The sequence below is a fragment of the Oppia nitens genome, unplaced genomic scaffold (genome assembly GCF_028296485.1).
Source record: "Oppia nitens isolate AA-2021 unplaced genomic scaffold, nextdenovo-longstitch-racon4-pilon3 scaffold42_pilon_pilon_pilon, whole genome shotgun sequence".
In the NCBI taxonomy this organism is placed as follows: Eukaryota; Metazoa; Arthropoda; class Arachnida; order Sarcoptiformes; family Oppiidae; genus Oppia; species Oppia nitens.
This window is the reverse complement of record NW_026533224.1, coordinates 110,432-182,520: the sequence shown is the minus strand read 5'-3', so window position 1 is coordinate 182,520 and position 72,089 is coordinate 110,432. Positions and strand designations below refer to the sequence as shown.

The 72,089-nt window shown below is 22.9% G+C and overlaps 1 protein-coding gene across 1 annotated transcript; it reads right to left on the bottom strand.

The window, feature by feature from the left end:
* Positions 1-35,908: 35,908 nt before the first annotated feature.
* Positions 35,909-39,174, bottom strand: LOC128959159 (L-sorbose 1-dehydrogenase-like). The gene is made up of 4 exons (XM_054305099.1): positions 38,422-39,174; positions 38,167-38,308; positions 36,991-37,367; positions 35,909-36,457 (listed from the first exon to the last, which is right to left on the bottom strand). The coding sequence occupies exons 1-4, from the start codon at positions 39,172-39,174 to the stop codon at positions 35,909-35,911; spliced, it is 1,821 nt and encodes a 606-aa protein (XP_054161074.1).
* Between the last annotated feature and the right edge of the window lie 32,915 nt (positions 39,175-72,089).

Here is a 72,089-nt window from a genome sequence, read left to right as displayed (position 1 = left end):
GCGCCAAATTTTCGATGCGATTTATCAATAGCTGATCAAACTGAGCCGACTACATTTGATATGCAATTTGATCATGGTCAATTAGGAAATTTTACATTTACCAGCCAACACTTAGTAATATATTTTTTAAATATATTTTTTTCTGTATTTAAAAATATTTATTATTTTTATTTACTAGTAATTTTAGCTATACTGTATATATATACTGTATATACATAATTAATAAAATTTAATATTCAATAAAAATATAATCTGAAAAAACAAAAATTTTAATTTAGATAATCAATTCTGATTTTAAATATCTATGTGGACTTCAGTTTGACATTATATATGAATTAACTAAACGTACCAAATATGGGTAATAATTAGTAGTTTTGTAATTTTATATAAATATTTTTTTTAAAAATCTCTTTAAATTATTTAGTTATTATTTAGTTAGTATTATTTATGTTACAATATATAATACAATTATTGTTGTCTAAAAAAATTTAATAATATTTAAATCTCTCTCTCTCTCTCTCTCTCTCTCTCTCTCTCTCTCTCTCTCTCTCTCTCTCTCTCTCTCTAAAGTGCACTACAATTTATAATGGATAGAAATTATTATCCTAAATTAAGCGTAATGGATATGGCATTAAACTATGCTAAAAACAATGTAAATTTACTATATATATATATATATATATATATATATATATATATATATATATATATATATATATATATATATATATAAACAAAAATTAATTAAAATAATTTTAGTAAAATAAATTATATTAAAAAATAATCATAAAACAAATATTACAATAATATATTTTATTTATTTACTGTATTTTATATTATTATTTTTATTATTTAGCAAATTGATATATTGCTTAATATATACAATTTAAATCATACACTATATGATGAATTTGATTTTATATGTCCAATCAATACAAATGCTATACAAATATTGGGTACTTTCTATTATACAATGGCTAGCAATAGTCTATATGGTTTGGCAAATATATTGGATAAATATGTAAATAAAAACAATTTATATATATATAAATAATAATTATAACTATATATAACTAATAGTATATATATTTTTTTTAACAATAGTTTTGGTTGGGATTATTTCTATCACTAATAATCTGTTCAATAATTTATAAAATCTACATCAAAATGTTTGTAAAATTAATATTTATAATCAATAAATATAGATATATAGTATATACTAAAATATACTGTATAATATATATATATATATATATATATATATATAGTAACTGTCAGGAAAAGCTTACTAGCTTAATTTTTAAAAATAAAATTTTATTTTATTATTTGCAAAAAAAAATTTATATTATTGCACTTAATTTGGTTAAAAAGTAAACATTAATTAGCAATTGTTTATATGAACATGATTATATTTTTTTATAAGTTTTTTATAATGTTTAATAAAGTAATTTATTAATTAATTTAAATATTAAGTTAGTAAGATTTTCCTGCTAGTATCTTTTTATATATATATATATACAGTATATTTTAGTATTAATTTTATAGCATTTCTATATTAGAAACTTATATATGTTTCTGAACACTGGGATGTGCTGTTAATAAACTAAATAAATGTTTTTTATAGAAAAAATAAATTTATTATTTTTTAGATTTTTTGTTGTTGTAAAATATACTGATATTTATATATATATAATTACTAAAATAGCAATAATATCGTCAATACATCAATTGTTCAACAATTATGGGATACATGTAATGGATTACTTATGAATTGTATGTAAATTTTTTTTTAATAAATATATAAATTTATATAATATAGAAAAAAAACAAATAAACAAAAATAAATTTTGTTTAAAAATATAATTTGTTTAATAAATATATAATAATATTATATTATTGTTTTAATTATAAATTATTTTTTTTAGTTAACTATAGAATGGTGACGAACAATATGTTTATTTATTTATTATTTTGTACACTAATTGTTGGAAAATTTTTTAAATTAAATTTTCTAAATCAAGAAATATTATCAATTTATTTATTAAATCCATTTGAAACCATTGATTCGTACGATGATATACTCAATAGACCTGATTTGACTATTAAATTTGCCATGTCACGTTATGCTTTTAACAATTATAAAGTATGGATTTTTTTTAGTAAATAATAATAAAACTAAAATATATATAACTAGTTAGATCTTAACGTAATAAAATTAACGTTTTTTAGATAATTAATTAATTATCGTATTTAAAAGAGTCTTGAACAGCAGCGATGCTATTAATTAAAATTATCTGAAAAACAATATATTGAATTAAAAAGTGACCAAGTGGCAATGTTGTAGATAAATTTAAACTAAATAAAATTGTAATTGATCATTTTAATGGCAATTAATTGTATTATATGCCAGATAATTTACTGTCGACTGATTTATCGAATTTATCGAAAAATTTATAAATGATAGTCGACTGCAATTATCTGGCAAATCATACAATTAATTTTTTTTTTTAAAATACCAATGCATATTTTATTTGGTTTAAAATTATTTACAACATTGTCACCTTGGTCACTTTTTAATTTAAAATGTATTGTTGTTCAGATAATTGTAATTAATAGCATCGCCGCTGTTTAAGATTTTGTCTATCTGTCTATCTGTCTATCTGTCTATCTATCTATCTGTCTATCTGTCTATCTGTCTATCTGTCTATCTGTCTATCTGTCTATCTGTCTATCTATCTATCTGTCTATCTGTCTATCTGTCTATCTGTCTATCTGTCTATCTGTCTATCTGTCTATAAAAATAATAATTATTATTTATTTTTATTTCAACTCCACAGTCAAAAGCTACCAAAATTGAACAAAAAATAATCAATCGATACGTTAACCAATTGAAAGCTGATAAAAGTCAAACACTAGTAACTAATAAAATGTATTTACAGTCAAAATATAATATCGATAGACTTATTGAGGAAATAATTAATAAACAATCGGTAATAGCATTGATGGAGACATATGTTGCCGAAAAATTTCAATTAATGCAAAAATATAGTAAAAATACTAAACACGGCTATTATTTGTCGCGCGAAACGTACCAAATGGACAGTTTAGGACGTGTTTACTTGAAAAATAATTTTAATACATTTAATAATAATAATAATAATAGCAATCGTAGTCAATATTTATTTAAACATTACAGAAAACTGTAAGTAGTTTTTTGTGTGTCTTAAATAATAATAATATATATAATAGTAATAATAATAGTAATAATAATAGTAATAATAGTAATAATAATAGTAATAATAATAGTAATAATAATAGTAATAATAATAGTAATAATAATAGTAATAATTTTTTTTAATTATTAATATTTTTTATTTAATTAATTAATATTTATATCGACTTATATATATATATATATATATATAGTATATAAATTGTAATTTATGTTTTTTAATAGCATGGTGTTTTTATTAGTTTAATATTATTGTTGTTATTATTAATATTCTAAGTAAAAGAAAAATATTATTTATATATCATTTAGCAAATAACTAAATTATGGTTTTTTAAAAATTTTTATTAAATTTTATTTATATTTTTTATAAATAGTATTGTCGATATCTGTGAAACTGGGCACCATTATGTTTGGTTTAATGCTTTTTGGTTTTATTTAGTAAATAATTTTTTAAAAATGGACATACAATTCAATACTACCGATCCCTTAGATAACAGTATGCCATTGGACAGTATGCGTGTGGCTATCGGTCCATATCTACTACTACTGGCCATTGCTATCATAGTATTCATAATTGAATTGACAGATAAATTGTTACTAAAGATGTCGAGTTTAATGAAAAACTACAACAAATCAAACATAAGGAACGGGAACTCCGTTTAGAGGACAGGGATTCACTGCCAAACTATTGTAAAATATTCTATACATTAGTTAATTAATTATAAAATAAATAACAGTTATTTTTATTTAAAACAAATTTATATTAAATTATTAAATAGTATAATTAATATGTTCAATTAAATTATTAATATATATATAACTAATTAATATATTTATATACAATATATAATACTATATATATATACTATATATAATGTCCTGTAAATATTATTATTACAAAAATCATTTAGTAATTGTAAACAATTAATTAAGATAATTTTTTAATTAATTAAATTAATTTTGTTGCAATAATAGATTAAAAATATTTTTTTCAATTTTTTTAAAATGAACAAATTTATTAAATAAAATCAATAATTTTTTTTAATATATGTTTATCATAGTTATTATACTCTAATATACATATCATATATTAATAATATACATGTAAATAATTGGATAAATATGTAAATAAAAACTTAAAAAATAAATACTGTATATATATATAAATATATTTATAAATTTATTGATTTTTTAAGTTGAATATTTATAATTATATTAAACTATTTTTTTTGAAAAACAATAGTTTTGGTTGGGATTATTTCTATTACTTATAATCTGTACAATGATTTATAAAGTCTACATCAAAATGTTTGTAAAATATGTTTATATTTATTTACAATTTATATATATATATCACTTGTTATATAAACTCACAATTTATATTTAATTACTAAATAGCAATAATATCGTCAATAATACATCAATTGGACAACAATTATGGGATACATGTAATGGATTTTTTATGAATTGTATGTAATTTTTTAATAAATATAAATTTTTAGAATTTAGAACCTAACCTAACATATAAATAAAAAAATTTGTGTTTAAAATTATAATTTGTTAATATATAAAATATTATTATTTTATTGTTTTTATTTCTAATTTTTTTTAGTTAAATATAGAATGGTTACAAACAATTTGTTTATTTATATAATATTTGGTACACTAATTGTTGGAAAATTTTTTACAATAAATTTTCTAAATCAAGAAATATTATCAATATATTTGTTAAATCCATTTGAAACCATTGATTCGTACGATGATCTACTCAATAGACCTGAATTGACTATTAAATTTGCCATGACACAATATGCTTTTAACAATTATAAAGTATGGATTTTTTAAAAAATAAAATTAAAACTAAAATATATAATACTTATCAAAAAAACAAAAAAAAACATTTTCTATTATATTAAAATTAATTTAAATTTAAATATTTTTTATTAATTTTTATTTTTATTATTATTTTTATTATAATTATAATTATTATTATAATTATTATTATTATTATTATTATTATTATTATTATTATTATAATTATTATTATAATTATTATTATAATTATTATTATAATTATTATTATAATTATTATTATAATTATTATTATAATTATTATTATAATTATTATTATAATTATTATTATAATTATTATTATAATTATTATTATAATTATTATTATAATTATTATTATAATTATTATTATAATTATTATTATAATTATTATTATAATTATTATTATAATTATTATTATAATTATTATTATAATTATTATTATTATTATTATTATTATAATTATTATTATTATTATAATAATTATTATAATTTCAATTCCCAGTCAAATGCTAACGAAATTGAACAAAAAATAATCAATCGATACGTTAACCAATTGGCTAATGAAAGTCAATCACTAGTGACTATGAATATGTTTTTCAAGATAAAAGATTTTATCGATAGACATATGTTTGAAGTAATTGAAAAACAATCGGTAGTAGCATTGATACAGACAGATATAGCCGAAATATTTCACAAATCATAGGAAAATATTGTAAAAATACTAAAAACGGATATTATTTCTCGCGCGAAACGTACCAAATGGCCGGTTACGCACGTGTTTACTTGAGAAATAATTTTAATAGATTTAATAATAATAATAATAATAATAATAATAATAATAGCAATCGTAGTCTATTATTATTTAAACACTACAGAAAACTATAAGTATTTTTGTTTTTGAATCCTAAGCAGGGTTTTTAAAAAAATGCATGTTAAAACAATAGATGCCAATTTTGCTAAATGCTTACCCTGCCTCTGCCATATCCAGGCCATACCTATTTTCAGCTGGTAAGACTAATTATCTTAATTATTAAAATATAATGTTTTAAATAGACAATGTATATCTTTAAATAAAAGATAATATCTTTTTTAGAAATATGTATATTATTTGTAAATTTTATTTAAAAAAAGCTAAAAGAAATAGTAAATTACATTATTTTTATAAATACAGTTGCTTTTTTAGCAATTTAAATTAGCAATCAAATAAATTTGATGCCCAAAATACCATAGCATATTTATGCCATCTATTTAGGCATTGCCAGGGCAGGCATTTATTTCCTTAAAACAATAATCTTATGTAATAACATTATATATATATATATATGATAGTAATAATAGTAATAATAGTAATTATTTATATTTTATTTGATTAATTAATATTGATATCAACTAATATATATATATACTGTATATAAATTATAATTTATGTTTTTTGTTTTGTATTAATAATAATTTTCAAAAAAAAAAAATTACCTAATAGTATATAATTAGTTATTTTTAATAGCATTAGTTGTTTTTACTAGTTTCATAGTTTTATTATTATAAGTAAAAAAAAATATTATTTATATTACCTATAAAGCTAGTCTAATTAAATTATAGTTTTTAAAATTTTTTATTAAATTTTATTATTATTATTATAATAGTATTGTCGATATGTATGAAACTGGACATCATTATGCTTGGTTTACAGCTACTTGGTTTTATATAATAAATAATATATTGGAAATGGACTTACGATTCGAAACTACCGATCCCTATGATAACAGTATGCCATTGGATAGTATGCGTGTGGCTATCGGTCCTTATCTAACATTACTGGCCATTGCTATCATAGTATTCATAATTGAATTCAGACATAAAATTCTAAATACTTTATTATTGTATTGATATACTAATATTTAATCATATTTATTAAATTAATTATTTAATTAATACTAATTATTTATATAATGTAGATTAATTACTTGAATAAAACATTAGTATTAGTATTATTATTATTATTAAATATATCAAATAAGTTAACATTAATATTAATAAGCTGACTATTTTTTCTAAATAAAATCTTATGGGGGATATTTTGGCCTTACCCCCTACCCCTCATACTTAAGCCCCCTAATATATATATATATATATATATATGTCAAATATAAATATACAAAATTGAAATATAAAATATATATGTCAAATTTATATATTGAAAAAACAATCAGTAATATCACCGAAAGTTTTATAATATATTTTTACAATAAGTTTACAAAAATATAACAGTAGAATATATAAATATAAATATAGTTTATTAATAATAAATTTTTAGGCTAATTACAACACAATAATATCTAAAAATTTAGTTATTTTCACATATATTTCAAAATTTCGAATACTTTACTGTATATATATATAAAAAATATTATATTGAAAAATTTATAAAAACTTAAAAAATTAATTAAGCCATGGGTTGATAAATTAGAAAATGTATACAAAACTTGCACCAAATTTTCTATGTGATTTATCAATAGCTGATCAAACTGATCCGACAACATTTGATATGCAATTTGATCATGGTCAACTATTGGAAAATTTTACATTTACCAACGAATTATTAGTAATATATATATATATATATATTATTTATATCTATATTTAAAACATATTTATTATTCTTATTATTATTTACTAAAACTTTTAACTATATATATATATATATAAATGTATAATTAATAAAATTTAACATTTTAAAAAAATATCAAATCAATTTTTATCTAAAATATAATTTCTATATATTTAGTTACTCGATAGTGATTTTAAATATCTATGTGGACATCATTTTTACATTGTTTATGAATTAACTAAACGAACCAAATATGGGTAAACTATTTTTAATAGTTTTATTTTATTTTGATAAAATTTCATTAATTATTTATTTATTGTTAGTATATAGTTAGCAATATTTAAATTTTTATTTTATATTTTAAAATCTCTCTTTAAATATAAAACATTTTTCTACTATTTCTCTCTCTCTCTCTCTCTCTCTCTCTCTCTCTCTCTCTCTCTCTCTCTCTTAAAAGTGCATTACCATTTTTAATGGATAAAAATTATTATCAAAATTTAAGCGGAATGGATATGGCATTAAACTATGCTAAAAATAAGGTAAATTTAATATATTGATAGTTATAAAAACAAAAAATAAATTAATAAGTAATTGCATGAATTAAATTGAATTATTATTATTTTTTTTGAAAAATATTACAATGTTGTATTTATTTTATTATTTTATTATTAGCAAATAGATATATTGCTTAATCAATACAGTCTAAATGATACACTATATGATGAATTTGATTTTATCTATCCATACAATACTGATACTATACAAATAATGGGTAGTATCTATAGTACAATGGCTAGCAATAGTCTATATGGTTTGGCAAATATATTGGATAAATATGTGAATATAAACTATATAAACTTATTGATTTTTAAGTTGACTATTTATAATATAGATATATTTATTTATTTATTTAAAAAAAACAATAGTTTTGGTTGGGATTATTTCTATTACTTATAATCTGTACAATTAGTTATAAAAATCATATCAAAATGTTTGTAAACTATTTTTATATTTATATTCAATATATACAGTATATTTCACAATTGTTATATAATGTCAAAATAATAATTAATATTTTCAAATAAATTTAATATAAAATATTTTCTAAAATATAATAATATATTCTGTTTATATATATATATATAATTACTTAATATAAGTAGTAATAATATCATCAATATATCCATTGGACAACAATTATGGGATATATGTAATGGATTTTTCATGAATTGTATGTAATTTTTTTTTAATATATAAATTAATAAGAATTCAGATAAACAAATAAATAAAAAAATTTTGTGTTTTAAAAAATAATTATTAAATTTTTTAAAAGTTAATTATAGAATGGTTACAAACAAATTGTTTATTTATTTATTATTTGGTACAATAATTGTTGGAAAATTTTTTACAATAAATTTTCTCAATCAAGAAATCTTATCAATTTATTTGTTAAATCCATTTGAAACCATTGATTCGTACGATGATCTACTTAATAGACCTGAATTGACTATTAAATTTGCCATGACACAATATACTTTTAACAATTATAAAGTATGGATTTTTTTTTTGATAAATAAAATAATTATAATAATAATAATGATTATAAAATAGAATATATTTTTTTTGTTATTTGTTGATAATTATTATATATTTTAGTTTTAATTTTATTTATTAAAAAAATCCATACTTTATATTTATATATATATATATATATATATATATATATTATATAAATTAATATAAACTAATAATTATTTTTATTATTATTCTTATTAATATTATAATTAAAATTTATATTTATAATTATAATAATTATTTTTATTATTAATATTATTATTTCAATTCCACAGTCAAAACCTACCGAAATTGAACAAAAAATAATCAATCGATACGTTTACCAATTGATTGATGAAAGTCAACCACTTGAGACTAATAATATCTTTTTCCATACAAAACATTATATCGATAGACTTATGTTTGATATAATGGAAAAACAATCGGTAATAGCATTGATACAGACAGATGTAGCAGAAATATTTCAAATCATACGAAAATATCAGAAAAATCGTAAAAACGGATATTATTTGTCGCGCGAAACGTACCAAATGGACAGTTACGCACGTGTTTACTTGAAAAATAATTTTAATAGATTTAATAATAATAATAATAATAATAGCAATCGTAATCTATTATTATTTAAACACTACAGAAAACTGTGAGTATTTTTTGTGTGTGTGTGTGTGTCTTAAGCAGGGTCTTAAAAATGGCTGTCATAAACAATAGATGCCAATTTTGCTAGGCACCTATTATCTTTATTTTATATTATAAGTTAATTTATGAAATATTGTTTTATCAATATTTTTATATTTTTGTTTTGTATTGTAATACAATATATATCATTAAATAATAGATAATATTTTTAGAATTAATTATATTATTTGTAAATTTTATTACCATTATAAAATCAGTAAATTACATTATTTTTATAAATACAGTTGTTATTTTAGCAATCTAAAATGGTAATCAAATAAAATAGATGCCAAAAATACTAGGCATTTATGCCATCTATTTGGGCATTGCCAGGGCATGCTTTAATTTTATTAAAACCCTAGTCTTAAGTAATAACTATATATATACAGTATATATATATATGATAGTTATAATAGTAAATATTTATATTTTATTTGATTAATTAATATTGATATCCACTAATATATATATATATATAAATTATCATTTATGTTTTTTAATATTAATAATATTATTAATAATAATTTTCAATATTAAAATTACCTGTATAGATTTTGTTATTTTTATTAGTTTGACAGTATTATTATTTAAGTAAACAATATTATTTATATTGCCTATAAAGCTTATAATTAAATTATGATTTTTTAAATTTTTATTAATTTTTTTTAATATTATAATAGTAATATCGATATCTATGAAACTGGACACCATTATGTTTGGTATAATGCTTATTGGTTTTATGTAATAAATAATTTGTTGGAAATGGACATACAATTCGAGACTACCGATCCCTATGATAACAGTATGCCATTGGACAGTATGCGTGTGGCTATCGGTCCTTATCTAACACTACTGGCCATTGCTATCATTGTATTTATAATTGAATTCAAAGATAAAATTATAAAACTTTATTATTATATTGATTTACTAATATTTAATATTATTTATTAATTTAATTATTTATATACTAGTTTAATTACAAGAATAAAACATTAGTATTATTATTATTATTAAATATATTAAATATGTTAACATTAATTAATTAGATGACCATTTTCAATTAAATTACAAATATTAATGAAGTAATAATTAAAAACTTATAATAAAAAAAAATTAATGTTTTTTTTTGTAATAACTAAACAGTTCGAATTTATTATTTAAAAAAATATTTAATTAAAAATTAAATGAATATTATTTTTAAAAATATTTAATTAAAATTTAATATATATTATTTTTAAAAATATTTAATTAAAATTAAACTAATATTATTAATAAAATATATTTAATTAAAATTAAATGAATATTATTAATAAAAAATATTTTATTAAAATTAAATGAATATTATTAAAACAAAAATCCTTTAAAAATAAAATAAATATTTTTTGTAAAACTACACACGTGTTTATCATTAACACCAAAAAAAAATCAGACTATGAATAAACATAAAACATATTATTTTTTGTTAATAAATATTTATTATATTATTTTTTTTAGTTTATTGCTGTTGTACCAACTAGTATCTCATAAAATGTACTATATATATAACATGTTTTTAAAATAATGCCCTTTTAGTTATTATTAATATTACAAAAATCATTTTTAATTATAAGCAATTATTGAAAATAATTAGTAATTAATTTTATTAATTTTATTGCTATAATACCTGTATATTAAAAATATTTATTTATTTTTTTAAATCAACAAATTTATTAATAATATCAGAAAATTTTGTGTATATGTTTACCATAGTTAGTATTATAATATACATATCATATATATATATATATAGATTATATTAATAATAAATATTAATAGCATAAACATGTTTATTATGTTTTTTAGTTATTTGTTTTGTTTTTTTAGTAAAAATATATTTATAAATTGCTTAGTTTATTAGTGTTGTACCAACCAGTATCTCATAAGATAATATATATATATATATATATATCTATATATATACAATCAATAATATCACCGATGCTTTTATATAATGTTTTATAAGTTTACAATATAAAAGTAGAATATATATATATATATATATATATATAAATAGATATTTAGTTGATTAACATTATATTTTTAGGGTAATAACCAACTATAATATCTATTATAATTTAGTAAATTTTACTAATATTTCAAAATTTCGATTACTTTATATATATATATAATGAAAACATAATATTACAAATAATAATATTTATTTAACTTTAAATAAATTAAGCCATAGGTTGATAATATAGAAAATGTATAAAAAAATTGCGCCAAATTTTCGATGCGATTTCACAATAGCTGATCAAACTGAGCCGACTACATTTGATATGCAATTTGATCATGGTCAATTGGACAATTTTACATATACCAACGAATTTTTAGTAATATACATATATTTAATTTATTTACATATTTAAACATATTTATTACTTTTATTTATTATTGCTCTTAACTATATATATATATATATATATATATTTAATTAATAAAATTTAACATTTAATAAATCTATAATCGTAAAAATTATTATTTAGATAATCGATTCTGATTTTAAATATCTATGTGGACATCATTTACACATTATATATGAATTAACTAAACGTACCAAATATGGGTAATAATTAGTAGTTTTGTAATTTTATATAATAATTTTTTAAATCTCTAATAATTATTAGTGTTACTGTTTAGTGTTTAGTTAGTATTATTTATGTTACAATATAATAAAATTATTTTTGTTCAAAAAAAATTTAATAATATATAAATTTCTTGCTCTCTCTCTCTCTCTCTCTCTCTCTCTCTCTCTTTCTCTCTCTCTCTCTCTCTCTCTCTCTCTCTCTCTTAAAGTGCATTACCATTTATAATGGATAAAAATTATTATCCTAATTTAAGCGCAATGGATATGGCATTAAGCTATCATAAAAACAATGTAAGTTCAATATATTAATATATATATATATATATATATATATAAACAAAAATTACTTAAAATAATTTAATAAAATAAATTATATTAAAAAATAATTAAAACAAATATTAAAATAATATATTTAATATTTACTGTATTTTATATTATTATTTAGAAGATTGATATATTGCTTAATGTATACAATTTAAATGATACACTATATGATGAATTTGATTTTATTTGGCCATTCAATACAAATGCTATACAAATAATGGGTAGTTTCTATAGTACAATGTCTAGCAATAGTCTATATGGTTTGGCAAATATATTGGATAAATATGTAAATAAAAAACAATTTATATATATATATAATTAATTGATTTTTAAATTGAAACATAAAATATATTGATATATTTACAATTTAAACTAATAGTTTATATAAATATATATTTATTTATTTTTAAACCAATAGTATTGGTTGGGATTATTTCTATCACTTATAATCTGTACAATAATTTATAAAATCTACATCAAAATGTTTGTAAAAATTAATATTTATATTTAATATTTTAGATAAAAATAATTAGTTATTTGATTTTGCATTTTTTTTAATAAATAAATAAATAATATTATCTCGATCAGTTTAATTTAAAAAAAAATAAAAATTTTAATATTTTTCAAAAAGTTATAGCTATATACCATTGCCATTCTAGCCATACAAACGCAATAAAAAACAATAATATTTTTGTAAAATATACTCATATATATATATAATTACTAAATAGCAATAATATCGTCAATACATCAATTGGACAACAATTATGGGATATATGTAATGGATTTCTTATGAATTGTATGTAATTTTTTTTTATAAATATATAAATTTATTAGAATTTAGAAAAACAAATAAACTAAACATTTTTTTATTAAAAATATAATTTGTTAATAAATATATAATAAAAATAAATTATTGTTTTATTTATAATTTTTTTTCAGTTAACTATAGACTGGTGATAAACAATCTGTTTATTTATTTATTATTTGGTACACTAATTGTTGGAAAAATTTTTACAATAAATTTTCTAAATCAACAAATATTATCAATTTATTTGTTAAATCCATATGAAACCATTGACTCGTACGATGATCTACTGGATAGACCTGATTTGGATATTAAATTTGTTATGACTGAATATTTTTTTAATCATTATAAGGTATGGTTTTATAATTATAAAAAAAACCCGCAATCTATTGAATTATATAATATTAAACTAATTATTATTATTACTATTATTATTTCAATTCCACAGTCAAAAGCTACCGAAATTGAACAAAAAATAATCAATCGATACGTTAACCAATTGGCTGATGAAAGTCAATCAGTAATGACTAATAATAATATGTTTTTCAAGAAAAAAGATTATATCGATAGACTTTTGTATGAAATAATGAAAAAACAATCGACAATAGCATTGATACAGACATATGTTGCCGAAAAATTTCAAATAATACGAAAAATTTGTAAAAATACTAAAAACGGATATTATTTCTCACGCGAAACGTACCAAATGGACGGTTACGCACGTGTTTACTTAAAAAATAAATTTAAAACATTTAATAATAATAATGATAGCAATCGTAGTCTATTATTATTTAAACACTACAGAAAACTGTAAGTAATTTTTGTTTGTTTGTATCTTTAGTAATAACATTATATATAAATACAGTATATATATAATAATAATAATATATATATATATACTAGTGTAGTTATAATAGTAATTATTATTATAAAAAATTAATATATCATTTGATTAATTAATTTTGATATCAACTAATATAAATATATATATATATATATATATATATATATGAATATAAATTGTAATTTATGTTTTGCATTGTTTTGTTTTAATAATAAGAATAATAATTTTCAATTATTTTAATTACCTGTATAATTTTTCTTTATTTTTAATACCATAATATTTTTATTAGTTACATATTATTATTATTATTATTATTATTATTATTATTATTATTATTATTATTATTATTATTATTATTATTATTATTATTATTATTATTATTATTATTATTATTATTATTATTATTCATATTATATTTTTTTGTTTATATTTAATACCATGGTGTTTTTATTAGTTTCATATTATTATTATTATTATTATTAAAAAATATTATTTATATTCTTTATCAAGTATCTTTATCTGTATCATAAATTATAATTTTAAAAATTTTTATTAAATTTTATTTATTTTGTTGTTGTTGATAATAGTAATGTCGATATCTATGAAACTGGACATCATCATGCTTGGCTTACTGCTAGTTGGTTTTATACAGTCAATAATTTAATGGAAATAGACTTACAATTCAAAACTACCGATCCCTTAGATAACAGTATGCCATTGGACAGTATGCGTGTGGCTATCGGTCCATATCTACTACTACTGGCCATTGCTATCATAGTATTCATAATTGAATTGAAACGTGAAATTATAAAACTTTATTATTGTATTGATATACTACTATATTCTACTATTTATTAAATTAATTAATTAATTGATAACGTTAATTATATTTGTAGTTTAATTAGTTGAATAACACATTATTATTATTATTACATACATAAAATAAGTTGATATTAATTAATAATAATAATACAAATTTTAATAAAAGTACTAATTTTTGTTAAATAAAAATTATAAAAATAATAACAACATTAAAAACTTATAATATTAATAATTAATAAAAGCTAACAAAAATATATAGTTTAAAAAAATCATAATCAGAGAAAGAGAGAGAGAGAGAGAGAGAGAGAGAGAGAGAGAGAGAGAGAGAGAGAGAGAGAGAGAGAGAGAGAGAGAGAGAGAGAGAGAGTTTGAAATACAAAAAAAAATAATTATAAAATAAAAATAATATTTTTCAGACAAATACAGGCCATCGCTGACTAAAATTGCGCCAAATATCAGTCAACTGTTTTGATAATCAGTGTCCGGATTTTGTATAAATCAAAAAAAAAATAATAATAATTGTTTGCTGTCGTTGTTTTTTTAATCAGTTAATCAGTTTTTTTTGCAACCAATTGAATAGATTTTTTTTTGACAATTGTTTGCTAATAGTTATCATTAAATTTATTTTTTGTTGTTGTTGTTGTTGAAATTTTCTATACATTTATTAATTAGTAAAATTGTTTTTTTTTGATAATTGATATTAATGTTTATTTTTTAAAAATAAACATTAATACTATTATTATACTATATAAATGTTAACTATTTGTATAATATATTATTTATGGAAAAGGGGGTGGGTGGTAATTAAGAAAATAAAACTTGAATTTTAATAAATATTTATTTTATTTTTTTTGTTTATCAAAAAATTAATTGAATAAAATTTTGTTAAATTGTTTGTTAAATTTTAGTTAAAATTAGCCAGATATTTTATATTTATCATCACAAATCCAATTAGGTAGTATATGATGACAAAATGTACTTAGACAGTTTTCATCTTTTTTAAACAACTATTTCCATTTGACAATTTTTTGTTTAAATCTATTTTTTTTAAAAAAATTTAGCAAAAAAAATCATATATAAATAATTAAAATTTTTAGTTATTCAAATAAATTTTGTAATTAATTATGTAATTATAATAGTAATAAATGGATAAACCTTTCTTTTTGCCCTTTTTTATCACCTTTGACCACTATTATAATCACCTTGTACAATGTTTGATTGATGAATGATTAAGACAATTAGTATCAATATAACTAATTTAGCTAGCTGATATTTCATATTAAAATTTTTGTGTTATTTGTTATTTTTAATAATTATTAATATATATATTAATTTAACTATAATTTTTAAAAATTAACAAAAATAACTACGCATTAAACATTGGATATTAACATAAAATAAATGTTTACAAAAAAATATGTTAGTGAAATTAAATATTATATTACATTTAATAGTAAATTTTTTTCAACTAACTTACAACTTACTTTCAACAACTAACAATTTAATTGAAAATTTTACTAATGTAAATTTGGTGTCCAATTAAGTTTATTATGACTTAAATTATATAAATATATATAATTATTAACTATATAATATTTATACAATAAATTGCTTAAATTATTTGAATTAACTAAGTTAATTATTAAATTTTTTTTAAATAAAAATTCATATAGTTAAAATAAAAACAAGTTTTGTAATTCATATTATTTTTTTATAAAGTAACATCAAACTATATTTTGGGTTGTTAATAATTTAATGGACATTATAGACAACCTAACCTAACCTAACCTAACCTAACCTAACCTAACCTAACCTAACCTAACCTAACCTAACCTAACCTAACCTAACCTAACCTAACCTAACCTAACCTAACCTAACCTAACCTAACCTAACCTAACCTAACCTAACCTAACCTAACCTAACCTAACCTAACCTAACCTAACCTAACCTAACCTAACCTAACCTAACCTAACCTAACCTAACCTAACCTAACCTAACCTAACCTAACCTAACCTAACCTAACCTAACCTAACCTAACCTAACCTAACCTAATCAAACGGTAATACTTAATGGATACATATATTTATAACAACAATATTTTTATGAAAAAATAACGACTAAATTGAGTGTATAATTAGTAAATAATATATATATGTAAATAATATATATATATATGTAAATAAAATATTAGTTAATCCGTATCAACATTGATGACATAAACAATTGGGAACTCCGTTTAGTGGACAGGGATTCAGAGCCAGAATTTTTTTTGTGGAAAAAATTTCTAATTATTAAAATTTCTAATAATTATTATTATTATTATAAACAATAACTATAATAATTGTTTTTATATATTAGATATTAAGTAATGTTTAAAAATATAAACATTTATATAATACTTTTTAGTATTATTATTATTATTACAAACAATTAAATAAATAAATAACTTAAATGTCATTATTTTTATAATAACTTATTATTTAGTTGTGACTAATATGTTACGTATAATTAGTAAAAACTTATTAAGTATTTTAATATCTATTTCTGAATATATATATAACTATATATACAGTAATATTTCTAAATAAAATTTAATGTATTTACTAATAATTATTATATATATATAAATATATAAACTGGTACAATTCAAAATATTAAATAGTATTTTTGTTAATAGATATTTAATGATAAAAAATGTTTATTACATTTGATATTATTAATGATATCAAAAAATTCAATTAAATATTATCTGATTATACAATATATATATATAATAAATAGATGAGTAATATTTAATAATATTTATATTAATATAATATACTAAATATTAATAGTTTTCAATGCTATTCTAGTATAGTATATATATATACAATCTGTGACAAAAGTGCTTGACACGGTTTTTTTGCTATAACTAAAACAAAGTAAAAATTATATAATTTCTTTTAACTATTAAATCATGGAACGGATGTCATAGCATTAACACGTATATTACGGCAACGGTATGCGGGGTCAGGGATGTTATATTTTGATATAGTTAGAAAATATCAAGGTATTTTGTTATGTGATTAATCTATTATTATTTATTATTTTATAAGGATTAATTATTATTTATTAATTTTTAATAATTATGTATAGTTTTTAAGATATTAATAAAAATCATTTTTATCATTATATAAATTTAGTAACAAATATCATTAATAAAATTTTATAACAAAATATTATATAACTGTAAAAATGGTTTCAATTAATTTCTCAAAAATTAAACATAATAATTAAAAATTGTAAATAAAATAATAAATACTAATAGATTAATCTCATAACAAAATACCTTGATACTTTTATTTTAAACAATATGAAAATATTGTTTTTTTTTCCAATTTATGCAACATTTAGCCAAAAAAACCGTGTCAAGCACTTTTGTCCCATATTGTATATCATTTACATAAATATAAATTTTTGCTATAAAATATTATTAATATTAAGTTTTTCTAGCTACCTGAGCACCCGGAGCCCAATTGTTACTAACATTTAACTACCTAAGCATTTACATGAAATCAATCTGTATCATCAAAGTTAACATTTTATAAATAATATATTAATTCAATTAAATATTATCTGATTATACAATATATCCTTAAATAAATACATATTAATTACATAATATTTATATTTATTAATATAATATACTAATTGTTTTACAATAATAACTGAAATAATATTAATTATATAAAAATTATTATTATTATTATTTAGTGTCATTATATTAACATTTTTTGAATGATATCTTAATTCAATTAAAATATTATCTGATTTTATAATACAATATATCATAAATTTATATAATTTCCTAAATATTGATATAATAATAATATTCAAGTACTGTATATATATACGCAATAATATTAATTATATAAGGATTATGTTAATAATAAAGTTTTCAATACATAATCAACTAGCTAACTGACCTCCCGGAGCCCAATAGTTACAAAACTAGCGGAGCTTTATGATTTTTTTTGTATGGCATCAAACAGTGACATCACTTATGAAACAATATATAAGTTTATATATAAACTAAATAAATATTAATATTATTTTTTTAAATAAAATAAGAATTGCAATATTATTTATTTAATAATAAATACATTAAAAAATATACTGATTATACATAAACAATAAAAATTATAATTATTAAACAATGTTTAATATTATTGAATTAAACAATTTATTAAAAAATAAATAAATAAATTATAGTTATTGTTATTGTTTTTTTCATATAAAATTATAAATCTGTAAAATAATTATTTTAAACAAAATAAAAATATTAATAAAAATTATTTTTTAAGTGTATTATATCTGATAGCGATATTGTTAGTGATATTATTAGTAATATTATTAGTGATATTATTAGTAATATTATTAGTAATATTGTTAGTGATTATATTAATAGATTAATTGTATTGTTTATTACATAATAAATATATATGTTATTAATCATAGAAAATTATATTTCTGTAAAATAAATATTTTAAACAAAATTTTGTGTAGAATAACTGATATATGATAATAATAATAATAATTATTATTATTACTATTTTTAACAATTATTTTAGTATAACAATACTCATTATTCTATAATAATTTTTATTATTATTATTAATATTATTAATTAAATACTAGTTTCGTTAGTTATTGAATCGCCATCGATACTTTCAATTTCAATAATATGATTATCATTTGAAACGCTAGTGTTGTCAATGGTCTCAATATCGGTGTCATTGGTGTCCGTGTTGTTGATATTGATGTTAATACTGTTGTTGTTGCTATTGATGTTTGTTACGTTGACTGTGATTTTTTTCTCGGTGCGGCAAAATTTATTATACTGTAGTTTCAGATATTTCGAGACATGTTCGTAACTGGTTTCCGTGCCGACCATCAATGAAAACCCGAACCATAGGCTCAATATACTGGCCAATAGACACAAGAATTCGGTAAACGATACTTTCGGCAATTGACGATAGGTAATGATCGGTAGCGATGGAAACAACAAATAAAATGAACCAGTCGAATTTTTTCTATCAATTTTACTCGTTGCCCATTTTCCCTTTTGCAGAGTATTAACTAATTGGTAATACTCTTGCCGACAGTCTGGTGACTCAGTGCAATAGTCGCTGCACTTATTGCTAATAGTATTGTCCAAATAATACTGATCTTCAAAGTCATCATTACCATTAATAAATTTTACCTCCAAACTCTTATTATAGACAAGAAAATCGGTTGAGTGGTGTCCAAATAATTTCAAAGTATGGCGTTTCTTACATTCGGCTACACAGCCTTGATGGGAATGATAACCGCGTGTTGTCTGGTAATCAATGCATCGGGATCTGTACGGTGCGGGTAGCAATTCAACAACAGTTTGTTGATACTCTGTTATGGTTATTTTGTGTTCCAAGTCTATCATTTTAAACCCAGAGCTTGCTGGCTTCTCAAGTCGTCTGTTACTTGGATGTATGTTCAAATACAAAAGCATGTTTTCTAGTGAAATTCCATAAAAGTAAAATAAATAATCTATTCTCCCACGATTAGCCAGTTTGTTATTAATTTCATACATGCTCTCAGGTATACTGTTAGTTTGGTGTTGACCAAAAAATGTCAGACAATAAAGCCATGAATCTATACCGTAGTTAATGTTCGTAATATTATTGCAGCCAATAGATTCATCACTGTATTGTCCATCCGCTTTATCTTGGTCAGTAAAATAGTTAGTCCTTTTAACCCAACAGTTATCCCTCATCAGCTCATCGGGTGTCAGCAATTTCTTAAACTGTTCGGCAATTGTCAAATTAGTATTCATCCAATCAGACCATTTCTCATCTCTTGTTAATAAATGCCGATTTCTTATTAGCAGTGATTTTTGCAGACAAAAACTGATTGCCGGTAAACGTATAGTTGACGGCCATTCATAGTTGATGTCGATTGTGACCTCATTCTTGCCATATAATCTGATAACAGATTCTAAATGCACAATACAGCCAATTAAACATATGAATCTAATCACATAATTTGATTTGAAATATTTAAAAAAATCCATTCTAAAAAATTAATAGTTTAAATGACTTAGTTTTTTAATATTTAATTAAAATTATTTTTATAATAAGTTTGTATTTTAATCTTAAATCATATTTACTTGAATGGAATTTTAAATAATATTATTAATATTATTTAATCAACTACTAGTACTCAAATAATACAAAATTGTTTATAGTATATTTAATATGTAAAAAATGTAATGTCAAATATGATAACTAGAGTACTAAAAAAATTGTCAATTTTCATATATATTTAATTAATCAATAAAATTTTAAAAATAAATTTATGAGACAATTTTTTTAATTTTTTTAAATCTATTAAATTAAATTTTTTCAAATAATTTGAACAATATTAAAATTAAATTAATTTTATTATATTTCAAAGCTAATAATATATATAATTTCTAAAATATAAAAAATGTAATATCTTCCATATTTTCTTGTCTTTAATAATAACATTTATTTAGTCGATTTTTTTTGTTAATATATATTTAAATATCATTAATAATATAATAAACATGATAAACATGATAATAAAAGTACATAATGTATTAGATAATGATTAAAAGTAATGATTTATCTAATAACTATAATTAAAAAATTCATTAATATTTTACATATCATTTACAAACTATTTTCAAAATATTTTTGTAGCTTAAAAATATATAAATGGTATAAATAAAGTAATTAATAAACAAAGGTTATACTATCAATAATTGTATTACTTTCTAATACATATAATATTAAATAATAATAATATAGCTATTAAGAGTTTATAATAACTTTAAGTTTACTATTATTATTTAATAAATATTATTTTATATTTTAATAGTACTAAATAGACGTATAGAATTGAATATATATATATATACTAGTATATATATAATTAATAATTTATAATATCTAATAAACTAAAATGTTGTAATGATATTTTAACATAATCATAAAAATAAAAATAAATTATTTACTAAAAGTAAACTATAAAATTTAGATAGTGATCTAAATTTTTTATTTATTTATTTATACTGTTCTAAATGTAATTTAACTAATTTTATATTTAACTTTTTATTTAGAAAATAACAAAATTTTATATCATGATTAAACAGATTAAATTAAAATAAAAAGGTTATAAAATTTTAAAAATAATTTCTTACAAAAATTTTATTAGTACAAAAACAAATTTTAATAATTTATTTAGTTTTTATTTAATCTATACATATTTCAAAGTTTTGATTATTTTAAAAACATTTTAAAATATTATCTAAAGTTGTAGTGATAATAATTTGTTACTAAATAATACTAGTAGAAATATTTATGTTTGTTTAATTAGTAATTTTTCCAGTAATATTATTATTTAACATCACAAAATGGAAAATCGTGATTTTTATTACAAAATTTACTTAGACAATTTTCATTTGATGAGCAATTATCACCATTTGGTTTTCGCTTTTCTAAAAAAATTTTTATAAAAAAAAATAAAATTAAACATTATATTTAAAAGTAAAATAAAACTTGGTAAGTAATAATAATAGTAATAATAATAGTAATAATAATAGTAATAATAATAGTAATAATAATAGTAATAATAATAGTAATAATAATAGTAATATTAATAGTAATAATAATAGTAATAATAATAGTAATAATAATAGTAATAATAATAGTTATAATAATAGTAGTAATAATAGTAATAATAATAGTAATAATAATAGTAATAATAATAGTAATAATAATAGTAATAATAATAGTAATAATAATAGTAATAATAATAGCAATAATAATAGTAATAATAATAGTAATAAAAATAGTAATAATAATAATATATAAACCTTTATCCTTTTTTACTCCTTTGCCACCTTTACCACTTTTACCACTATTATCACCTTGTACAATGTTTGATTGATGTATGATCAAGACAATTAGTATCAATAATAATAAGTTTGCTAACTTCATTTTTAATTCTGTTTCTTAATTTTTAATAATAATTTATAGATATTTAATTTTTTTTCAAAAAAATTATATTTAAAAAAAATCTAACTACGCATTAAACACCAGTTATAGACTTTAAATAGATGTAAAAAATATTTAAATGAAATTAAATATTATATTTAAGGTTAATTTTCATATAAAAATTTTCAAACTTCCTGTAAATATTAATTAAATAATTTATTAGTAAGCAATATAATTTGTTGTAAAAATTTTTTTAATTAATTAAATAATAATTAACGTCATAATAAACTTAATTAACTACCAAATTTACAGTATTATTAAATTAAGTTTATTATGACGTAAATTATTATTTAATTAATTAAAAAAATTTTTACAACAAATTATATAACTTACTAATTATTTGAATTGACATTTTTGTCAATTTTATTTATTTTATTGGCTAAAAATTCATATAGTTTAGATCATAATTTTTAACACACATTTATTTAAATAAAATTTAAATATATTTCTTTATTAATAATTAATAAAAACTATTATTTCTAATTATACTTTTAGCAATAATTTAAATAATATTTTTAGTAATTTTATCTAAAAATAACAAAATAAAAAATATAATTTATAAACTATTAAAAACAATAATAAATTATTGCAATTGATTACAAATTATAATGTTTTCTATAATTATTGCTCAAATTGATTAATTACAAAATTTATTAGCAAATTATTATTTTTTTTTGTTTTTTAATTTTATTTTATTGATAGCAATGGTCAGTAGTAGTAGTAGATATGGACCGATAGCCACACGCATACTATCCAATGATTGGGGATCAGTATCGTAGGGATCGGTAACGTAGGGATCGGTATCGTAAGGATATGTTACTTATTTTATTTTATTTTTTTTGGAGGGGTAGCATTAAAAAAATCCAAAATTTTTCAATTTTATTAATTTATTATACTAGAAATAATTATTAATTTATTTTTTAAAATTTAATTGCGATTATAACATAGTTTAATAGGATATGGTTCACAATAATCACTTTTACAATTTTTATCTTTAAAGCATGGTTGACCATTTGGTACATTTCTAGCATTTTCTAATGAAACTTTTATAGCAAAAATAACATAAAAACATAATAATATATTTATATAAATTATATAATTAATACAAATTAATAGTAATTAATATTAATCTACCTTTCTTTTTGCCCTTTTTAGCACTTTGCCCATCATTATCACCTTGTACAATATTTGATTCACATATGATCAATATAACATAACATAAAATAGTAAATATAGTATCAATATAACTAATTTAGCTAGCTTATAATTCATGTTAAGATTTTGTGTTATTTGTTATTTTTAAATAATTAGTAATAAATATTAAATTTTACCATAATTTTATTAACTGTTAAAAATGACTACGCATTAAACATTAGATATTAAAATCAAATAATTGTAAAAAAATATGTTAGTGAAATTAAATACTACAGTTAATAATCATTTTTACTAACTTCCTGTAAATATTAATTAATTAAATTAAATTAAATAATTTATATAATACTACAGCAAATTTGGTATCCAATTAAGTTTATTATGACGTAAATTATAAATATATTAATTAAAATATCAAATTTATATAAAGATTTTTTAAAAAATTTCTTAAATATTTAGTAGAAATAATAAAATTAAAACAAACATATTAAAAGTTAAAAAATAAATTAAACTTGTTTAAAACTATGTTAATTTAAATAATTATTTTAATAAAATTTCATTTAACTAATTTTTAAAAACGATAATTACTATGCATTAAGCATTACAAGTAGTATAAACTTTAAATACATGAATAAAAATATTTAAGTAAAATTAAATATTATATTTAAGATTAATTTTATTAAAATATTATAAATATTTTCTAACTTTAAACTATTTATTTTTTTATTATTTATCAATGAATAATTAAGTGTAACTTATTTATTATATAGTAATATATATAGTAGTAAAACAATTATATAATATTTGAAAAATTTTATGTCTTAATTCAATTAGAAATAATAGGATAGCAATGCATAGTAGCAGTAGATATGGACCGATAGCCACACGCATACTATCCAATGATTGGGGATCGGTATCCAAGGGATCGGTAGTTGAATTGAATTGATAGTCAGTATGAATTAATTCATTTATCATATAATTGTAAACAGCATTATACCAAACATCTATGTGACCACTTTCGTAGGCATCTATTATACTATTTAGTAAAAAATTGGGACACAATTTAATTAGTTAATTAATTAGTTAATTAATACAAATTAGTTAATAATAATATCAATAATTATTATTATTATTGATTATAACAACAACTACAATGTTGCAAATTTAATCTAAATAAAATTTGTTAATTAAAAGTTAATTAATAAATTTTAAATAATAGTAATTATTAAAAAAAATATTAAACTTATTATAAAATACTACTACTACAACAAATACTACTACTACTACTACTACTACTACTACTACTACTACTACTACTACTACTACTACTACTACTACTACTACTACTACTACTACTACTACTACTACTACTACTACTACTACTACTACTACTACTACTACTACTACTACTACTACTACTACTACTACTACTACTACTACTACTACTACTACTACTACTACTACTACTACTACTACTACTACTACTAAATTTATAAAAAAAAATACAAATACAAAAAAATTTATTACATACACATTTCTAAAATGTTTATATAGAAATTGACTACGACAACTATCGCTACTATTAGTACTATTTTTTGAAATTTTTGGGTACAGGTGCCCGAAACCGTTTAGTTGGTAGGCGTTACTCGACAAATGTAAGTGCTGTATGTTTTTCCGGGCCTTGAAAAACAAATCGCCAACAAAACCCTGTGTGACGACAACTACCGATTCGTTTAGCTGTTGTTGTTGTATTTGAGACATTAGTTTATCAATATATTCAACTAATGTCATGGACTGTGTATTTGAATAGATTGGTTGACGATTATTAATACCTAAATTTTTTTTTACGTATCGATCGATTATTTTCTGTTCAATTTCGGTAGCTTTTGACTGAATAATAATAACAAAAAAAAAATTTAATAATAAATTTAATAAAAAATTATTTACTTATATATATATGTACTTAAAAATTTATAGTACTTTATAATTATTAAAATAATATTCTCTCATATAAAATTCAATAGTCAATTCAGGTCTATTAAGTATATCATCGTACGAATCAATGGTTTCAAATGGTTTAACCAAATAAATCGATAATATTTCTTGATTTAGAAAATTTATTGTAAAAAATTTTCCAACAATCAGTGTACCAATTAATATATAAATAAATTGATTATCACTGATCATTTTAAGATTAACTATATGATAAAAATAATAATATATATAAATATTAATTGTATATATATATATAATATATATACTATTGTATATAACTATTTAATTAAAAATATCATACAATTCATAAAAAATCCATTACAAGTATCCCATAATTGTTGACCAATTGACGTACTAATACTATTGCTATAATAATTGTAATTTTTTTTAATTATAAATTTATTATATATATTTAATTTAATTTTAATTTTAGTTAAATTAGATACAAAAAAAACCAGTTGAGAATGCTTTAAAAGCATTTCCACACGAATTCCTTAACTTAAAAAAGAAAAAAACCAAAAAAAATAAAAAAAAATCAAAAAAAATACAAAAAAAATCAAAAAAAAATTTTGTAGCGGAGCCTGGATTCGAACCTATGTCCTCGTGGGACAGACAGACGGACAGACAGACGGACAGACTTTTAGAATGCATATACGTATTCCTTTCAGGAATTCGTGAAAAAACAGACTTAAAATAAAATAAAAACAAAAAACTATAACTTAATAGAAAACAAAATATATTATAGCAATTCACAATGTACTTAATATATTTTGATGTTTTCTAGTTGAAAGCAGAAAACAAACTGAAATTTTGAAGAAAATGCAAGCCCTTTTATATACAAGCTAAGACTAATATAAACCTTTTAGGTGAAGTTAAATCTTAGGAAAAGTTTATGTGTTTTGAGAAATCTGATAAAGTTTCTAAAATTTTAAACTATTATTAGACTTCAAATAATAAATAAACTTTAGCTAAGATTTAACTTAACCTATAAGTTTTATATTAGTCTTAGCTTGTATATAAAAGGGCTTGCATTTTCTTCAAAATTTCAGTTCGTTTTCTGCTTTCAACTAGAAAGTTTTTTTTGTTTTAATATAATTAAATAAAATTAGAATAAAATAAAGTTATAATAAATCGTTATTTATATTTGTTTTATTATGGCATCAACTAATATAAACTCAAGTGTTATCAATGAAGAAGACAACTCTCAAGAAATTGACTCAAATTTAGATGAAGTTATTGAAAACGCCTTAGAAACTTCAGAATTTCAGATATTTGACGAGTTGAATGCAAATATACAAGACTTCGACTTTGATATGCATGGAAATATCGCAACAGAAACCATTACTTTGGAATCGCAAAATTTGGTTAATCCAGACGTTGATGGTAATGACAACTCTCAAGAAATCGACTCAAGTTTAGATGAAGTAATTGAAAACGCCTTAGAAACTTCAGAATTTCAGATATTTGACGAGTTGAATGCAAATATACAAGACTTCGACTTAGATATTCATGAAAATAGCACTTTGCAAATCAATCCTAATAATTCGTTAAATATTAATCAAGAAGAAGAACAAGTGTTGGAATTAAGTATCGATGAAATGATAAATCTTATTAATGATTGAGAAAATTATACATTCTTATATCAATTAATTATAATATATTATTAAAGAAATTAAATTACTTCAATTTGACTTGAAGTAACAAAGAAGTTAACATCAATGACTCAGACAATAATTTCATATATTTAAATTAAATAACATATATTATTATTTATCTATTTGTAATAAAAATTTGAATTGAATTAATTAATAAAACTTAAAATTTATAAAACAAAACAACAAGAAGATCGTCGTCGTTTTATGCAAACATTGGTTCCTTTTATTCAGAACAATATGTATGATGCGGATAGTACATGTTGTGAACAATTGGTGCATAAAGATTATACAATCATTCTCAAAGACGTATTTTTGGTGGACTGGATGTTCGTCATCCAATATCTCTATCTGTTGTCACTCTTCATTTTAGTCAAAGATGACATCCAAAATTTCTAGTTTCACCCAAAGTTTACACAAAACAAACAAGTTTAATGAAGCCTTTATGACGCTCCATTCTTAAACATTGTACAAACTTCTCTGTCAAATGTGATGCTCACATGTTTCACACAAAAGTTCGGACATCAGCAGCTCCGCTACGTCATAGCATACTTTGCATTCGTCAACAATTAATGCCATCTGTTGATAAATTCAAAAATTAATAAATAATTTATAAATTAGTCATAACAACTTACTCTTACTGTTGTAGATGATGCCAGACTGTTGAATGATGGTCACTGCAGAAATAGCAGTCTTTATATACTAATTTGTCAGCCTACTGAGCAGTCGCACAACACGACAAACCAAACTACAAATAAAGTTCGACACTTATTATGCATCAGAGGTCAAACCAAATTACAAGTAATGTTCGAAACGTATTATACATCAGAGGTCAAACCAAACTACAAGTAATGTTCAAAACGTATTATGCATCAGAGGTCAAACCAAAATACAATTAAAGTTCGACACGTATTTTGCATCAGAGGTCAAACCAAACTACAAGTAAAGTTCGACACATATTATGCATCAAAGTTCATGGAAAACTACAAAAAATGTATGACACTTACTGTGAATTCAGAGTTCATGGAAAAATACAAGAAAATTACGACAATTACTATGACATCAAAGTTCATGGAAAATTACTATAAACGTACTACACTTACTATTACGTCAGAGTTTATGGAAAAGTACTAGCAAGATATTATTTTTTATTACTTAATTTTTAATTTTTCACATAATTCTATACTAATTACTTTAATAAAATTGTTCATTTTAAACAAGTACTTTTTTAATTTATTTAACATTATTATTTAAAATAAACATTTAAAATATATTAAATTTACTTCCTTTTTTTAATTTTAATTAGTAATTTACACAAATCTAAACTTAAAAATTTTGACACAATTTTCCTTTCAGGAATTCGTGAATATATTTTTTTTAATTTGTAAACGCTATGTAATTTGTAAATGTTCCTTATGAAATATCAAAATTTCAATACTTATCCCATAGCTCATTTTTTATGCTTTATCAAAAAATAAAATCAAAAAAAAAATTTAATTTTTAGACGCCATTTTCTCTATGTTCCTGATGAAATATCAAAATTTTAATACTTAACCCATAGCTCATTTTTTATGATTTATCAAAAAATAAAATCAAAAAAAAAATTAATTTTTAGACGCCATTTTCTCTATGTTCCTGATGAAATATCAAAATTTCAATACTTATCCCATAGCTCATTTTTTATGATTTATCAAAAAATAAAATCAAAAAAAATCAAAAAAATTTTTGTAGCAGAGTCTGGATTCGAACCACTAACCTATGTGGGACAGACAGACAGACAGACGGACAGACAGACAGACAGACAGACTTTTAGAATGCATATACGTATTCCTTTCAGGAATTCGTGATAAATTTACAAAAAAAAACTATTTTAACTATTATATAATATATATATATGATATAAAATAGTATATTAATATAAACTTATAGTATTTAATTTAATTATGATAAGTTATGATCATAAAATGTTAAAATTACAATAATAATAATATTGTAGTTATTAATAGAAATTAATATATATTTTTTTTAAATTTTACAAACTTATTGACGTAGATCTTATAGATTATTGTACAGATTATAATTGATAGAAATAGTCCCAACCAATACTAATAAAAAAAATAAAATAAAACATAACTTATACAACACTTATACAATATAAGTTACAAATTAATAATAACAAATTTGTGTGTGTGTGTGTGTGTGTGTTGTTTAAAATTTTTAAAAAAATTATTATTTTTGTTATATATATGTATATATAAATATTTACATATTTATCCAGTATATTGAAAATACCATATAGACTATGGCTGGCCATTGTATGATAATTACTACCCATTATAACTGTTGTATATGTATTGTGTGGCCAAATAAAATTATAATCATCATATAATTGATTAGTCAAACTGTATTCATTAAGCAATATATCAACTTGCTTAATTGATTAATAAATAAAATAAATAGTTATTTAAATTTATAAATAAAATAATTTTTTACTAACTAGCTAATAAATTTAATGTTTATTAAAATTATATAATAATTAATTTAAATATTACTATTTTTTAAAAAAAAAATTTAAATACCTTATTTTCAGCATATTTTAATGCCATATCCATTGAACTTAAATTATTATTATAGTATTTATTATCCATTAAAAATGGTAATGCACTAGTTTAAGGTTTTCCATTTTTAAAAAAAATGAAAATTCAATTTATATAATAAAAAAAAGTTAATAATAGTATATTTTTGTATACAGATAAATTATATTATTAATAATTAAACTATAATTATTTATCTATTGCAATAATATTATAATAAAAAAATAATAATTAATTTTAATTAATTTACCCATATTTTGTTCGTTTAATTAATTCATATATTAATTGAAAATGAGGTCCACATAGATATTTGATTTCATTATCGTATGTCTTAAATAAAATTTAATTATTATTATTATTATTATTATTATTATTATTATTATTATTATTATTATTATTATTATTATTATTATTATTATTATTATTATTATTATTATTATTATTATTATTATTATTTTTATTATTATTATTATTTATAATTTTTATTTTTTGAATCTTAATAATGATTTAAAATATATTAAATATAATATATATTAGAATTATGTTTAAATATCAAAAAAATAAATAAATATATATATTACTAATAAATCGTTGGTAAATGTAAAATTGCCCAATAGTTGACCATGATCAAATTGCATATCAAATGTTGTCGGCTCAGTTTGACTACCAATAGTCATATCGCATAGTAAATTGGATTCAATTTTTGTATACATTGATTATTGAAAATTTTTATCTAGTTAAATTTTAGTAAAATTTTTTATTAAATATATAATTATAAATTACAATAAATCTATGAACTATAACTTATTATAAATTGTATAATTTTCCAAATAAAATACTAATAAAAATAAAATATAATTATTTTTCTATTTTTTTGCTGTTTATTAACTGTATTGAATTAGAAATAAATGATTTAATTTATTATTATTATTGAAAACATTATTACAAAAAAACACATATGTTTTCTAATATTAATTATAAATATATATAGCAATTGTATCTTATACTAATTATTTATTTATAAATCTAATTTACTATATTAAAAATAATTTAATATAATTTGCTAACATATAATAAAGATTTGATTAAAACAATGTATAGAAAATAAATTATTAATTATTTAATTATTATTCCTAATTATTTACTTATATTTTGAAAATACAAAACAATATAAACAATTTATTATTATTAAAAATTTTTAGATTAGAAGTAATAGACAATAAAATTAATTTAATTAATATATATATATACTGTAAATCATTTAATTTATAGATATACAGTATATGATAGGTTTTAATTTATAAATAATAAATGTAATAAATATATAGTAAATAAAATAATATTTTAGTTAAACAGTGATATAAATTGAAATATTCTAAAAAAATAATTACTTTATTTTATTTTTACTATAAATAATACATTATTTTTTGTTGTTGTCTTTTTTTTTAATTTTTATTTATTTCATAAATAATTACAATTTATAAATTTAATTAATTATATATATATTTTAATTATTATGTTATAATTGTAAGCAATTAGTCAAAAAAATAATAATTAGTAATTAATTTAATTAACTTTGTTGCAATAATATATTAAAAATAACTTATTTACAACAACAAAAAAATCTACAAATTTATTAATAAAATCAATATATTTTTGTTATTGTTGTTGTATATGTTTATCATAGTTATTAGACTTAATAAATATCATATATATCATACAGATAAATTAATTTTTTATAATAATAAATATCAATAGCATAAACATATTTTTTGTTTTTGTGTTTTAGTTATTTATTAAATAAATAAATATATATATATATATATTGCTAAGTTTATTAATGTTGTACCAACGAGTATCTCATAAGATAATATATAAATATAAAATATAATACAATAAATATATATATCAGTTTTATATATTGATTTTTAATACACTGAATCAGTAATATCACTGAAACTTTTATATAAATGTTTTATAAGTTTACAGTAAAAAAGTAATATATAGTTGCTTAATATTATATTTTTTTAAGGATAATAAATAATATCTAATATCTATTTAGTTAATTTTATTAATATTTAAAAAATTTAATAAGCCTATAATAAATTAAGCCATAGATTCATAATATAATAGTAAAAATGTATACAAAAATTGCCCCAAATTTTCGATGTGATTTGTCAATAGCTGAACAAACTGAGCCGACTACATTTGATATATAATTTGATCATGGTCAATTGGGAAATTTTACATTTACCAGCGAAATATTTGTAATATATATATATTTAATTTTTTTGTGTATTTAAACATATTTATTATTTTTATTTACTATTACTTTTATATATATATATATATATATATATATATATATATATTAATAAAATTTAACATTTAAAAAAATAAAATAATAAAAATTTTATTTAGACAATCGATAGTGATTTTAAATATCTATGTGGACATCATTTTTACATTATATATGAATTAACTAAACGAACCAAATTTGGGTAAATTATTTTAGTAAATAATATTTATTTTTTTTAGATTTCAATAATTATTTTGTTTTTTGATAGTTTTAGTTAATAATTAGTAGTATTTATGATGTTATAAAATTTTTTATATATAACTTTTATTTAATATTTAAATTCTCTCTCTCTCTCTCTCTAAAGTGCATTACCATTTATAATGGATAGAAATTATTATCATAATTTAAGCCGTAACTATATCCATTATCAAGCAAGTAACTAAATTACGTTTTTTTTGTTAAATTTTATTTTTTTTTTAAATAATAGTATTGTCGATATCTATGAAACTGGACACTTTTTTGCCTGGCTTAATGCTTATATGATTTATATAATAAATAATATAGTTGATATAGAAATATAATTCGATACTACCGATCCCTATGATACCGATCCCCAATCATTGGATAGTATGCGTGTGGCTATCGGTCCATATCTACTACTACTGGCCATTGCTATCATTGTATTCATAATTGAATTGAAAAATGAAATTATGAAACTTTATTATTTTATTGATAGACTACTATTTAATATTATTTATTAATTTAATTACTTGAATAACACATTATTATTATAAGGTAAATGAAATATGATTAGGCGTGGTTCACATATTACGTTCGCACTTGAGGGGAGGGGGGTTAGCCAAAAGCGAACTTTTGCGAACGAGGGGGAGGGGAGGGGTAGAGACTTTAAGAACGTTCGCATTTAGATAATATCTTATTTCTTGTGGTGGGGGTGGGGGTATCGGTTATGGATAAGCGAACGTAATTTTTTTAAATGGTTACATGCGAACATAGGGGAGGGAAGGGGTCTAGATTTTTTAAAAAGTGTGAACGTAATATGTGAACCACGCCTTATTCGTTTTTTCCCCTAAATCACAAGTTTACGTTATTTTTGTAAGAAAAGTTTAAATTTGATAAAAATTATTTGTTAAATGCAAAACAATTAACAAGTAAAATTATTGTAGTTTATAAAACTAATTAAAAATTTCTTACATAATTTTTATATTTTTTTATTATTTATTATTATTTTATTTTTACTTATTATTTATTTTCAATTTTTTTTCTTTTACGATTTTTTTATTATGTATTCAATTACTCAGTTTTCATTGCATTTCTAATTGAATTATTTAGATTTTTTTAATATAATTATTACACTACTTATGTTTATATTATTGTTATACTAATATAAACTACTATTTATTAATTATTAATAACGTTAATTATTTATTGTTTAATTACTTGAAGAACACCATATTATTATTATTATTATTATTATTATTAAATATATTAAATAAGTTGTCATTAATTAATAATAATAATACAAATTTTAATAAATATCATAATTTTAATGCTGATTCACTAATACCTTATTTTTTATTTTTAATCCAAATCTAAAGTCTAAATTTAAAGCTTATAATAAATATTATATAAGCTAACTAATTTAAATAATAAATAATGTTAAATCTAAATATATTTCAGTTGTTCAATAATTTAATGGAAATTATAGAAAACAGAATTTACTTCTATATATAAATGATGACAGACCTACCTGTGCTTAGATTATTAATCAGTACAGTGAATGGGCTATCGATCGGATAGTTGTAAAAACTGATGATTTAAAAATTATGACCTAAATTATTATTTAATTAATTTAATATTTTTTTTTATACAATAAATTCTATAACTTACTAATTATTTTAATTAACTTTTTTTTATCTATTTTATTTTTTTTTGCTAAAAATTCATAATTATTAATGCATAATATTTTTTTTTAAAAAAAATAAAATTTAAATATACATCTTTGTAAATAATTATTAAAAAAATATATTCTATTAATTCTAATTATAATTTTATCAATAATTTAAATAATATTATTAGTGATTTTATTCAAAAATAACAAATTAAACTATTATTTATAAACTATTAAAATTATTACAATTGATTACAAATTATTATAATGTTTGATATAATTATTGCAACAATTGATTAATTACGGGATTTATTTCTAAATAAATCATTACAATTGTTAAGTATATATTTGAAGTATCGATTGGCAAATTATTTTTTTGTTTTTTTTAAATTTTTTATTGGTTAATAATTACAAATTATAAATTTAATAAATTATATTTTTATTATTTTTTGACATTATTATATTAATTGCTATTGCTTAATGTATAACATGTTATATTAGGTAAGATAAAATAATTTAAATAATAAATTGTGTAATTTGTTTTGTATTATACATATAAAAATATATATATCTATTATAAACACAATTAATTAATTTGTAATAAAAAATTGTTTTATATATAATTTAATAATAATTTATATATATATATATATCCATAAATTTAATTGAATAACATTAACAATAATAATAATAATAATTACTATATAATCATTGATTTTGTTGATGTAGTCATCATTAATATAATTTAATTTTTTAAATAAAAAATTGCAAATAAAATACAGTTAAATATATATATAATTTTTTTTAATAGTTTAATAAACTTAATTAAAATTAATTTAATAATAATAATTATCATTATTATAGTCAATGATTGTGTTGTTGTTGTTTCAATAAATCGGCACATTTTTCGCCAATTGCTACCGATATTGCATAGGTATTGGCATTGATAATCTCGGGCATAACGGATGCATCGCAAACACGTAACCCCTGGACATGTTTAACCCGTAAGTCCGGATCCAATACTGTATCCTTACGTCGAGGATCACCCATACGATTACCGCCAGTCAAATGATAGCCAGTCTTACCGGTCTTAACCATCAGACACTGGATATAGGAATCGCATTTCCATTGTGGCCTATCCTTACAGTAGCGGCAGCCGAGTACCGGTGCCAACTGAGTCAAATACTGGGCCAGTTTGGACTCCTCGACCATCCATAGGGCAAATCGGATGACTTCAATGAAATCCTCCCTGTCCTGTGGATGGGCCAGAAAGTTCGGGTCGATTAGGGGCTGTACTTTCGGATCAGTCGACTGCAAACGTATCGAGCCGTACGATCGGCACCGGTACAGGTGTGGACCAATTTGAAATAGATATTGATTCAGATAGGGTCGATAGTATTCCTGCCATTCCAGCTACAGGTGCCCAAAGATAATGATAAAGAAAACAATTAGTTTATTAATAATTTAGTTATATTTATATTTAATAAAAAAATACATTTAATATAATAGATATAACTCACCCAATGTAACTCACCCACCCTTAATCACTCACTCTATCCCACCCAATCTAATTCACCCACTCTAACACACCCACTCTAACTCACCCACTGTAACTCACTCACTCTAACTCACCCACTCTAACATTATTCTAGAAACTAGTTTATAATCTATAGTAATTTTAAAGTTCATGTTTTTAATAAAAAAAAACAATTTAGTACTAACTTATCAAGCTAGTTTTATATTTTACTAAAATATATTTGTTTCAATTTAAAAAAAATTATCTAGATTAAAATTAGATATACATACATAAATATACACATACATACACACATTTATATACATATACACACTTATACACACATACATACATATACACACACATATACACACATACACACACACACACACACACACACATACACACACACACACACACCTACACCTACCTGTGAAGTCGGATGTTCGCTGGAAATAACATTCAAATTTTGAATGTACTGTACTTTTGTATAGTAGAAAATGTTTGGCCACTGAGGATCGGAATTATTGGTTGAACTAAAGTAGCTCAGGGTATCGGTAGCGTAGGCCAGCGGTCCGCCACGTTTGACAAACAACTCGTACAGTTCCTGTGTGTTCAACAGTGCCGGCCTATTGGCCAGACCATTGTTGGCAGCATCTTTGATTAGGGTATGTATGGTAACTGCTGGATGATCTTGTAGATTGTCGCCTACGGGCAGATCCTGGAGCACTGGTATGTGAAATTTTTCCAAATGATCGGCCGGTCCGATACCGCTAAGCATTAGCAACTGTGGTGAACGTACGGCACCTGTATGTGTGTGATTAGGTTAGCATTAGTTTTTTGAGTTTGTTTTTGTCTATATGTTTGTATTGTGTATATAATTGTGTGCACCTGTGCGACAATTTTTTGTGTTGTTTTTTATATAGGGTTTTATCAGTTATTATCTGGTCAACCTGTATCGATAATTTTTTTTTATTTTAAAAAATGATCAATGTCAATATTGTTTAGTTAACAATATTGATCTTGGTCATTTTTTTCAAATTAACTGTATAGTTTTACCAGTATAATTAATATACTGTAAATATATAAAGTTAACATACAACTAACTAACTAACTAACAATATATTTTTTTTTTAAAATGACCCAGTAGCATATTGATTTTTTTATATCTAATAATTTAGTTATTTATTATTATTATTTTTTGTTTAAATTGTATAATTTTTTATAAGATATTATAGTAAAACTTATTTAATTATTTTTATAAATTATCGCTTTATTTATGTAATGTTTATTATCATAGTTTCTATGTATAAAGAAAACTAAACATTAATAATATATGTTAATTTAATAAAAAAAAAATAAACTTTATTTCCTAAAAAAATAAATACTAATAATATATTATTAATATTATTACTATATATTAGATAAAACAGTTAATTACTAATAGTTTTATTCAGAAAAAAATTATTTTTTTCTGTTAATAACTTTTTTTTTGTTTTGTTTATTAGCATAAATTGTTTTTTTTCTGTCTATAAATAAATTTATTTGATTTTTGTTTGCTTGTTTGACTGATTATTATAATATATATTTACTGTATATATCATACCTGCACATAGTATGACCTCTTTTTTGGCATAGACAGTATGACTGGCCTCCTTGTGCTCAAACTGGACACCAATGGCCCGTATCGGGTGTGACTTATCGTCAAACAATATTTTAGTAACCAATGCACTGGTAATGATATGCATCTAATGATTATAATAATAATAGTATTAATATTACAGGAAATAAAATTTATATATAAATTAGTTGGTAATTATCATAAATTATTATTATTATTATTATTAATATCTATGCATACATTATCTTCGTGAGGATTGGGATCTATATAGGCGTTGGCAGTACTAGATCGTAGGCCATCGGCCAGAAACGATTGACTTAGGGTTGTACCCAATTGTCTGTCCCCATTGACATCCAAGGTAGGTATACCCAAATCATTCAGTACCTTATTATGCAGTAATAACATGGGATGAGGATCGGGATCTGTCGATATAGCTATCGGTCCGCTAGTACCGTGAAATTCACGATTTTCGCTGACCAGTTTCCCGTCGGTATTATTTTCGGATTTAATGAAATACGGCAATAGTTCATCGTATGACCAGCCGCGGGCACCGTACTGGTCACGCCAGTTATCAAAGTCACGGCGATTGCCCCGATTGTATAGCATACCGTTGATAGTGGACGATCCGCCGATAGCCTTACCTAAGTTGGCGTCCATCGGTGAGTTGGTAAAGTGTATCTGTGGTACCGTCCGATAGCGCCAGTCGTATTGCGGATCGTCGACTAGTCGTTCACTAAGGCCAGGTATATCGGTAACTACTGTCTGCGGACCTCCGGCTTCGAGCAACAGTACCCGAACTGACTGATCCTCAGTTAGCCGATTGGCTACTACAGCTCCGGAAGCACCGGCACCCACAACAATATAGTCATAATCGTGGAGATGTGTGTTGCGCTCCAGTATCTTATTGTAGACTATTTGCCTGTCAATGGATATCATGGCTACGGTCATCATCTGCAGGATCAGACTCGGCACCATTGGCGGCGGTACAACCATTGTTTGTGATGGATGGATGGATGGATAGGTCAAAGGTCAGGGATCAAACATTCACACATAGACACACACACACACACACACACACACACACACACAATAAATAAGTTATGGGGATTTTTTTTCACAGCTACCAGTGCCCACACACACACACACACTAACACTTTATTAAATATTAAGTTAATAAAGCCATTAGTTTAGTACACAAAATTTTTTTACAAGTTATAGACACTTTCACATACAGGTGCTCCAATTATTATGTACAAACAAGTATGTATACTGTAGTAATCACTGTAGATATCCAATGGATATATATATATATATATAACTATGTATAACTGTTTGAGCACTTTCCAGATACCTGACCAAAAACTATATAGTTATATATATATAACTGTATGATCTCTTAGTTTGGTAATACTATGTAATAATACTTGTAAAACTGTACAATCATGTTGGCTGGCAGTGATAATATAATAATATATATATATATATATATATATTACAGTATAATAAACGGGTACTAATAATAATAAAACAAAAAAGTGTAGCACTTTTACTCTCCCAACAGGTTTTACTTATTGAACAGAAAAAAACAAAACAAAAAAAACAATAAAAAACTCTTTTTTTATGTATATATAATTCAAACCCTTTCCTGAATAGCCTTGTCTTATATGATATGAGAGAAACTGTATTATAATATGGACTCTCTCTCTCTCTCTCTCTCTCTCTCTCTCTCTCTCTCTCTCTCTATCATAGGTCTGGACTCAGTTAGCTATAGCTATAGCCCAGTCAGTTAGTCAGTACCCACCTATCGTTTACAGAATCGGCACATTCATGCCGTGACATATAAAATAAATTTATTTTTAATTTTATTTTTTTGTTTGTTTTTTTATTTATTTTTTGATTTTCTGATTAATACAGTTTTTTATGCATATAATATACAGTAATATTTAATGCATACCACAAGTTATGTATATATATATATATATATATATAATATAAATAATAATTAATTGCATTTAATTGATTCAAAATACTTAATAATTTGCCAAATATTTCTAAAATGATTTAAATTTATATTTATTAGTATTATATTATATTATATATACAGTATATATATTACATATTTTTACTGTAATATATAATTTTTTAACGATCTTATAAAATACCATTTGAAGCAATTTGAGGTTTTTTTTATTAATATTTTAAATTTTTAAAAAATTTATTTTTTGTTTTTTTTATTTGTTTGTTATTACTATTAACACATTTAATATGATTTAATAAGTTATTTAATGTCAATTCAAACACACACACACACACATACATGTTATCAATGTATAAAAATATTAATAATATTAATACTAATTTAATATTAATTTTCAATATCTTTTAAATAATTAAATTTATTATTTTATTTAAAATAAAAATTAGGACCATATAATTTAAATCAAAAAAAATATTTGTTTTTTTTGTTTTAATAGCTAAATGCTTATCAATATTACAAATATATTTATTTATTTAATTTAATTTATTATTATTTTTTTGTGGGGAAAATCACTATTAGTTTAGTGTAAATAATTTATCTAAATTCTGTATCAATGGTAAACTTGTAAACTATTTAAAAATTTAAAAATTTAAAAATTATATGTTATTTTTTGAAAGTAAAAATTCAATAATAAAAAGTTAATATTCAGATTAAACTGTAAAATAACTAAACTAAATGACATACATTAAAAAATTTAAATAAATATAATTATTATTTTAAATATATATATTAGAAAATTAGTAAAATATTAAATTTTTTAATAAAACAATGTAACATATTATTTAAATTTTTTGAATTTTTTTTAAAACTAAATGAACTTGAAAAATGTGATTAATAATAATAATAAACATAATTGTATTAATATTTTTTTCAATAGATATAATACAATTATATTAAATTTTAAATAAAAAATAAAAAGATTTATTGTTTTCTAATAGCAATATAATATATATTAATATTTTTTTTGCACTATTTTATTGTTTGATAATTGTTTGTGTATTTTGTTTATATTTATTTGCTAATTGTTTTTAAATAGAAAATAATAATTTATTGTTGTATAATATAACAACAATAAAAATTATTATTTTAAATATATTTTATTATAATAATAATAATACTAAATAATAAATAAATAAACAATAAAAAGTGTTTATTAAAAGTAGTTTTATATAATAGTTTTGAAATTTATTTATTTGAAAACATTTATTTGGTTCACAAATCTTGAGGCAATAAGTTGTCATTTGATTATTAGTATAACTATTAATATTATCATTGAAAGCAAATAACTTAATAATAATAATAATTATTATTATAAAATATTTAAATAAATTGCATCATAATATTGAATTAATTATTATATTTACTAAATGTTAATTGTATATTAATTATGATTGATATTTTTAATCTCGTTCAAAAAAAACATTAGATACTAATTATTATATTTTGTATTATTTAAGTCAAAATAAATAAATAAATATAACAATGATAAATGCATATTAATATCTATTATTATTAATTATATTAAATGTTATTATACATAAAAAAAAATCTTATGTTAAAAATAGTTTTTAATATCAAAAACTATTAGAAACTTGATTTTCATGTAAAATATAAAAACAAAATAAAAAAACAAATAAAATTTTTTGAAAAAAATTGTTTTTTTTAAATCTATTTATTTATTACTGCTTTAAATAACATAACAATTATAAAACTTTCACATATATAATTAAAGTATTTTTACAAAAAAAATTATTTTTATTTACAGATTTTATTTATACTAATATTTTATTTTTTTAATAAACATTATAAAATATATTATACAAATTTATAAATTATTATATAGATATATATATTTCTAAATAAAATTGATTAAACTTAGATATTATATATATATATATATATTAAATTATTTATAATTTTAAACTAAATATAATATTTATAAATAATTACACACAAAAAATATCCTAAACTATTGATAATTGGTTGCGAAATGTTGTTTGACTACAAATTGTTTTTTATTTTTGTTGTTATTGTTTATTATTATTATTATCATATTTGTAATCAATTATTGTAATTAATTTTTGTATAATATATATATTTATGTGGTAACTTCCTTTCACCTAGATTACTTAATTTTATTTAAATAAAATAAAAATTTATAATTTTAAATAATAATAATAATGCTTTATTATTATAGTACATATTGATATATAAAAATACAACACAAAATTATAAATAGAAATAAATTACATTATTATAAATACAGTATATATTAATAATTGTTTTTTTTTGTAATAATAAATTATATTATTATTACTATTTCACATAATTTTAAATATAATTTTTTTTATATATTATTAGTAAGTAATTTAATACTTTATTTTTTTATTATTGTTATTAATAATGTTTAGCAAATTTTTCCAAATATAAATCATAACATTTATAGTATTATTATTATTATTATTGTTATATGAAATATAATTTTTACATTAAAACTATATACAGTACTACAGTATCGAACAATTGAAGTTACAATCAGATAAATAATAATAATAATAAAATATAACATAACATAATAGTTATGATGCAGAAAATATCATGTATTTAATTAGGCGTTTATTTATTATTATTATTATTTAATTTAAATATATTTTTTTATGAATGTTTAAATTATTGTTAACTTTATTAATTAATTTTTGTTAAACTATTTTATTAATATAAATTATTATTATTATTATTATAAAAAATATTTATGCTATTATAATAATAATAATAATATTGTTTATTAGTAAAATTATCAATTTTTTATCATTATGTAAACATATAAAAAAAAGATTAAGTTATTGTATTATACAGTATATGAAACACAATTTATTACTAAAATTACATTACAAACTGTGTGTAACCATTAGTTATTTAATCTATTGTATAATAATAAAAATATTTGATATATTGCTTTATTTTGTATATGTTATGACAACTAAAATTTAATAATAATAATAATAATAATGTGTTATTGTTATTTTTTTGAATAGTTATTATTTTTAGTCTAATTTTATTAAATAGTTACCAAGTTAAAATAATAAAATAATCAAAAAAAAAATTTAATATTATTTATTAAATTATTTTAGTTTAATAAAACCAAATATGATTATCAATTGTTGATCTAATTTAATACTAACTTATAATATATTATATATATATATATTGTTTTAAAAATATTAATTTAGTAATAATAATATCAAACAAAAAAATGTATTAATTTTTATTAATTAGTGTTTTTTAAATTAATAATTAATTGTTTTGTTTTCTCTAATTTAAATAATATTTTTTAATAAAAAATATGAAACTATTTTCAATGAAAAAACTTTTACATATTAGAAGTTTACGAAAATTACGAAAATTTCTAATAATTATTACATCAATTATTTTCATTAGTTGTTTGTTTAGTTTAACAATATTTTTTGATTTAGTTTGTTATGCGACAACCAAACCGTATAAACCTATTGTAAAACTTAAATCAATTAATAATAATAATAATAATAATAAAAAATTTACGGAAAATTTCATCAATCAATCAATTAATAATAATAATTGGACACCAATTGTCGGTAATAATATATTATCAATTTATTCAGCATATAATTATTATAGTAATATAACAAAAATTATTGGTTTAATTGATAAAAACTATTTGAAAAATAATTACCAAATAATATGTGAATTTTCACGACAACAAAAATATAATGTTGAAAATAATCACAAAATAATTATCAAAACTAATGCATCGATTGATATATTATCGGAAAGTTGGATCAATTATAATCAATATGTATCCATAAGTATTGAATGTCAATCAACAACAAAAAATATAATATTTACAAATAACTATAACAATGTTAAAGTTATATTAATAGATAACTATAAACTATTAACTACTTCATCAATCAATATAACATTTATTAATATTAATAAAACTATTGATAGTTATACTAATAATATCACTAATAAATCATTGGTTGTATGTGTTAGGCCATTGTTTGGGCCATCAATCGGGCAATTGATTGAATTCATAGCCTATTATAAGGCAAACGGTATCCGAAAAATTTATTTCTATAATCTATCAGTTAGTCAACAATTAAGACAATTGTTGGCTAATATGTATCCATTGGGTATCGAGTTATTACCGTTTGATTTACCGATCGATAGTCGGTATATTCATGCCGAAGGACAGATAGCAGCCATGAATGACTGTCTATTGAGATCGGCTATGGATATAGTTATCAATGTTGATACCGATGAACTAATAATAGTTAAATCAATTGATAATAAATACAAGACAATTGATAGGTTTGTTAGAAATAAATCATTGAATGAATCAATTGGTGCACTGATTATACCAAACATTATGATATGCAATGAGTTTAACGTCGGAAACAGTTTTCCCCGTATATTGTCCTCAACTACCAAACGTCAGACAACTAGTTGGCCACAAAGGGATCGATCGAAAGCTATAATATTGCGGCCGCTTAGGGTCCAGGGGTTAGGTATACATCAAGTTTGGGAATGGACTGACTCGAGAACAGTCAGTCATGATATCCCGGTGTCGGAAGCTATGGTTTTTCACTACCGAAGCTGTTGTCGGGTTTGGCAAAAAAATCCTGATTATGAATCACTGTTAGTGAATACTAATAACTATTTCCTAACCAATTGGGACGATATTATCGTTGATCAAAGTGTTAGACGATTTCAGACACAAATTATGGATTTTATTAATAAATTTGTTGATTTTTAATAAAAAATAAAAATTAAATAAATAAATAAATTTATTATTATTATAATTATTAAATAAACTAAATTATAATTAAATTACAAACAAAGTTAATTAAATTAGTAGTAGTAGTAGTAGTAGTAGTAGTAGTAGTAGTAGTAGGAAATTATATTATAAATTGATAATAAAAGTTAATTTAAGCGATTTATTAATTTAAGCGATTTATTTTACAAAAATATCTAATTACTATATATACTGTATATATAATTTACGTCATATTAAACTTAATTGGACACCAAATTATAAGTAATATTATAAAAAAAAAATATTTAATTAATATTTACAGGAAGTTTGAAAATTTTTTGTATGAAAATTAATCATAAATATAATAATAATTAATTTCACTTAAATATATTTTTTTTGTATATGTATTTTTAGTTTATTAACTTAGTTTACTTGGTTTGAGTAGTTATTTTTATTTTAATTAAACATAAAATTAATTTTAAAAAAAAATCATTAAAAGTAAAACAAAAAAAATAAAATGAAATATCAGCTAACTAAATTAATTTTATTGATTGTAATTGTATTGATCATATATCAAGCAATTATTGTACAAGGTGATAATGGTCGGCAACAAACTGACAAAAACAATCAAAAGTATCAAGGTATTATTATTAATATTTATTAATTTTTTATTGAAAAATTAAATTAATAATAAACTCATGTTTGCTTTCAATATAATTTCTATTTAATTATTTAATTTTTTTGTTGTTGATATAATTGTACATTAATTGAAAATAATATATTGAAAACTTGAATATGTTTTACATTATTAAATAATTATATTATTATTATTATATATATATATATATATTTATAAATCAGATTTAAGTAAGGGGGGGTAAGGCCAAAATACCCCCCAACTAAGATCGATAAATTGGGATTTTACCCCCCAGATTTACCCCCCCCCCCCAGATAACTAACTTAATTAATTATCACAATACATTTATATATATATACAGTATAAATATTTATTAATATTTTTTTACTATTATTTTTTAATTTGTTAATAATAATAATAAAAATTTTAAATTATAGCATCAAGCCAAATCAATTTGCCAAATGGTGAATCATGTTCAAATTCAAATCAGTGTCAAAGTCAACATTGTAGACAAAAAATTTGCAGACAAAAAAAATCTAAAACTAAATAATTAAATAAAAAAAAACTAAAACTTAATAAAGTAAAAACAAAAATATTTATAATCTATATTAAGCAACTAAATTAATTAATTTGGTAAAAAATTTAAAAATTTATTTATAAATATATATTAATTTTTATAAAATTTGATTTAAAATTTTATATATTAAGTATATTGATAATTTACAAAAAAATATTGCTATAAATTTTTTATATATATATATTGTGAAAATTATTAGAATTAGTACATTTAATAATTATGTTAAAATTAATTTTTTTGTAATATTATTTTTAAAAACTTTATTAACTAAAATTTTTTCTTTGATTATATTTGTAAAATCTTAAAAATCCTGTTAAAAAATTTAATTTATATTAAATATTAATTATTAATAATTTGCCGATTTATTGAATCAACAACACAATCATTGACAAATAATAATAATAATAATATTTATAACTTATTATTAAATTATTTTATTCTAACTAATATAACATGTTATACATTAAGCAATTGAATAAATATAATAATGTCACAAAATAATTAAAATATACAAATAAATTAAATTTATAGTTTTTTATTATTAATCAATAATAAAAACATTATAAAACAAAAAATAATATAATTTTCTAATCAATACTTCAAATAAATACTTAACAATTGTAATGATTTGTTTAGAAATAAATCCCGTAATTAATCAATTGTAGCAATAATTATATCAAACATTTTAATAATTTGTAATCAATTGTAATAATTTATTATTGTTTTTAATAGTTTATAAATAATTGTTTAATTTGTTATTTTTGAATAAAATCACTAATTATTTAAATTATTGATAAAATTATAATTAGAATTAATAGAATATATTTTTTTAATAATTATTTACAAAGATTTTTAGCCAAAAAAAAATAAATAAATTAGATAATAAAAGTCAATTCAAATAATTAGAAAATAATAATTTACGTCATTATAAACTTAATTGGGCACCAAATTAACAGTAATATTATAAAAATTATTTAATTAGTATTAACAGGAAGTTTGAAAATTTTTATATAAAAATAAGTATTAAATGTAATATTTAATTACAAATAAATATTTTTTACATCTATTTAAAGTTTATAACCGATGTTAAATGCGTAGTTAAGTTTTTAAAAAATAAATATCTATAAATTATTAGTAAAAAATTAATAAACGCAATTAAAAATGAAGTTAGCTAACATAATCTTATTGATACTAATTGTATTGATCATACATCAATCAAATATTGTACAAGGTGATAATAGTGGTAAAAGTGGTAAAGGAGGTAAAGGGGTTAAAAAGGATAAAGGTTTGTTTATTATTATTACTATTATTACTATTATTACTATTATTACTATTATTACTATTATTACTATTATTACTATTATTACTATTATTACTATTATTACTATTATTACTATTATTACTATTATTACTATTATTACTATTATTACTATTATTAATATTATTACTATTATTACTATTATTACTATTATTACTATTATTACTATTATTACTATTATTACTATTATTACTATTATTACTATTATTACTATTATTACTATTATTACTATTATTACTATTATTATTATTATATATATAACTAAAAATGTTAATATCAATTTTAATAAATTTTTTAATTTTAAAATTTTATTTAGAAATCATCAAAAATGTGTTAAATGGAAAAGGTTGCACAAAACACGAAAATTGTCTAAAGGGCTATTGTGATAAATCTAAAGGAATTTGTGATAACAAGCCTATAGATTAAAAAATTTTTAAAAAATATTATTAATTAATTTAATTTTATGTATTCCCAAAAATTTCATCAATCAACTGTTTATAATTTATAACAACTATTAGTTAAAAATTAATATTAATTAAGATTTTAAAAAAATAAATTTTGCTTTAATTTTTCATTAATAATATTAATGTAAACTTAAGAATATGTTTTATTAATTCTGTTTTTAAAATATTATTATTTTATATTAATATAAAATAAATTGTAATAAACAAATTATTATTAATTTTTTTTATTGTAAATGATATTTTTTTGTTAACTACGTTTATTTATAAATTATTTAATTTATTAATTAAATCATATTATTATTATTAATATTATTATTAATATATAAAATAATATATATTAAACACTTTAAACATCTATTTTATAATAATAATACAATTTCCTTATAATCTAAATTGCATTAAAAACTAGTAATAATATTGATTTTAGAGTATATCTATTGTTTACTAATAACTTTATTGGTACCATTTTTTAGTTTTTTATAAAAACTTTTATTTATATTATTAGAAAAAATATTGAAAGTATTAATGAATTTATTAATTATAGTTAATGTATGAAATAATTATGATAGTATATTTTATTTTCTATTCATTTATTATTTGTAAAAGTTTATTATAGTATTAATGATATTTTGAAATATAATTAAAACATTTTTAGCTATAAATAAATGTTATTATTAAAGACACCAAAATGTGGAAAATATTTTTCAATATAAATTATTTGAATTATATAAGAAATTGCATATTTTAAAATCTAATTAAAAAATTAAATAATATAATAGTTTTAAAAATACTTAATAATGTATCTAATTTTCAATATGGTTTAAACTTATTAATTACAAAAATTATATAATTATTAGTTAACAAAAAAATTTTATTTATTTTTTTAATCTATGCGTAATTATTATTTTATTAATCGAAATTATAAATAATTGTTGTAATTTTATTGTTAATTAATTGTAAAAATTATATATATATATAAATATATACAACATAAAATCAATTTTATTGATTAAAATATTTATATAAAAAATACATAATTTTATTACTCTAGCTATAAGTAATGACATTAAAATTACAGTAAATGTTTTATGTATTAAATAAACTATAAAAATATTATTTTATTATATTATGTGTTAGTTAAAAGATGGTCCTTAATTATATTAACACATAAATATTGTCTTAATTAACACTATCTTTACATATATTTATTTGAGTTTTAAGTATTACAAACTCATTAAGGTATTTATTTATATAAAAATTAGTTGTTTATTTACTTGAAAAAACTACTATATATAAACAATTAACTAACTAATATAAATTTTTAGGATGGATTTTTTAAAATATCTCAAATATAATTACGTAATAAGATTCATGTGTATAATTGGCTGCATGGTGCATTTAGAATCAGTAATCAGATTATATGCGATGAATGAAATCACAGTTGACATTAACTATGAATGGCCGTCAACTATACGTTTACCGGCAATCAGTTTGTGTGTCCAAAAATCTGCGGCAATTAGGACCCGAGATTCGCATACACATCAGGATGATTTGATTGATTGGATGAATAAAAATTTGACAATTGCCGGCCAGTTTCGCAAATTATTGACACCCGATGAACTGATTGACAATAATTGTTTGGTCAAAAAGACTCACTATTTTAGTCAGCCAAAAGACGAAAGTCTTCTTGATTGTAGTAATATTTCAGACATTGGCTACGGTATCGATTCATGGCACTATTGTATGACATTTTTTGGTCAACAACAAGCTAACAACGGCATCAATGACAACAACAAATATTACATTAGCAATACACTGGCTCACCGTGAGAAAATGGATTTATTGTTTGGTTTGTATAAGGTTTCATTAGGAAACCGGTTTCTGTATTTGAATATACATGCAGGTGACAGACGACTGGAGACAGCATCAAGTTCTGGGTTTACAATGTTAGACATGGAATACAATATAACCATAACTGAATATCAACAGACTGTTGTCGAGTTGCTACCCGCACCGTACAGATCCCGATGCTTAGATTATCACACAACACGCGGCTATCATTCACACCAAGGCTGTGTAGCCGAATGTAAGAAGCGCCTGACTTTGAAATTATTTGGCCGTCATTCAACCGATTATATTGTCTACAACAAGAGTCTGGACGTAAAATTTATTAATTACGGTGATGATGATGATAATGATTACGTTATAGATTATGGTTTGTTCAAAAACATTAGCAACAAATGCAGCGATTACTGCACTGAATCGCCCGACTGTCGGCAAGAGTACTACAGATTAAGTTATACTTTGCAGTCAAAAAAATGGCCAACTAATCAAATTTATACTAGAAATTTGACCAGTTCATTTTATCTACTGTTCCCGACACTACCGATCATAACGTATCGTCAATTGCCGAAAGTTTCGTTCACCGAATTCTTGTGTCTATTGGCCAGTATATTGAGTCTGTGGTTCGGTTTTTCATTTATGGCCGGCACGGAAACCAGTTATAAACATTTTTCGAAATATCTGAAACTACAATATGATAAATGTTGCATCACTAACAACAAAATCACTATCAACGCTAACAACAGCAACAACAACAACATTAGTATTAATATTAACAACACTAACGCCAACAACAACAACACCAATGATAATCATATTATTGAAATTGAAGATATCGATGGCGAGTCAATAACTAATGAAACTACTATTTAATTGTTTATAATAATAATAGTTATTATTATTATTATCACTTACAATATCACTATCAGATATAATACACATTTTAACTACAATATATCTGTACACAAATATTTAAATTTTAATTTATAAAAAATTATTTAATATTGTTTAAAATTACTAACATTTTATATATCTATTATCACTAACAATATCACTAACAATATCGATATCAAATATAATACACTTAAAAAAATAATTTTCATTAATATTTTATTTTGTTTAAAGTAATTATTTTACAGAAATATAATTTCATATGAAAAAAACAATAACAATAACTGTTAATTAATAAATTGTTTAATTCAAAAATTTTTATTAATAATTATAATTTTTATTGTCTATATAAGTATATTTTTTAAATGTATTTATTATTAAATAAAAACTATTTGCAATTAATTAAGTTATAAACAAAATGTATTAATATTTATTTATTTGATATATAAACTTATATACAATATTGTTTAAAAGTGATGTCACTGTTTGATGCCATTCAAAAAATAAACATATTGCTCCGGTAGTTATATCTATTATATAATGTAGTTTTATAATTATTGGGCTCCGGTAGCTCAGGTAGTTAGTGATTATGTATTGAAAACTTTTATTTATTAACTAAATAATAATAATAAAATTAATATTATTACTATTATTTCATATATATATATATACTGTACTTGAATGTGATTATTGTTGTAAAACATTTAGTTTATTATTTAAATATAAATTTATTATGTAATTAATATGTATTTATTGTATGATATATTGTTTAATCAGTTAGTATTTAATTGAATTAATATATTATTAAAATGTTAACTTTTTGGACACAGTTTGATTTCATGTAAATGCTCAGGTAGTTAAATATTTTTTAATAATAAAAACAATGCTAGTAACTATTGGGCACCGGTAGCTCAGGTAGCTAGAAAAATTAATATAATATTATTAACTTAATAATAATAGTACATTTTGTTGCAAACATTTATATTTAAATATATATGATATACAATCTGGGACAAAAGTGTTTGACACGGTTTTTTTTAGCTAAACATTGCATAAATGGAAAAAACGCAATATTTTGATAACTTTAAAAATAAAAGTATCAAGGTATTTTGTTATAAGATTAATCTATTATTATTTGTTATTTTATAATAAATTAGTATTTTAAAAAAAATCATTTTTACCGTAATATTTGATATTTGTTACTAAATTTATATAATCATAAAAATGGTTTTCTTTAACATCTTAAAAATTATACATAATTATTACAAATTGTAAATAAAATAATTATTTCTTTAAAAAAATAATAATATCTTAATCTCATAATAAAATATCTTAATATTTTTTCAACGATATCAAAATATTACATCCATGACCCCGCATACTGTGGCCGTAATATACGTGTTAATGCTATTACAAGTACCAAAAAAAGTATATAATTTTAAGATTATTAGTTTAAAAGTTATAGCCAAAAAAAACCGTGTCAGGCATTTTATCACAGATTGTATATACTGTAGTAGAATAGCATTGAAAAATATTTAGTGTATTTTATTAATATAAATATTATTAAATATTACTCATCTATTTACTATATATATTGTATAATCAGGTAATATTTAATTTAATTTTTTTATATCATTAATAATATCAAATGTAATAAACATTTTATATCATTAAATATCTATTAATAAAATATTATTAATATTTTGAATTGTACCAGTTTCATATTTATATATAAAAAATAATTAATAAAAAATACATTAATTTTTATTTAGAAATATACAGTATATAAAGTTATATATATTTAGAAATAAATATTAAAATACTTATCAATTTTTTACTAATTATACGTAACATATAATACATAATAAAATAATATTTTATTATACAATTAGTGACATTAAAGTGTTATTTAGGCATTTAATTGTTTGTAATAATATTAATAATAATAATAATAATAAAAAGTATTATATAAATGTTTATATTTTTAAAAAATAAATTAATATCAAATACTATAGTTTTTGTTTAGTATTAGTATTATAATTATTTTTAATTTACACATTTAAATAAAATAAAATTAATAAACTAACTCAAGATTATTATTTTATATGTTTTTTTTATAATTATAGATTTTAACAATAATTATATAATTTATGTTATGTTTAAAAATATATAATATATTACTTAAAATATTTAATAGACTAAACATTATATGTATATTACTATTAATTTTTTTAGAATTTAAATATTTATTGTTATAATATTAACAATTTCTTAAGTAATTTAATCTTTACTTTTAATTAATTATTAAATACTAATTTTTTTAAATTATAAAATACAAGCAACAACAACAACCAAAAAAAATATTAATAAAATGCATAACAAAAAAATTGATTATTTAGTATTATTTATTATTGAGTTTATAATTAGCAAATGTATAGAATATTTCCCAAAATTCTGGCTCAGAATCCCTGTCCTCTGAACGGAGTTCCCGTTCTATTGATTTAAATTTATTATTTAAAGATATTTATAATAAAAAAAAGATATTCATGTTTTGAGCTATAAATCAAAACAATATCTTTTAGTTAGACTATAAAAACTTTTTGTTTTGTTTTGATTAAATTATTATTGTATTTAATAACTTTAAAAATAAAAAAAATTATATAAATGATTGGATATAAGGTAATAATATATTTTGAAATGTTTTATTGAAATGTTATAATGTTTTTATAATTATTAAAAAATATTTATATATTCTAACAATAAACTATTTTTTTAATATAAATTTTTATTAATTATTATAATCTTTTTTTTAATAATTAATGTTAGTTTAATATTAAGCTTAATTAATAAATTGATGTTAAATCAAATTAAATATTCAATATTTTAATTAGTTTTTTGTTGTTGAAAACTTATAAAAATATTAAACTATTTAGATTATGTTTAATAATTTTCTAATTATATATATATATTTTTTTGTCAATCTTTAATATTAATTGATTTTATAAATACTGTAATAAACGTATGAAAAATAGGCCAAATTTTTTTTTTTTGGATCAGAATCCCTGTCCTCTGAACCAGAGTTCCCATTCTCTATGTGTTCTATTTGTTACATCATTACAAACAATTAGGCTATCGATTGGTCTAATCATTGTATCGGTTAATAATCATAGCACAGGTAGCTCTCTCTCTCTCTCTCTGTTTATACTGTTTTTGTTGCACTATTTGGTATCATATTTCTCTTTGATCAAAGTGTTAGAAGATTTCAGATCAAAAATAATTGATTTTTATTAATAAATTTGTTGATTTTTAACAACAACAACATCAAAAAAATAAATAAATAATAAAATTGTTATTATAAATATAAAATAAACTAAATTATAATTAATAACTGAAAAAATTTTAATTAAATTATTTATTTTTACTAATTGTTTTCTTTTATTATATATATATAATTAATATATATATATATATATATATATATATATATATATATATATATATATATATATATATATATATATATATATATATATATATAATAAATGTTTAACTAAATTAATTTTTCTTTTATTTAACTATTAAAATAATTTTTTTTATAAAAATAATTACAAATTCAACATTATATTATTATTTTTTAAGTATTTAAATAATTATAACTAAATACATATGTAGTTATAATTTACAACAATGTTAATTAAATTGATTAATTAATTATTTTTACTAATTGCTTACAATTAGTTACAAAAATTTTTGTTTGAAATATTTGTAATAATAATAATAATAATTACAAGTCATTATTTTAAATACATTGTATATTGTATTATATATTGCATTATTTTCAAAAAAAACTTGAAAAGTTTTGTTTACTGAAATCTATAATGGTTTTTTGAGTCTGTCTGTGTGTGTCGCATATTTTTTTGCGAATTTTGAAACTCTGACTTCAGATTCAGTTAGAGGACTACTAATAATGTATTGAAAAGTTTCATTAAAATTTTGATATCTCTTCGGGAACATAGAGAAAATGGCAGCCAAAGATAAAAAAATTTTAGGTAAAATTTTTTAAGTATAGATTTGAATAAAGCATCAAAAACAGGCATAAAAAATATGTATTAAAATTTTAATATCTCTTCGGGAACATAGAGAAAATGGCGGCCAAAGTAAAAAAATTTAGGTAAAAATTTTTAACGTTTAAAATTGTATAGAGCATAAAAAATAAGATATAATAGATCAAAATTATAATTTTATTTTTTCAAAAAATGGCGGCAAAAAATGATTATAGTTGTTTAGTTTGTTATAGTAAATCATTTGATACCACACATGAGTAGTTGTTTATTTTGTCGGCCATAGTGTCATATATGTTTGACAGTGTAACGTAATTTATGATCGATACATAACACATTAAATAGTCATCTAACATATTTAATATTAATTGAATGTATATTAAATTAATTATGGTTTATAGATTAGGGATGTGTAATAGCATTATAAATAGGGTTAGGTTACGGGACGAACACCAGGTTAGGTAACGGAGCGAACACTGATTTAACCGAATAGGTGAACGTAATTTCTGTAAGACAGTAAATCGCCATATTGTCAAAGCAAAATGACACAAACCCCATTTTGTCATACTGAATCATTTTAAACCCTACATGACTAAAGTTGAATTTATTTTGTCATACCGAGTCATTTGATACACTATAAAACAATATTTAAATTATGTATATTTGACCAGCTTTTAAATTTTTATATGTTACTATATAGCCGCTATAATTATACAAACTAATGGTTTCAGTGCTATTCAAGTTTTTTTTTCTAAAAATGCTTTCTAGCATTCTTAACTGGTTTATTATATATACATGTATATATTTATTGATATATTAACAATTAAACTGACGTGGAGCATATTATTTTAATTTTTAAATTTTTTTTAATAATATTTAATTATTATAATTTTTTTATAGACTTATTCATTAATCCCTCAAAAAATAAGATATTTAAAAATATACTTTAAAAAAATTAAATCCTAATTTTTTTACTAATTAATTTTAATTGATTTTTAAACAAAAGCAACAAAATATTTTTATTAAAAATATTAAATAAAGTAAATTATAATTAAATTAAAACAAAGTTAATTAAATTATTTATTTATACTAATCGCTTATAACTAAAAAAACTTGAATAAAAATATATGAAAATATTTAATAATACATAACAACAACAACAACAGTTAATAGTTTATCATATTTTGGATGCTTTTAAATATATATATATATATATAATGTTTAACTAACTTAATTTTTATTTCATTTAATTATTAAAATAATTTTTTTTTTAAAAAAACATAATTACAAATTCAACATTATCTTTTTTCAAAAAATATATTAATTGGTATTAATTATAAAAAACATAATATAAAACACGTTTAGCTATAATTTACAACATAGTTAATTAAAATTGATTGATTAAAATTATTTTTACTAATTGCTAGTAATTAAGTAATAAATTTTTGTTTGTTTGCAATATTATTAATAATAATAATTACATGGCATTATTTTAAATACAATATATACGGTATATAACCAGATATACATTGTTTATTATATTATAGTATATTGTGCAGTATATATATATACAGTATTTATTGATATTTATTTGACAATTGAATTGACGTGGAGCATATTATTTCTAATATTCAATATTTAAAAATAAAATTTCAATAATTATTAATTTTTTTTAAAAAAAAATAATTTTAATTAGAAAATTAATTTTTTTTTAATTTTTTATTAGTTAATTAAAATAATAAGAATAAAAATAATAAATTTACAAATTTTATGACAAAAAAAATGAATTCAATTATGAAATCAAATTTATCGATAAATCCAACTAATAATCAATTGATAGCTATTAGCAAACTATTGCCAAAATCTATTCAATTGGTTTCAAAACAACAACAACAACAACGACAGCAAACAGTTAAATTTGATTTATACAATCCGGACACTGATTATCAACAGTTGACTGATATTTGGCGCGATTTGGTCAGCGATGGCCAGTATTTTAGTTACGACGGCGAAGACGGCAACGACGACAACAACAATACTAAAATGAAATCAGTTTTTAACGAAAAGTTTTGTACAAAATCTGGTTATTTGTTTGTCTGTCGGCTATCGGATGTAGATTTGGGTAAAAAAAAGATATTATTTGTTATTAATATAACTTTTTTTTATAAAAATTGTATAATTATTTTTAGTATTATAAACTCTCTCTCTCTCTCTCTCTGTCTCTCTGTCTCTCTGTCTCTCTGTCTCTCTGTCTCTCTGTCTCTCTGTCTCTCTCTGTCTCTGTCTCTCTCTGTCTCTCTCTCTCTCTCTCTCTCTCTCTCTCTCTCTCTCTCTCTCTCTCTCTCTCTCTCTCTCTCTCTCTCTCTCTCTCTCTCTCTCTCTCTCTCTCTCTGTCTCTCTCTGTCTCTCTCTCTCTCTCTCTCTCTCTCTCTCTCTCTGTCTCTCTCTCTCTGTCTCTCTGTCTCTGTCTCTCTCTGTCTGTCTCTCTCTCTCTCTCTCTCTCTCTCTCTCTCTCTCTCTCTCTCTCTCTCTCTCTCTCTCTCTTATAATATTATTTCCAGTATAATGTAATAGTAAACCTAATATTTTTAAAACTAGTTTTATTATTATTAATTTAAAAAAAAAAATAATTAATCAATCAATAATATTCATATACATATGTATAAAATAATACTGTATGTATAAAATAATACTGTATGTATAAAATAATACTGTATGTATATCTATATACAGTATCAATATACTGTATCTATTATGAAAAATTAATTTATATAAAAATTTTTTAAAAATATTTTAAATATATTGCAATAGTGGGTCAAATCAGCAAAATATTTGACTATTAAATAAGTTTTGTTTTTATTTAAATAATTAAAAACATAATTATTACATAAGCTAAATTATTGAAAACTTTCCCTATAATAAACAAATGCTTATATACACTAATATTTCAACATTAAATAATTTTATATTGAAGTCAAGGATATATTGTAAGGGTATTTTATTTGTTATACTCTGAAAAATTATTTCAAAAATTATTCTTATTTTTATTTGTTAAAAATTTATAACAGCATTAAAATGTTTTACAAAAAACCTAAAGGTAAACACCTTGTTTTTAAGGAAACTTTATCCAATATTTTGTGTTAAATAGAGTGTTAAAATAATGCACTAAAATGTTATAGAAAAAATTAAATAGTAAACTCCCAGTTTTAATAGTGATTAAATCCTGACTCAATGTGACACACTTTCTCCTCACGTACACTTTAGTATAAATAGAGGTGTCTCTCAGACACCAAAATCAGTTCTCCACTTGGGGTCATACTACGTGTATTACTTTAAAGTGAATTAATAAAAGTATTTGCATATTACTTTGTGTGTGTGTTTACTTTGTCATCGCGAATCAACTGTTTGGACATCTTAAGGGACGCCTTTGGACCTATCCACAACTACGCGGACAGCTAACAACTATTACGTAAGTAAATATTTTTATTATGAGAACTCCGGACCCCGTATCCGTTAACGGACGGCTCTTAGTGTACCTTATAGGCCCACGGTCCTTATAGGCCCACGGTCCTTATAGGCCCACGGTCCTTATAGGCCCACGGTCCTTATAGGCCCACGGTCCTTATAGGCCCACGGTCCTTATAGGCCCACGGTCCTTATAGGCCCACGGTCCTTATAGGCCCACGGTCCTTATAGGCCCACGGTCCTTATAGGCCCACGGTCCTTATAGGCCCACGGTCCTTCCAGGCCCACAGTCCTTCCAGGCCCACGGTCCTTCCAGGCCCACGGTCCTTCCAGGCCCACGGTCCTTCCAGGCCCACGGTCCTTCCAGGCCCACGGTCCTTCCAGGCCCACGGTCCTTCCAGGCCCACGGTCCTTCCAGGCCCACGGTCCTTCCAGGCCCACGGTCCTTCCAGGCCCACGGTCCTTCCAGGCCCACGGTCCTTCCAGGTCTTCGGATCTGTGACTCTATACAGGAATGAAACCCTACACGGACCTGAAACCCAGACGGATCTGAAACCCTATACGGATCTTGAACCCTATACGGATCTGAAACCCTAAACGGTTCTTAAACCCTGCACGGATCTGAAACCCTACTCGGCTCTTAAACCCTACACGGATCTGAAACCCTGCACGGATCTGAAACCCTAGACGGGTCTGAAACCCTAGACGGGTCTGAAACTCTAGACGGGTCTGAAACCCTAGACGGGTCTGGAACCCTAGAAGGATCTGAAACCCTAGACGGATCTGAAACCCTATTTGGGTGACAGACCCTATTTGGGTGACAGACCCTATTTGGGTGACAGACCCTATTTGGGTGACAGACCCTATTAGGGTGACAGACCCTATTTGGGTGACAGACCCTATTTGGGTGACAGACCCTATTTGGGTGACAGACCCTATTTGGGTGACAGACCCTATTTGGGTGACAGACCCTATTGGGTGACAAAACCTATTTGGGTGACAGACCCTATTGGGTGACGAAACCTATTTGGGTGACAGACCCTATTTGGGCTAAAGACCTAATTGGTCAGAGTAGATTAAATAGGAAACCGCTCGTTCCTAAGCCACGCATTACTATAAGTTATCACTAAAAGAGTCAAAACCGTAAGGTAAGTGGTGTATTGCCGAGTGTTTGGTTTACATAAGGAAGGTTAGACAAACTTAGATACCCGTAATATACCCACTTCCCCTACATTTGGTGAGCAACGATGAGGGATCAAATGATACCCGAGACTGGCGTTGAGTCCGAGCCGAATGGCTTTGGGCGTAGCCAGTATTCAACATAAATTATAGGCCTGTCCGAGCATGATGTCTTAGGGCGTTGCCTATAATACATTTATCACTACGTAGTATGGAACCACAACCTTCAACGTCATATGAAAGTCCAGACTTTGCCCCGCTTAGCAAAGAAGAAATGGACGACTTCTTCACTACATTATCTACATACGATAACAATAAAATATTAGAAGAGATGCACTTACTCGGATTTGATGAACTGTTTTCCGAAACGTCACCTATTTCGAGTACAGATATCGATGCGATTTATAGTGAGTCATCACCAAAACGCATCAAAACTGAACCTTGTGATGAAACCATTACTAATATCAATGCGGGTGTTGAGCCAATTGTTCAATTTGTTGAAAATTTTCACGGCTGTTATGAAAACGAGATAACAGTTAAGACCGAGTCTGACCTACCCCAGGTTTGGGATACTGGTCTGCGGGCACCAGTGGATGGTAACTGGTGGTTATCTGATCAGTTGAAACCTGTAGATATACATTGGATGGAACAACTTAAACCTGATGTCATCACCGAATATTCACCAATAAATCCAAAAATGGCACCAACGGAAATTTTATTGACCGATAATTGGCACACATACGACACGTACGTTACAGCTGTTGGTATCTCGTCAAGAGAAATTGTCATTGGACTCAACACTGGATATCTATACGTTTACAGTCTCGACGGCTATCAATTCCGTTTATCAATGGTAGCGACAACTGATGAGGTCACATGTATAGTTCCACTCAACGACTGTGGGATGTACATAATTACTGATAATAGTAACATATACTATTTTAATGCAAACACGTATAACATTACAAACATCGGTGAAGAGCGTGTAGTTTCACTACAGAAAACCGAGTTTGGCATACTAGGGATGACATATGGAGGGCGATTAATCCGAATCAATGACGGCAATATTCACGACGTCACTTATGAAATTATTGGATATTTGGCAACAGGAGTAACAGATTTTAGTATACTATCTGCTCGTCGATTCTACTATCCAAATGACGGGCTTATCCTACTCCTACAAAATGGCGAGAACGTGGCGTTGATTAGAGTTTATATTGAAAATCACTCATTCAACTATGAACTTATATATCAGACAAGATTGTTATCATTCGACAACCAACCGCTTAATTTATACACAATCGGGGAAATGAAGATTGTAGGCGTTGAACTGTCAGAAACTGGACAACTGCTTTATAGCTTTGACGTTAAAGCTATGTTACAATCAAAGCTGGAATTTCAAACCTATCGATTACCAGAATCCCACGTTAGGAAAATAACCATCGGAGCCGGAGAAATGATGGTTGTATGTGATTGTAATCTAATATACATTTACGATATGCAGTTCATGACAGTTAAGTACACAGTACAGATGGAGAATTTTATAACATATCTACAGAAAAATAAAAACCGTTTAATGATCACCGGGCTAACCAATGGATATATGCTAATAAACCGCTTACCACAAACTGGAAAATGTTGTACCCGTTGTGAGAACTTTTTGCCACAAATTATAAATGGGTTCCCTAGTGGATTTATCGTTTGCCAACATAGCTTTATTCGATATAAATAATTTATATAACCCTATATTTGTATTTCTTATAATAATTAAAATTATAATAAATTTGGTGTTGGATTAATAAATAGTATTATTTATTATAGACTGTATGTGTCCGAAATATTTTCCGTACGGGAAACCGAGGAATAACACCTGTTATTCTTACTGTCCTTTTTGTCATATTTTGGTTGACGACAATCTTATGCTATTACATTGTCGTGAGTGTAATAAACGTTTGTGTGAATCAAAATTCAACGAAGACCAACAAATTGCCGAAAGTTATTTATACATCTTCAAGTATCTGCCGATCAAACAGTTTGAAGTACGTTCCAAATACTTGATTGATTTCAACAAAGAAAAAGTATTCAATTGTGTGGATAGTTTATACAAACTTATTAACGCAACCAAACGTGGACTTATATTCATTTTGCCATTAAATTTTCCAATACCAAGATATTGTAGAAAACAGTTTATACCGAGTTTTATTCATTGATAACCGAGAAAGTAGACTTACTACCAACATTTGTGAACTCACCTCTGTTGGATCATACGTTTTTCTTGGAAGCTATAACTGAACCATTAATTCTTGACGTACGCAACGATCGACTAACTGCTTAATTGACATAAGCAGAACTGTTTAATGCCGTATAGAATTAGAATACACGAAATTTGGCAAGACATTAAACTAACACCTGAAGAACTAGTTACTGTAGCTTCAGGATTAAATAATAAAAGAAAGCAACTCCTTGGAAAAAGGTCATACAATTGTATAATCATATTTTGTAAAACTTATAACCTACAATTTAAAATCAAAAAACGTCAGCTAAGTCCAGAAGATTATTTCATTCAACTGCTAATCCCGTCCATGAAAATTTGTTTGTCGGTTATAAGTACATCATATACAAAAGCTAAGCGCTTGTTAGCATACAAATTACATAGAGAATATACAAAACAAATCACATATTTTATAGAATGAATGAACAATTTATATCGAATTTAAGAGCATTTGATAATTCAAGATTGTACAGTTTTAATGAACGCTACAGATATGATCTTTTATACATCCCATCGGAGACGACTACCCGTCAAATACCAGCGTATACACATTCTTGTTCAGCACATCCTGATTGGTTATATTCGATCTTTCCGTCGGAACCAGAATATACACCGGATATAATTAATAAAACACCCATTAACACCGAACATTTAAACTATGCTAACTTCAAAACAGAATTGGTGGATAAAAATTATATAGGTGGAAGAGTGACAGCATTGTTAGTTAATGACAGCAACCTCAGTATCGGAACAAACTATGGCACGATATATAATTATATACCATCTACTAATGACGGACTGAAAAAGTACTCCTTACTTGGGCCAATATACGATATAAGTAGCTCCGATCTCGGCGAATCTATGCTTATAAGTTCTGGAAAAGCAATTGAACAAATAAGAATAAACAAAGTAAATATGGTAACGGGTGGATACAACTTTCTAAAAATATTTCACACTAAGATTGGTATCTTAGCAGTGTCAAAGGAAGGAATTATATTTGAAATTATTTATGATGGAACACATCAAGCTCACATATTTCAAAGAATACCTATTTGCATCACTATTGATAACGTCATTTATGCGGAAATAAAGGACGACTCTTACGAAAATTGCGTTTTATTAATTCTATCATGCTGTAATTGGATTGGCATCTTGAAATTAATAAAAACTAATATCGGATTCGCACCCATTATAATACTTGAGAAACAAATAACTCGTTTTAAAAGTATGCTATTAATGGCCGCAACAAAAGACTATCTCTTTGTTACGACAGAAAAGTTAAGTCTAGAACCAGGAGATTTGACGACTACAATATTGGTTTACAAATGGGAAGACTTAAAAAGACATTTTGAAGCTTTTCACGAAATCATAGTACCGTTTGACCCTATAGGCGAAATGGAAATTATTAACAACGTACTAGTTGTTACATCCCAAATATTCAATCGTATTATAGCATATGACACAAAATCGTTTGGAGTTGTCTATAAAATAATGGTTGAGAAGGACTACGATAAGATGACTATTATTGACAACAAACTAATAGCCGCTAATAAAAAAGAAATAATTATTCGTAATTTACCTTTTATGTATAAAGTATGCCCCGATTGTAAACTAACTTATGCAAACTTTCTCGGCGACCATTGTATATTATCCGGCATTAAAGCCTGTAAACACTATTTCCTAAAAAAAACAATGATTTAATAAATGTATACTTTCTTTACAAAATTTAAAAACAAAATAATAATAAAATAAAATAAAAAGGTGATGGGAAACAAACGTGTTTATTTTATTCTACTATTGGTAATTAACAGCGAGATTGTTGACATCTTACATAGATGTCAGACAGCCAAATATGATCATGTTACCAGTACACCGGATGTCTTCGTAACTGTCAAAGATGGTAGACAAGTTAACCCGATAGACATACAGAACATACTAAAAAACAATCCAAATTTTCATATTACTAATGGACGAATATATGATCGTAACAGTGGCAAACATGTAGTTATACCTAAAGACAGATTAAATGTTTACATACCACAAAAGATATATTCGAGAGATAATACTTATTTGAACGATGAATCAATTGGTACGTCAACAACAACAGTAACTTCTGTTAAAAGAAGAAAGCCACCACTCGAAGATAATAAAAACTATTACGATGATGATTGTAACCTACTTACCGATGATAGTCCACTAATCAAAGACTTTTCAGAAGATAAATATTTAATAATTCCTGGCCTAATAATATTACCCGTTGGTAAAGAAAATGATGGAAAGGCTTATAAATGTTTTATGAAATTATTAGAAGAACAAAATCTTAGGGAAGTTGCCGCCGCGAAGTCAGCAGCGGAAACTCGGGGAACAAGTACCACCACTTCTAGTAAATTATATTTTCCAGAAGTAACAATGTTTCCCGATGAAGACTCGGTGACAACGAAACCTTCAGAAGCAACTGTAAAACCTACTGATGTATCGTACATACCAACTACTATCGACAATCCTAAAACAATTGTAAAATTGTCGGGAGAATTACCTAACGTTTTAATTGATAAAATAAATCCACAAACAACTACGACAGCTCGTAGTACAACTGTAAAGAATTATGGAAAACTTTTTGTACAGAAAACTTATGAACTTCAACCAAACCTTTTCAAAAATAAAGAATTTATTACAAACTCTGCAGCACATGGATTGCATTTTGTAGAAACAGGACGAGCATTTAAATTCAGTGATTATTGGATTCAGTACATGAAAATCAACTTACCCGTGTATAATAGTCAGCGATATTCAAAAATATATAACGAAATAAAGTCTAATTGTGAATCGTTCACTTTAAGAATTCAAGATTTCGTTTCTGGAAGAGAAAATTATATAAGTAATAATTGTCAATATTTGGAATACGATTTCAACTCTATAATGGAACCAATGACAAAATTTATAGAAGAGAGACATGATTTGTTTACTAAAGTTAATTACAATCGAAGAAAAAGAGAGTTAATTACATTAACGGCTATTGGACTTGCCGGTATTGCTACTTTTGCTGCTGGATTCTTTTATGGGAAAAACAATGAAGGCTTAGAAGATAAAATTAACGATCTTAGTAAAGAAATTCATAAAACTAATAAGAAAACTCATTTGTTACAAAATGCACTTATTGGTTTAACAGAAGCAACTAACGCACGTTTTACAGTAATAAATGAGAGAATTCAAATGCTAGCTAATGTTACGAAACAACAGATGCAAAACATGGATAAAAAATTAAAAGATTTTAAAAGTGCAGTGAGAATCGAATTTCAAAACGGGACATACTCGATATCATTCGTGACTTTAACAACAAACAATTTGAAAAATTACAAAACCTAGTTCTAATGGAGTTGGAACAATTGAACTATTATGATAAAATGTTCATAGCATTAAGAAAAGGATATATCCCCAGAGACTTGATTGATTCGCTCACCTTAACTGAAATGCTGAATCAAATCGATAATCAACTTAATGGCAAATACAAAATAGCCATTGAACAGCAAGACCAAATACTTTTTTATAGTTTACCATTCACGAAATACTTGATTAGAGATGAAATCAATGCCAATACAAACACCACTCAAAAATATCTGTATTTAAAAATTAAAATTCCGTTAAAACATCCAACAGAGCAAAATCAATTTCGCATATATACTCCGAATAGTTTGCCGTTTCCCTGTGTAACAAATCACTGTCAATTTAAAGGAGTAATAAATTCTACATTAATGTCATTTAAATTGGATAACACTGTGTGGTTGCTTAACGAAATATCCAATCAAGTAGACGAAGAAGCAGAGCTCACACATTTCAGTTGTACACAAACATACGACGAACAACTTTGCTTTACTTTCTCACCCGAACTTTTAAGAAGCCCAAATATGTGTACGAAAGCAATTACTCAATTTGTATCAAAGGATATAGCAAAATATTGCGATTTAATACCCAGGCATGTGGACGACTATCGTGTAATAAAATTAAACAACTATCAATACATGTTACATGGAAATGTAGTAGACACGTATTACGAGCATTGTGAGAACGAAGCCACGGTACAACATACCTTAATCGAGTGGGCTACCATAGTAAGTGTACGTAAAGGATGTTACCTTTTCATACCGAAAACTAGACAGAAGTTATACGGACCCTATTCTGAACCTTTAACTGGTTCTATGGACTATACCAATTATGCTTATGTGTCAGCCTTAATAGACGAATTGTCGAAGAAAATTGATTCAAAATTGGAAACAAGATACCTACTGAATATTACCTTAGAGCCTGAGAGTGAAGACAATAACACACAAGTCTGGGATGCCATGTTGGAAAAACTTAATGATGGAAAAATCGAAGAATACGGTGCCATTGCAATTCAAATTACAAAAAACTTGTCTCAACAAATGTATGAATTGTCAACTAACTATAAGACATTCACATTCAGAGGCCGGTTTTGGGGAATGTTTGCATTAATTGGTGATTTATTACATACATTATCCACATTAATCGTAATCTTCGGAACATTAACATATACGAGATTTTTCGGTATAATGGGAGTTGGTTTAACCATAATCGAACCGCGGCCAGTACAGGCATTTTCACTGATACCAGATATATCTATATTTCCTGCTGTCAGCTTGGAAGTGATGGATTCAGCAACGGCCATATCGTGGGTTATTAGAGTCGTTATGGTCATTATTTTTATGTTACTTATGTCAATGCTGATATCAACACAATGGTTCCGTACAATTAAGTTTTCAACGCATTATGGAAGATATTCGACGACTGAAACACCATATTATCTATATTTAATTGAACTTAACATACCAAACGAAACCGCGTTTTTCAGATACAAAAGTATAGAAAATATTTTTATAAAACTTCCAATAACAAGTATGCCTATGAGTCGTGTGTACGAAGTCAGATGTAAAAATCCTGTTGTATATTGGTATACAAAAACAGTCAACAAAAATAAATTGCTTGTATTATCTGATACTTTGCATTTGATTGGCTATGATAAGGATGGACAAAGAGTAAGGGTTCGAAACCAAAAAATAAGTATTCCACTTTCTGATATTGAATGGACATCAAAGCCAAAGCCGGACGCTCTTCAAATTGAATGTAATTATGGATGGTGTTACGTTAACATAGTAAAAGGTTATCATGTATCAAGCCAATTGGCGGAAGTAAATAGAGACCACATACCACTGCGATTAATTGACTCAGACAACGATGATACTAACAAAACCTTGTTGCCCAAATTAGCTCTAAGAGATTATAGAACCAAATCACTCGTGCACTAAACACTCGCTAATCATAACTAATAAAAAAATAAAAATAAAAATAAATAAATAAAACTATCAAAATAACTAGATTACAATGGAAGGAAAGAGTTTTCAAGATAAATTTCATCAAACCGAGCCGTCAGCTCTGTATGACGACTTGAACTCGGTAAGCTTTGGCGAGACACAGGAAACACAAGGACAAAATCCTATACCTCCACCGCCTTCAATGAGTTCTCGTGTCAGAACACAATTACCAATACTTAATCCTAAATCATACAATGGTACTACAAACCCAACTATCTGGCTTAATCATTATGACTTGGTAGCTGACGCTAACATGTGGGACGATACTATAAAATTGAAACGAGTTATTGGGTCATTAGAAGGAGCTGCCCACTTATGGTATCAGAATCAGCGTATCATGAATAAGATCAACAATTGGCAACAGTTTAGAACAAATCTAATTAATAATTTTACTAATACAATGCACAAAATTCTGGTGACTCAAGAAATATTTGATGCAACCCAGAAAAACTCCTTTGATGAATATTGGGAAGAAAAGTTTGGTGTAATTAAACTGACCAACCCGGGAATGACAGACACTGAGATAATTTCTAATATGTTGAATGGTATGGTAGGAGATTTGAAAGACGAAGTGACGGACAAAATGATTACTAACCCATGTGAGACTGTAGAAGAATTCAAAGGACTTGTTAAACGAATTTGTGATGTCAGACTTTATCAACGAAAAGAAGCGGGTAAACGAAGAGTTAGATTCAATTATAATCCAGTGGATAACCGCCCAAAGGAACAAAATGCATTTCAACAGCAACAATCACGAGAAATGCAGCAAATGCAAGAAAATATTAGATACATGAAACGTTTAATGTTGAGAGGAAATCAATTTGCGCCCAAAGATCCTGTGGAAATATCGGAGACTAAAGAGGACACTAAAGAAGAAAAACGACGCTCAGACACTAATTGGACTAAAACAGTAAAATGTTACAAATGTAACAAAATAGGCCATATTGCCAGAGATTGTCGTGTTAATAACAACAATAAGGGAAACGGGTGGCGACGAAATTAACTGAGGAGAATAATTTCGTCCATCTTGACCGGTCTCCTCAGGAATCGACTACCCTTATAAAAAGAAAAATTAAATTAAATAATATACATGTAACGGCAATTATAGATACAGGATCAACAGTATCTATTATCAATTCTGAACTATTAACCAAACTAAAAGAACAGCCAAAAGAAAGAAAAGGCAAAGAAATACTACTATTAAATAACAAACGTTATGAATTAGGACAGTACGTTAAATTGAATGTTGAAGTCGACAATGAGATTTACATTCAAGATTTCTACATATTCGATGAAATCAAATATTCGGCACTTCTGGGTCTTGATTTTTGCAGAAAATCAAAATTAAAACTAGACTTTGGTAACGAAGGACAAATTGATTGGATAAACTCAGACTTTATTATACAAGAATTAGACTCGACTCTGGACGTTAGACTATGTCAAGATTATAATATTCCAAATGAAACGATGACTAATGCTAAATGTGAGATTGACACAAGTAATCTACCACCCAATACACAATTTGGTTTCCTTAAACCAGTTAAGAGACTGTATGACGATTATCAGATTGTAATACAAGAAACACTTATTGATTTACAAAAACCAATAGATGTCATTTTATACAATTCGTCAAAGGCTAATAAATACTTGTGTAAAAATCTCAAAATAGCCTTAATGTACCTAATATCATACCCTCAATACGGATGCGAAGAGAATTACATGATTGAAAGCGTTGATGATAATAAAAAACAGTTTCATATCCTTACTACTGATAATTACAAAAGACAAAAAATGCTTAGATTGCTTGAAAGGAATAGAGATCTTTTCGGAGAATCTGTTCTACAGCTGGGAAAAGCTATCGATGTTGAACACGAGATTAAGTTAACAACCGAAGAACCGGTACGTTTACGCGCTTATAGAAATTCACCAAAAGAAAAAGAAATAATACGACAACAAGTAAAAGAAATGTTGGATGCAAATGTTATCGAAGAAAGTAAATCACCATATAGTTTTCCTGTAGTATTAGTTAAAAAGAAAAACGGGAAAATTAGATTTTGTGTCGACTACAGAAAACTAAATTCTATTACAATCAAAGACAGACATCCTTTACCATTGATTAACGACGCTCTCGCAGCTCTTGAAGGAAGTAAATACTTTACTGTTATGGACCTATTAAGTGGATATTGGAATATTCATGTAAAAGTCTCAGATAGACCCAAGACAGCATTTATAACGCCTGATGGCTTATATCAGTTTAAAGTAATGCCGTTTGGTCTTACCAACGCACCGGCGACATTTCAACGATATATGCAAAAAGTTTTACGAAATGTATTATATCAGTTTGTCGTTGTGTATTTAGATGACATAATAATATTTTCCAATACATTTGATGACCATCTACGACACGTTGAAAATGTCTTAAAATTGATCAGAGAGTATGATCTACGATTAGGCATAGAAAAATGTGAATTTCTTTGCAAAGAAGTAAAGTATTTAGGACATATAGTTTCATCGGATGGAATAAAGCCAGATGAAGACAAAATAAAATCAGTTAAAGCATTCCCGATACCTAAGAAAGTTAGAGATGTACAAAGCTTTCTTGGACTAGCAAATTACTATAGAGTGTTTGTACAAGATTATGCTTTTGTAGCCGAACCATTAACAAACCTGTTGCGCAAAGATGTTAAATTTAATTGGGATATTAAATGTCAAAAAGCATTTGACGAACTTAAAAATAGATTAATTACGGCCCCAATACTAGCACAATATCAAGAAGGTGCCCCTATTGAAATATTCACTGATGCTTGTGGCTATGGCATGTCAGCAATACTAGGACAAATTCAAAATGGTAAACATGTCGTCATCAGTTACAACAGTAAAATGTTTAATAGTGCACAACTAAACTATGGTATCACAGAAAAAGAATGTTTAGCTATAGTATGGGCTGTTGAACGGTATCGACATTACATATATGGCGAGCATTTTATTGTATACAGTGACCATAATCCACTACAATATATTAGAAATTTGAAAAACCCAAACAGAAGATTAATGCATTGGAGAACAATACTCGAAGAATATGACTTTGAAGTGAAATATAAGAAAGGAAAATTACATAACAATGCTGACGCATTATCAAGATATCCATACGAGAAACCAGACGATTGGGAACCAGTAATACCAGTACTAATAAATCCTACAATAAACATAATAGAGAAACAAGATAGTGATAAATGGTGTAAAGAATTAAAAGAGAAAATAAAAAATAATCAACAAAGTAAAAGCTTAAGCAAATTCATTATTGAAAATGAAATTCTATATAGGATAAGTTATGATGATAATAGAAATAGGAGGCTACAGTTATGCCTTCCTAAAGAATTAAGACGACAAATCCTACAAGATTTACATGACAATGAGTTGTCCGGAGCTCACTTAGGATTTGAAAAGACATATGGAAAAATCAAAGAGAGATTTTTCTGGCCTCACTGTGAAAAGTCAATCAGAAAATACGTAAACAACTGCGAGTCATGTCAGTTGAATAAAGTCGACAATAAACTGGAGAAAGGAATGCTGCAGCCTATCGATGCCAACGAACCATTTGAAATTGTCGGAGTAGACATACTTGGGCCTCTCTCTCCGACGTCAAAAGGCAGTAAATACATTATAATAATGATTGACTTATTTACAAAATGGATGGAGACAAAGGCAGTGAGGAATGTACAAGCCATTACTATAGCGAAATGGTTTGTAGATGAAGTATTGGCAAGACACGGCGCCATTAAAAAAGTGTTAACAGATAATGCCAGATACTTTATATCAGACTTTATGGAAGAAGTCTTTAAGTTGACAGCCTCCAAACATGTGAAAACCACACCATATAGTCCACAATCGAATGGAACTGCAGAAAAAGCATGTGGGACTGTAGCTATGATGCTTAAACATTATGTTCAAGATAATGTTACCAATTGGGACCAGTACTTACCCAAAGTAACATTCTCGTATAACGTTAGTAATCATAAAGCTACCAAAGTTTCTCCTTTTTCTTACTATATGGAAGAGAACCAAAAGTACCAATTGACGTATCTTATGATCTACCGCGTGACTTTGCATTTGGTACTAATTATTTAAAATATATGGAGGAGACAAGAAGATTGGTTCAAATGAGAATTATTGAAGCTCATAATGATGGTAAATTCCGTTATGATGCTAAACATCGCGATGTAGTATTTGAGGAGGGTGACTTGGTGTCACTACATATTCCTCACAGAGAGATTGGTCTTAGTACAAAATTACTAAGCCAATATATTGGCCCTTATAAGATAATTACGCGGCACAGTCCACTTGTATACACTGTCCAAAGTGTACATAATCCAAGGAAAAAGTTTAAGAAAGTACATATAAGACGATTAAGAAAATGGAACAATGAAACAATTCCTGAATTGGACGGCATTGATGAAGTAGATAGTAACAATGCTAAACATAATACTACACAAAAGGACAATGAAAATCAACTGGACGATGAAATAGATGATAACACGGAAAAAGAAACAAAGCACAATGATGATCAGAAAACGGACAACGATTAAAATTTATGATAATGCATGGTTTATTGGTATTTTATAGATTAAAGTTTATATAATGCATGCATTTTTTTAAGGTGAAGGGATTTTATAGTAATATTTTATAAATTTGTAAACTAATGTGTACATGAGTTATTAGTATTACTGATTTTACACATCTGAGGACAGATGAAGACTTGGAGGGGCGGAAATGCAATAGTGGGTCAAATCAGCAAAATATTTGACTATTAAATAAGTTTTGTTTTTATTTAAATAATTAAAAACATAATTATTACATAAGCTAAATTATTGAAAACTTTCCCTATAATAAACAAATGCTTATATACACTAATATTTCAACATTAAATAATTTTATATTGAAGTCAAGGATATATTGTAAGGGTATTTTATTTGTTATACTCT

Bases quoted from the DNA above. Each gene is read 5' to 3' on its own strand.
- LOC128959159 (XM_054305099.1), bottom strand. From the start codon at position 39,174: ATGGTTGTACCGCCGCCAATGGTGCCGAGTCTGATCCTGCAGATGATG. The intron at 38,309-38,421 runs GTATGCATAGAT...TATAATCATTAG, and splicing joins CCAATCCTCACGAAGATAAT to ATGCATATCATTACCAGTGC. The intron at 37,368-38,166 runs GTATGATATATA...ACACACATACAG, and splicing joins AGAGGTCATACTATGTGCAG to GTGCCGTACGTTCACCACAG.